Below are 60,948 nucleotides of genomic sequence, written 5' to 3' on the forward strand. Positions count from 1 at the left end.
CAGAGCCCACGCGCAATTGCGCGCGACTCTTTTGATGCGCGCGAGCCCGCGTCACGGATTAAATCCTCTGTCATCAGTGCATGAAAACGCACTTGTTTGGTCTTTATTTGAATGTGTGGGTGGTTATAGAGGGACGCTATTTCAAATTAAACAAAAGCAACTAAGAGTCATGATCTAAAAGTGTCAGTTTTATCCACCTGCTCCACCTTTTAAACTTCAAACTTTTTCTGATGTTCTTTCCGAAAACATAGCGTCTACGTGTATTCTGACTCTGATAATGTTGTTTACAAATGAACGAGTGTCGTATGACGTCATGTATTTTGCATTTTATTTATGAATTTACTGCTTGAAGAAAGCTTTATAGCTCAGATGCTGTTCTTTCATAACTAAAGAGTTTACATTTAACCTTATTGAGGCACTTGAATCAAATGTTCTTTGCAGTGGCAACATATATAAAAATAGGAATAAAGTTATTACATGAATGTGTGTTTAACCTTTCAAATACTTTCATGAAAAAAGTCTCAGGCTTATAAAACCTACCACAGACTTACAGGTGTCTGTAATTTCTTAAATTATTGCGGAACACTTTTACTGAATACACAATGCAATAGCCTATCATTTGGATGTAAAATTTGAACAGGAGGAGGAACATAAAACAAAGTGATTTTCTTTTAAAGTAAAATGGACACCCACCAAAAACTATGCATATATAATAATGTGCCTTTTTGGAGTGCAATGAAATGAATGATAAGAAGCACCTTGAAATGAAGAGGAAATGGAAAGCATTTGATCGATTCGGGCATAACATAAAACTGGGTCAAAATGCATTAGTTTTGCCAGAGCTGCAAAAAAAAAAAAAAAAAAAAAAAAAAAAAAAACATGCATTGTACTCAAACCATAAGATAAAAGACTTAGTACTGCAAGAGAAGGCAGAAAAAAATTATTTAAATTGTATGTGTGTGTGTGTGTGTGTTCTGTTCAGAGCTTTGCGTGGATTATTTTTGGCAGTATAACCGAATGCATCCAGTTCCAGACAGCTGCTTAACCAAGCATCTTGTACCAAATCATGGCTTTGCTTTGTTCTGTAAAAACATTTTCACCGTAACACATCTTGTCTGCTACTGCTTATCTAAGCACACCGCACTCATCACAGTAAGGAACACAATCCTTGGCTTCTTGAAAAGTCTACAAAAAAAATGGCAATAGTGACATGTTCTCTGCATTTCTGAACGAGGCTGTGTTGTGATAAGAGAAGCTTTCGGACGCAATGTTTTCCTTTGTCGTCAACAACAGCAGATAATTATGTGCATGATCAATTTTTTAGTTCCATTTTACCTCTTTCACTTTCTTGGTCTTTTTCATTCTCTTTCTGCCTATCTCTTTTTCATCCTGAGCTGATGAACAGTACATAGAGCTCTGAAAGGAAGCACCTCAAGAATTCATTACCAGAATTCACCAATTCATCTCCATTTACTGCTGCACATCTGCTTCCACTCACACAGACTTCCATTAACACTTTCAAGTCACCGTTTATAGTTTTTCTCTCTTCTTTTTTTCTTACTAGTATTTGCTGAAGCCACTGCTTCACTTTCAGTCATAACAAACTGACAGTAATTAGTATATTATTTTATTTAGTACCTCAGTGTACCTCCTTGCTTCCTCCAGGTGCTCCGGTTTCCCCCACACCTCCAAAAACATGTGGTATAGGTGAATTGTGTAAGCTAAATTGTCCGTAGTGTATGTGTGTGAATTAGTATGTATGGATGTTTCCCAGTGATGGGTTGCAGCTGGAAGGGCATCCGCTGTGTAAAACATATGCTGGATAAGTTGGCGGTTCATTCCGCTGTGGCGACCACAGATTAATAAAGGGACTAAGCCGAAAAGAAAATGAATGAATGAATGTACCTCCTTGCATTAAAACATATTCCACCCATGTTCCCTATGCTGTTGAAAAATTACAGCTTGCATTGAAGACACAACGACGCAGTCTATTGATAATACTATAAAATGTTCTGTCTGCCTTATTATGTTCAGCTAACTGCATGATAATAGCCTGACACATGTGTATTGGGTTTGCGGCTGAAATTTGCAGTTAAAAAACAGAGTTAAAAGAAGGTGCATTTTAATGGCCACATTATGTCAGAACACATTTCCTAGAAAATAATGTGACTGTGATTATTGTGTTTCGTAAGCTTATTCAGCCATAGAAAAAAATGGTATTTAAATTAAACAATAGGTCTGTGCATGTTTGTTCATTTTAAGAAGCAGTCTTTTAGGGGAAAATAAATGCAAAATCCTAGTGCTGTGGTGCCACCTGTCTCCTCCAGTGCTTTGCCTTCAGGCTTTTGCAAAGAAAAAGTCACAGGTCAGGCGCAGAGGTGAGATATAACTTAAATGAAACCTCCTGCGTCTCTGTCTGACCCATAAAATGATGTCTTAGAGCTGCCAATCCAATAATGTCCATCAAGAATGAAGATAAACTGGCAACATGATGTTATCTACGTACATAAACATTCAATACATAAAGATGACAGTCGTCTTCATTTGAATTCAACACCTTTTCAGCATCCAAAAAAATACAGAAATTTTTTTTTTTCAAATTTTTTGCCTTTATGCCAATCAAAAGGTTCATTCAATGCAGGAAGTCCATGCGTCTCATATGATGGTGGATGTCTCCCTTTGGATACTTTACCATCCCATGAGGCCATTATGAAATGCCAAGAAGCATTATTACAAATATCAATGAACATATTGATTATTGAACATTCATTCATTAATTTTCTCGAACCAGTGACCTTCTTGCTGTGAGGCGATTGTGCTACACACTGTGCCACCTTGACGCCTCCACAAAACTCCTAAATCTTCAAAATAAGTAAGAATTCAACTCTAACAAGCCTTTATCTTGACTTAAAACACAAAAGATTACTTTAATGTCAACATTTTCCCCTCTTAATTGAATCCCACACAAACCAGTAATTACACCAACACAAATCTTTTATGTTGTCCCAACACAAAACAATTAAGTTAACTTAATGTTTTACAAGTACAAGTACATTGAACATAAAACAAAGAAATCGTCAAGAGAAATTACAATAATTGTGTTGTTCCAGCTCATTTTAAACAAGTGGTTTGAACAAACAGCAATAATTTCTTTGAGTGCATTTTTAAAAAAGTAGTGGAATGCTTGCAGCCAATTTGACCATTATGGCCTTTCAAAGTAGAAATACGCTAAACTCTTTAGAATATATTTAGGAAAATGTCAGGATACAACCATTATATACACTAAATACACATTTTTGCTGCTGGTTTAAACTACTTATTTAAAATGAGCTGAAACAACACAATTCTTGAGTTTTTTGTCGGACAACTTTATTGTTTTATGTTCAATCCACTTAAAATTGTAAAAAAACCATTACGTTAATTTAATCGATTTGCATTGGAATAACATTGAGGGATTGTGTGAAACCCATCATTTTTAGTGTAGGCTTGATTTTAACAGTTATTAAGTAACAACATTTTACAACTGTCAAAATGACTGCTTTAGTTCTAATGTTAAGGCACGGGAGAGAATTTGTGAGGAATTTTGTTTATCACAATGTCAACACAGCTAATTGTGTCCATTGTGTCCAAATCTCACACACAGAACATATTTTGTAATGGTGCCAACGTAATTATCAAGGCAAATATCTCACTCAGGTTGCTATTTCAAAACCAAAAACAAACAAAAAATAATAATTCAAGCAATCTGTAAAAAAAATACAGAATCAAAAGTGTGATTTTATGAGTTTTGAATCACTCATACAACTAATTTGTTAAAAATGCTGAATCATTCAGGAACAAAACACTACCACTGCTCTGGGTTTAAGAGGTACTGTTGTGTCTCTGTTTGATACTATTTAAATTTTTATGGAGAATAAACCAGACAAATGTATTTGAAATGTAAGTAACTCAGTTTTAACTTAGTATTTATTAAACTGCTGTATAAAAGCATACATTGTCGATAAGATAGAAGCTGTTTGAAAACGCAGTTGCATTCACTTGATGACACAAAAATGTCTGACTCACTATATGGAATTATTTCTCCATTTCTGCTGCTCATTGTGCATCCGAGTGCTTAAACATGTTACATAAAAGCCTTTATGTTAAAGAAAAGAGTTAAAGAAAAGCTGAATAAGAGTCTTGAGATAAGAACGTCAAACTAATTTTGCTCCACTCAAACACCAATTGTCTCTCTGTTTCCACCTCTGCCTGTCTTTCTTCTTATCTTTCTCAGAGTGGTTTTACAATGTCTCATTAATCCACAAAAAACATGGAACTTCACTGTTTTATAATGGTCTTTTGTTTTTAGGAAACATTCCGTTTCTGTTCTCTCGCCTTAATTGTTATGTGACTCTCCTATTTGAGTCATGGAGGTTGGCAATAACTGAGCCAATGGGGTTTCCATGAGAGGGCTGTGGTGGCCAGACAGATGAAAACAAGCTACTGTGAATGCAAAATTTATGTAGTTTAAACATACAGACACCTAAATGTATGCCTGTGACTACTGTCGCAATGTGAAATTAAGAACGGGGAGCATCTCATTGCAAGTGGCACACTGTTTATTTTGCAATTTTGACTCGAAATATGATGTAATAACACACAGTATGGGGTGTAATTTCATGTTGTTTGGAAAACTTACAGACTCCCTACAGAAATATCAGATTTTTTTAAAAAGTGATCATCAAAGTAATGTTTTGTTGTTGTTGTTGTTTTAAATACAGACCTTATGAAAAGGATTTAACAAAAAAGCACACCTAAATTTACATTATTTATCCTGTTCAATACTGGGTGGTTTCATATGAAGTTGGGTAAAAACTTTCAAACATCACAAATATGGTTAAATTATAATTGATATTTTCATTTAATTTTGCCCTTCGGAAATAACAGAAGATCCTTTTATGTTACTCGGAAGTCAATTTAAGTACAATTTATCTTGATCTTCAAATTCCAAAATTTTACACCCCCTGGCTCTTAATGTATCCCGTTGCTTGAAGAATCTGTAACAAAGGATTTGAAACAAAATGTCCTACTGCAAATTAGTAGTGATGACTTTATGATTTTTTTTCAGTGATAAAATAGAAGGCTTTAGACAGAAAATAGAAGATGTTAAACTTTCTGCACCGCCTTATACTTCAGATCCAGTAAACATTCCACTGAACCAAAATAACCTACAGTGCTTCAAAATCATAGAACAGGAAGAGCTAGATAAAATTATAAATAGTTCTAAACCAGCTATGTGTATGTTAGACCCAATTGTAGCAAAATTACTGAAAGAATTGCTACCTGTTATAGGAGAACCTCTTCTTAACGTTATCAACTCTTCTTTATCTTTAGGCCATGTTCCAAATCTTTAAAAGCTAGCTGTTATTAAGCCTATTATTAAGAAACCACAACCGGACTTAACCAACGATTTACTCTTAAAAATAACCAACGATTTACTCTTAGCTGCTGACCAAGGGTGCATCTCGCTATTAGTTTTACTCGATCTTAGTGCTGCATTTGACACCATCGACCACAATATCCTCAAAAATCTCTTCAGTCATACTTAGCTGACCATTACCAGTTTGTGAATATTAATGGACAGCTTTCAGCCCAGTAAAGTAGGGGTGCCTCAAGGATCAGTTTTAGGCCCTTTGCTGTTTACAATATACATGCTACCCCTGGGAGACATTATTAGAAGACATGGGACCAGCTTTCACTACTATGCAGATGATACTCAATTATATATTTTAATTAAACCTGATGAGATGTCTGAACTGTCTAAGCTAACTGAGTGTATTAAAGATGTTAAAGACTGGATGACCGACAATTTTCTTCTCTTAAACTCAGACAAAACAGAATTATTACTTATTGGGCCTAAATCCTGTACACAGCAGATCTCACAACTCGACCTACAATTAGAGGGATACAAAGTTAGTGTTAGCTCTACTATAAAAGATCTGGGTGTCATATTAAACAGCAATTTAACTTTTGAAAATCATATTTCCCATGTCACAAAAACTGCCTTCTTTTATCTAAGAAATATTGCTGAAATAAGTTACAAAATATACTATCCATCTCAGATTCAGAAAAGCTTGTCCATGCTTTTATGACTTTAAGGCTGGATTACTGTAATGCTCTTTTTGCTGGCTGCCTAGCATCCTCTATTAACAAACTTCAGCTAGTACAAAATGCAGCTGCCAGAGTTCTTACCAGGTCTAGAAAATATGAAATATTTTATCCTCCTTAAGTCATTCATCCTGCCTGTTAAGTTTTGTATTGATTTTAAAATATTGTTTCTTACCTATAAAGCTTTAAATATTCTAGCTCCAGTATATCTAACCAACCTCTGGAATAGCCTTCCTGATAATGTCTGAGGCTCAGACACACTCTCACAGTTAAAACTAGATTAAAGACCTATATTTTTAGTAAAGCATACACTCAGTGCATCACTTGATTCATATGATACATGAATATGCAGGTTTTTGCATCTCATTTATATACCCTATGAACAGCAGCTACACTAATTATTCTCTTTATTCTCTATTTCCACCTGGGGATACTCATCCTGAGGCCCTCAGAGACTATGAAGCACCTCTGATTCGATCCAAGACCAGCGACGAGATGATCCCAAGGTTTCCATAATCCTGGACCAGGCCGTATCCTGAGCAGCTGCTGTGGTGGACATGGAGGAGTGGAGAGCATGAGACAGATTCCTGTGACGCTCCAGGGACAGACGAGTCTCCGGCGTCTAGACTGCAGCTCTGCACAAGACGTTTGGCCAGAGGAGAGATGGTCGTGCCAAACTGAGCCTCGTTTCTCTCAAGGTTTTTTAATTCTTCACTTTCGCCAATTGGTGAAGTTTTTTCCTTGCCGCTGTCGCCACTGGCTTGCATGGTTCAGGATCGGTAGAGCTGCGCATCGATGGATTTGCTCTTCAGTGTTTGGACTCTCAGTAGTGATTATTAACCACACTGAACGGAGCTAAACTGAACTGAACTTTAATACTGAAAACTGAGCTGACAGTGTTTCAATTTACTATGATCTTCTATGTGAAGATGCTTTGACACAATCTACATTGTAAAAGCGCTATACAAATAAAGGTTAATTGAATTGAAAAAAGGGAGGATTTGTGGTCACACTTTATTTTGATGGTCCATTTGTTGAATTTAAGTTACATTGCATCTACATGCCAACTAATTCTCATTAGATTGTAGGTAGACTATTAGGTTGGGATTAGGGTTAGTGTGAATTTACATGTATTGACCTAAACAAAGTTTCTTATAGTCAGTTAAATGTCTGTTGAAGGAGCAGTATCAACAGATATTAAGCAGTCTACTAATACTCAAATGGACCATCAAAATAAAGTGTCACCGGATTTTTCTCTTATGAACTTTTTGTAAAAACATTTTTATGTAAAATATTTCAGGACAGAACGAAATAAAACAGTTTGAATGATCTATTTTATTTTGCTCCAATAATTAATAGGTTCACCAATTCTGCCATTTATATTCACTCACCGGCAACTTTGTTAGTTACACCTTACTAGTATCGGGTTGGACCCCCTTTTGCCTTCACAACAGCCTTAATCATTCATGGCATAGATTCAACAAGGTACTGGAAATATTCCTCAGAGATTTTGGTCTATATTGACATGATAGCATCACGCAGTTGCTGCAGATTTGTTGGCTGCACATCGATGGTGCGAATCTCCGGTTCCACCACATCCCAAAGGTGCTCAGATTGAAAACTGGTGACTGTGGAGGCCATTTGAGTACAGTAAATTCATTGCCATGTTAAAAAAAAAACAGTCTGAGATGATTCACGCTTTATGACATGGCGTGTTATCCTGCTGGAAGTAGCCATCAGAAGATGGGTACACTGTGGTCATAAAGGGTTCGACATGGTCAGCAACAATACTCAGGTAGGCTGTGGCGTTGACACGATGCTCATTGGTACTAATGCGCCCAAAGTGTGCCAAAAAATATTCCACACTATTATACCACCACCACCAGCCTAAACCATTAATACAAGGTAGGATAGATCCATACTTTTATGTTGTTGACGCCAAATTCTGACCCTACCATTCGAATGTTGCAGCAGAAATCGAGACTCATCAGACAAGGCAACGTTTTTCCAATCTTCTATTGTTCAATTTTGGTTTCCTGTTCTTAGCTGACAGGAATGGAACCCAGTGTGGTCTTCTGCTGCTGCAGTAAACATCTGCCTCAATGTTTGATGTGTTGTGCATTCGGAGGTGCTCTTCTACAAATCTTGGTTGTAACAAGTGATTATTTGATTTACTGTCTTGCCGTTCTCCTCTGGCCTCTGGCATCAACAAGGCATTTGCACCCACAGAACTGCCGCTCACTGGATATTTTCTCTTTTCTGACCATTCTCTGTAAACCTTGGTTGTGCGTGAAAATCCCAGTAGATCAGCAGTTTCTGAAATACTCAGACCAGCCCATCTGGCACCAATAACCATGCCACGTTCACCGGCACCTTTCTTCATCTTTCTTCCCTATTCTGATGCTCGGTTTGAACTGCAGCAGATCGTCTTGACCATGTCTACATGCCTAAATGCATTGAGTTGCTGCCATGTGATTGGCTGATTAGAAATTTGCATTAACGAGCAGTTGGACATACGTAATAAAGTGTCCGGTCAGTGTATGTGCCATAAGACAAAATATTACTGCATGAATATTATGTTTCAGTCAGTTATTTAACCCTAATTGATGCTGAGCGTAACTACTTCAAATTATAGACACTCAACAAGCTGTTTCTCAAGGAGACTGCTGAAACTAATGACGCCAAGAACTGTCCAATGAATGATTAAAAACTGGAAGGATAGTGGGGAGTCATCATATTTGAAGAAGAAATGTGCTCAGAAATAAATCGTGAATGATAAAGATCAGCAGTCATTTAACCATCTTGTGAAATCAGATAGTAAAAAAAACTGTCGAACTCACAACTATGTTTAATAATGAAAGTAAGGGCATTTTCTCGTGCACAATGCAAAGGAAGCTCGAGATTGGGACTATAACTGTGTAACAACTGTGTAACCTTAAGAAAACCACATTCACTGAGCCGAATCGGCCGCTTTAATTTGCTAAGAAATATAAAGATTGGACTCTAGAGCAATGGAAGAATGTCAAGTGGCTTGATGAGTCCAGATATACAGAGTAAAAAGATGGCCCATCTGAGTAAAAAGAGAGTTGAATGAAGTGATGCTCTATGTGTCTTCAATAAAGCCTGTAGAGGCTATGTTCTGGGCATACTGCAGTTTGTCAGGAGTAGGTTCAGCAAACTTATGTGCCCAAAGAATGAGGTTAGCTGACTACCTACAGAATAATTAAGTGATTTCATCAATGGAATTATTCTTTCCTGAAGGCACAGACATATTCCAAGATGAAAATGCCATGTATTTATCAGGCTCAAATTGTGAAAGAGTGGTTCAGGGAGTCCGACACACTATTTTTTACACATAGATTGGCCACCACAGTGAATGCGTGCCATAATCAAAGCTAAAAGCAGTCCAACGTAACATAAGAGTCTGTGACTTTTTTGGACGTCCAGTGAATATACAGGCAATATGGGTAGAATATGATTCAATGCAAGCAGGGAACATTAAATTACTAAAAATGCATTATATACAGTTAGGTCATTATATACAGTTAGGTGCAACCAAGTATTAAAAAGTGAAAGTTTCATTTATGATTATTATTCTGTCCAACTATTTTTGGACCCTTAACAAGTGGGATGCACATGCAAACTATTGTTATTCCTCTAGCGTTCACCTGATTTGGATGTAAATACCCTTAAATTTCAGCTGACAGTCTGCAATTAAAGCATATTTTTGTTTGTTTCATTTAAAAATCCATTGTGTTGGTGTATAGAGCCAAAAACGTTAGAACTGTGTTGATGTCCAAATATTTATGGACCTCACTGTATTTTTTAGTACTTTAAAGTACCTCCTTGCATTGAATCATATTTTACCCATATTGCCTGCGCTTAACTTACTGAAAGTCTTGAAAACAACATGGCATGGCCTATTATTAACAATAACATGTTTTATCAGTCATATTATGCTGAAGTAAATTCAGCCACGTTGAGTTTGCAATTCAATGCTGCTGTTAAAAGAAAAAAAAGCTTTATATTAAATAAAATAAATATATTGCCTAGCTTTCCTTTGAACATGATCATTTGTCTCAAATATGTTCTTATTTTGTTCTGTGGAACAAGGATGTAAGCTATCTGTTAAGCAGCTTATTACAAAAAGTACACTCTTGAAAATAAATTTGTTGCAAAAACTGTTTAGAAATGCATGATGAATTGTAAATTAATATATTGTTCAGAAATGAGACAAGTCTCTTATAAGAAATCAAGTCTCTTTGATTCAGAATGCAGAATAATTTAAGAGAAACATGTTTTATACACAATTGTGTCTTTATGAGGCTAAGTTCCTTTCAGAGAGGTTAATTGCACTAACTGTTTCAAAAGGTTTATTCCCAGAGTAAGGATGAAGGGTTGTTCCTCACAATTCAGTTCTATGTTATCTCACACCATCAGCATCACAAATTAAACATGGGCAAAAACTAAAGTGCCCCCTTGAAGACATATACTTTTTCCCATTTCAAATATAGTGTAATTTACATCAATTCTGAGTTTGTATTGATGCTGCAAATGCAACCATGATTATTTTCTAAGGGGAAATTTGTTTTCAGGGAACTCTGCCTAGTGGCTAGTTCCAATTGAGTTCCTGCAACTATACAGTGTAAAAGTGCTAAATGGCATTGATGGTTCCATGAAGAAACTTTCACATCCATAAAACCTTTCCAGTGTACAAAATGTTCCTAGAGTTCCACTCACTATACATCGTGATATCCCATAATGGCATCAATGGTTCTACAAAGAACCCTTTTGGGGAAATGGACACACGGACATGATCAAAACTTTTATATGCTCCTTGCTTAAGACTGATGCTTTTAATGTAAGAAACTTAAACATTTCTGCATTGGCTTAAACCCAGAATGCCTATGCAAATCACTATGCTTTGGAACAAAGACTATAAAACATGCCTCGGGGAAACTTCTTATTGGTCAACTTGGCTCCGAAGGGTGAGTACAAAACCATCCTTATTGACCTTATTCTTCAATGCGAAAGTGCGCGCATTTTTGTTTGTTTTAGAACTTCTGATACAGTTGCCTATGAGAGAAATGACTAGGAATAGTAAACGGCAGAAAACGGTCAAACTACTTGCTCTACAAACAAGTGTTTGCATGATTATACAGACAAAGTAGAATAATATAATAAGTAAATATCAGTTTGCAACATCAAGCAGCAAAACAAGCTGTTTTAACGTATAAAAATGAATGGAAGTGAATGAGACTGGAAGTCTCGAGCCAAAATGATTTAACTGGCTGCGGCCGCTTGTACGCAGAGAATAAGGTGAACAAAAGCTTGTGACCTAAGGCCACCGCCCAAACCAGAGTGAACCCAGAGCTAGAATCCAGGAGAACCCCAGGAGAACACCCAGAGAACTCCAGGGAGCAGGCCTAGACCTTGACAAAATGGATTAACCGCACATCTCAGACATTCTCATCTCCAATACCTTTCGTTCTTTCTTTTCCATCAAGAGTCTAGTTAAGTTTAGTACACTGCGAAACCAGTAGTCAACATGACTAGCCATTTTGCTGCTTCAAACCTGAAACAACCGACTCCACCCAACTCTAAGCCTCGCGAGGACAAAGAACTGACCACCAGCTAACCACGTGCTCAACAGAGGGAGTTCTTCACATCAAAAAAGGAATGCAAGTAACACAACCAGACTACTACTGAACTGGTACAAACTAAATGTAACCCTAAAGAGACCATAGAAGGGTTAAACTGATTATTTTTGGTTCCCTTTGTTTGGTCTCACAGTCAAGCTCAGCTCAATCTCACAATTTTGTTTAAAGAAAGGTGCCTGTGCATGTTTATGAATCTAATGTCTTAAACTTCGATCTTGCTACCCTGCTTAAACATAAATGGGTTTTTATTTTTGATAGCAATAGCTGTAGTTGAAGTCAACTGTCCAACTCACTGGACGATTCATTTGTTCGAATTTAAAGAGTTGATTCTTTTGAAGCGCCGTTTAAATAAATCTTCAATTCGCTTTGAGCTAATTCGCTACACATAAAACCTTTGCATTCCACAAAAGGTTGTTTATAGTTGAGAAAAAAATCAGTTTTTGGAACCTATTTTTTTTGAAGAACCCAAAATAGCTCTTTGGTATTGCTGTGAAAATCCAATTTTGGAAGATTTATTTTTAAGAGTGTACTAATACAAACACATCAAACATCTGTGGCAATATGAGACTCACCCACCCAGAGGCCTCACGGCACCAAAATACGTCCTTGGCGTTTGGTCTTCGAACAGCCATCATGTGTCTGAGGGTATCTGAGAGAGCGCAGATGCAGTGCGAGGCCAAATTGGAGTGTTTTGATGCAAAAACGACAAAAATCATCTTTTATTACTGTCAAGCGACTTTTTATTGATTTTGCACAGCTGCGTGAATCCACACTCGCTTTTGTCTCCCCTTCACACTCATGGACTCGGTTTGAATAAATAACGCCACCAATCCCTCACTCTTCATCTCTGCTCCCTCACTCCTCCTCCTCCTCCTTTTTCAACCCTTCAAAGCACCACTGAGCAGAATAAAGGAATGGAGAGGAGCAGAAGCACCTCGAGTCACGGCCACAACGCAGTTCCAGCGTCGATTTTCAAGCTTTTTAACACAGAAATTGAAAAGGCAATTGTCTTGACGCACTTTTAGGTCTCACTGCTTTGATTCAGGTAATTGATGTTGTTCTTTTCAACATCACACGACAATTGTGTGGCAATCTCTCTGGCTTATGGGAGACGAGAAAGAGGCGACACTTTACTAGGCTTCAACGCAATGCGGTGTAATATAAACAGACTATTAATAAAGTCTGAATAGAATGAAGAAATGCATTGTGATTCATAGTTGGCTGGACAGCTCGTGACTTAGTTTAGCAAGTTTGCAAAACTAATGAAGCACTCAACTTCTTGAAAAATATCACTGATTGACAGCTGCTTCGTGTGGGGAAATGTATGGGATGAATAATTTTCAGGTCTACATTTCCTTTCTATTACTTCACAGACACCTGTCAATCATGCTACCATGGCCACACTGATAACAGAAACATCAGTTGCACTAAAGCTTTCCATGGCAAGGAGATTAAACTTGTAAGGAGCTATCTTTACTGACGTGGAATTGGTGCAAGCATTTCATTGTGTTTAGTCTTAAGATTTAGGCCATCAGGAAATGTAATTAATACAGCGTAGAATGAATAGAGGAGCTTATTAAAGACACCAAAGGATCTGTGAAGTTAGGAATCAGGGTTGATATCAACGCACACACACATGCACAATCATCAAACGCTCACACTAAATCGGTATGTCACCTTTCAGATCAGACATCATCCCTTCCGCCAGCTTACTCCAGTGCTCCCTTTGGACACAGGTGTGTGTTTGTAGATTGTTTGTGTGTTTAAGACATCCCTTGGACACCTGCTTGGGTCAAAAAGGAGACAAAGTGTGTCATAGACAAATAAAGCCACACAATCGTAGCAGTTTGCGATTTCTGTGGTGATAAACATGGGTTGATTGAAAAAAAACGGTCAGATTGCGTATGGTTGTCTTAATCACTGCTTGCTCATTTCAGCTCAAAATTAAAATTCATACGTTGTATCAAAGCAAAGAAGGGAATTAATATGATTTCAATGTGAATAACTTCAGATCTGCTGAATCTAATCAGATTAATTAAACATTTACACCAGCTCCTTTATATGTAATCCTGTCCTGATTTTCTTCTATGTAGTCATTCAAAACCCCCGTCGGATGGCAATTTTACATTTAACCGCTGCTTCTCATTTTTCTGCCAATGTATTTTTAATGAGTTCAAAGAGCCAATTCAGTTTCTTTCATTCTTTTTATTTAAAAGTATATGGGATGACATATGGAAAGAAGCAGGACAAAGCAAGTGTTTACTAATGGACCAACAACACTGAATGTTTGTTTGTGGGTGTGTGTGTGAGACTTTCTACCACCAAATTACTTTTTTAAGGGAATCTAATTGAAAAAAATTACACAATTCTTTTAATGCAAGGAGCCCAGATCCACAGAGCCTGGTTTAAATGCTCTAGAAGTGGCAGTCTAAATGCTAAAATGACTTTTAAGCAAATACAGAATATCAAATATCAAGAATACCTCGAGGGATTTAAGTAGCTGAATTTCTTAATAATACATTCTCTTTAATCGATTTAAATGGACTTTACAATGCATTTTTTAATTATACTAAAGTCTCAAATGACAAATACATTTAAATAAACCAGATTATAGTCCTTGAAACCCTCATTATAAAAAGCTGTGTGAAAAACACTATGTGAAAGCCATAAAAAGCTGTGTGAAAAAAAACAAAAAAAAAAAAACAAAGAACTATTTAAAAGACAAGGTATCATAATGATGTTTGATTATTGTCATTAAATTAAATATTGTTAATATTTAAAATCATTATTGTCAGAAATATACAACTATAAAAAAATGAGACCACTTAAAAATGTATGTTTATGTTTATTTTAATTTATATTTATTTCAATTTATGATTTATATTTATGTGATCAAGTAAATAATAATCAAAACTTTTTTTATTTACAATAAAATATTGCCATTTATAGCATTTTTATGTCATAACAAAACAAAAGAATATGACGTTATAAAATTTGTATTACATATTATATAGTTTCTGTGAATATTCAATGATTCAATTTATTTTTATTTTAGATCATTATATCAGGCTGTTGTGCCATTCCAATCAAGAATGATTTTCTTTCTTCTGTAGAACTCAAATTGAGAAGCTTTGAAAAATGTTCAAACTGCTCTCTTTCACACATTGGAAATGGATAGTGGCCAAGGGGCTGTCAAGCTCTTGAAAAAACAAATAATGTTTACCAAAGAGTGTTGTGAAGCCATCTGTGGGGAAAAACTGGTTGGTTACACTGTAAAAAATGGTAATAGCGTAAAATGCTACAGTAAAAATGTGTAAGCTGTTTAACAGTAAGTTTTCTTAATATATACAGTGATTAAGGGTGCTTTCACACTTGGTCCGAATGCCTGGGCCGAACCCAACTTCGATTGTCCTCCCTCGGCTGGTTTGTGTTCACACTGTCTTTTTTCCTTCTAAACCTTGGTATGCTTGTTAGGTGATGTCCATGAAAGCAAAGCGCCAAAATGGAGATGTGTGCATATCACGGTCGTTCTGCTTTTACTGAATCTTTTGGTTTTGTTACCAAAACCAAAAAATACAGAGAGCCACTTGCGTCTATCTGCCACAAAAAATACTAAAAACGTTCAGAACATAAAGCGATGTCTGCAGAAGTTGTTTTTAGTGGAGACAAGCAGACATTATCACTGTTTGCACTGGGTCAGTCCAGCTTGTCACCAGGGTAGGTGATACAGACATACATACGCGAATGAACATTATGAAAACTATTTTGTTGTACAGTTAGCGGTTCACTTTCATTATTTGGTACGATTGCATTCATATCAGAAGTGAACCGTACCAAAGTTCACACAAACAGTACCTCAGACCACCTCTTTCAGGCGAACTCGAGTACGGATTACGGGTGCGCACCCGAGTTCAGAAGACAGTGTTCATACTAGCTAAACGTACCGTACTCAGACATCAAACGAACCCAGGAGCGGACGCTTTTTATTGACATCACTATGGTTATTTTTTGTTTGTTTTCTCATAAGTTATATGGACCATAGACATTTATGTTACATCAAATTTTGATAAACAATGTTTATTAATAATTTTGTTACCACGATTTGGTGTAGTAGTAGTGTGAATGACACTGAGCGCCTTTAAAATCTTTGTATGTTTCTCTGTTTGTCTGTGTAGATGTTAGTACTTCAAAATATTGGTGTATTAACACTATAAACTAATGTAATACGGTAGTTTACCGAAAAGCTTTGAAATTTCTTTAAGGATTTTTACTGTATTTTCAATTCTAAAATTCTGGTAACTTATTCTTCATTATTAAACTAAATTCTGGTAATTAGTTGAGCTGCATTTTTACAGTAATAATTTTTAGTTATTTTTTTACTGTAATTTAATTTTTACAGTGCACCATTTATTTTCACTATATGAAGTAGATCTAGGAGGCAACACAGTGGCTCAGTGGTTAGCACTGTCACCTCACAGCAAAAAGGTCACTGGTTTGAGTTCCGGCTGGGTCCGTTGGCATTTCTGTGGGGAGTTTGCATGTTCTCCCCATGTTCGAGTGGGTTTCCTCCGGGTGCTTCGGTTTCCCCCACAGTCCAAAGACATGCGGTATAGGTGAATTGAATAAACTAAATTGGCTGTAGAGTACAGTTGAAGTCAGAATTATTAGCCCCCCTTTTAACTTTTTTTAATATTTACTAAATTATGTTTAACAGAGCAAGTAAATTTTCACAGTATGTCTGATAATATTTTTTCTTCTGGAGAAAGTCTTATTTGTTTTATTTCAGCTAGAATAAAAGCAGTTTTAGTTTTTTGAACACAATTTTAAGGACAAAATTATTAGCCCCTTAAAGTTATATTTTTTTGATAGTCTACAGAACAAGCCATCATTATACAATAACTTGCCTAATTACCCTAACCTGTTAACCTAATTAACCTAGGTAAGCCTTTAAATGTCACTTTAAGTGTCTTTAAGTCTTGAAATATATCTAGTCAAATATTATGTACTGTCATCATGGCAAAGATAAAATAAATCAGTTATTAGAAATGAGTTACTAAAACTATTATGTTTAGAAATGTGTTGAAAAGAATCTTCTCTCTGTTAAACACAAATTATGAAAAAAATAAATGGGAGGGGGGAGTGGGCAAATAATTCTGACACAAGTGTATGTGTGAGAATGAAGTGTGTATGGATGTTTCCCAGTACAGGCATCCCTTGTGTAAAATATATGTCCACTGTGGTGACCCCTGATAAATAAGGAGACCAGGGCGCCATTTTGCTTCTCATGTAGTCTGACATAAAACAACAACAACAAATGTTTGGAATGGCATGATGAGTAAATAATGACAGAATTATTACATTTTTCTTTTTTCAGAGTTGGTCAATTTTTTTTACCATCTAGTGAACTTAAACCCACCTAATGTTTTCTCCTGCTCTCAGATTTCTGCGTAACTAAAGATTGGAGGCTGCATGGGAGATTTTGACGAGAGGGACAAAAAGAAAAGGAGCGTATTAAAGATATCATTGAGGAGGTAGAGAGGCGCAGGGTGCATAACATAATACGATCTAAATGAGGCTTAATATAAATAGACGACCAGGCAAAGAGCGTCAGTACAAAAGAGACTTCTAAATGAATCAGCGAGGTATTTTCAGAGTGTTGATGGCGATGAAAAATCCGCCAATGAGCCGCCAGTTTTATTTCAAGTGTGGTATTGAGAAGAGTCTGTGTTTGGTCTCTTTTTCATTGCCAACGTCACCAAAAGCAAGTCTCGCAGGTCACACACACACTTGCCTTTACACATTTTATGAGACAGACAGATGTTCTCAAGAGCAATTGAGTGGAGATGCATATCAGAACAGAAGAAGAGTGTATGAACATTTAAAGCGGAAGTCGTGTAACGAATCCAGTCTAATGAAATCTTGAGGAGCTTAGGATGAGTCATAAAACATTCACATGATTTTACAGAGCAGCACATTCAAACATATTCTGAGATTCAAAACACGCGCACACACACACTCGCTCACAGTGGAAGACAGAGGTAGTCAAGCTCAGCACATACAGCAAACCATTCTAGTGGAACTGTACCAGTGATTAGGGGTGAAATTGTTTCTTCTTTCTTTCTGCTGCTCGAACAGAAAGAGATTGAATGCGAGCCACAGAGCCTGCAGAGTTCACAAAGCACGCAGCCCTCTGTGTCTCATAGATAGAGTACAAACACTCCTTTAATTACGTACTTTAATTGCTAGTATTGTTCTCAACATTACCGAGTAAAGAAGAGCAATTTGAAGTCAATTCATTGAAAACAAAGACAAATCTCAGTCTATAAAGTCAAGTCAGTGCTGTAAGTGAAGCAAAGGCGTGTGTGTCATCACTGACCTCTGCTGGTTAAAATTGAATAATATCATATTTTCAGTAATTCTTTCATAATTTTACATTCATAAAAATTTGACCCAAATTCTTGTGGTCAGAAACTTAAATTACATAATTTGTTAAAATGTTTTGTTGATGTGATGTGGCATTTTCACCTTCACATGTGACAAAACTGAATATAGTTAGTATTGTCACCATTTAAAATGCAGTAGATGGTTAAATGTCTTTGTCTTCTTATACAAATGCTGTGTTGTCATGCATTTTTACATTTTTAATCCAAATCTCAACTGTACTGCAGTGGCGCCCTAAGAAAATTTTCTTAGGGGTGGCCAGAAGAGGCCGCACCAAATCTTGGGGTGGCACACAAAAAAAATAAAGAATTCAGTGTAATGTTATATTTTTGTTTCTGGTAAATGAACTAATATGGTTTTAATTAATTACCCTTTAATATTGCTGGGCAACTCGGTGGCGCAGCAGGTAGTGCTGTCGCCTCACAGCAAGACGGTCGCTGGTTTAAGCCTCAGCTGGGTCAGTTGCCGTTTCTGTGTGGGGTTTGCATGTTCTCCCCGCGTTTGCGTGGGCTTCCTCTGGGTGCTCCGGTTTCCCCCACAGTCTAAAGACATGTGGTACAGGTCAAGTGGGTAGGCTAAATTGTCCGTAGTGAAAGGTGTATGGATGTTTCCCAGAGATGGGTTGCAGCTGGAAGAGCATCCGCTTCGTAAAACATGTGCTGGATGAGTTCATTCCGCTGTGGCGACCCCAGATTAATAAAGGGACTAAGCCGAAAAGAAAATGAATGAATGAAATATTGCAACATTTTCCTTGAAATAATTCAGCAAGTACATGTGCAAACCAAATAAAAATCAATATTTAGTTTAAAAATCCCCTTTCATATATATAAATACTTTTCAGTTATTTTTCACATACTTTTATTGTACAGCATACAGTATATGCCATGTCTAAAATTAATGAAGATTAATAAATTGCAATTGCTGTCTATTGAAGGTGTGTGCCTGCTGTCAACGATGATCGGGTAGGGCAGTGGCCATTCAAGTTTAAATGACACCCTGGGCGAACCACCCCATACACCCCCCACCCCCCTTAAATTGTTAGATTTTTATTCAATAAATATAACAATTTATTTATTTTTATTCTAAATAAATACAATTATTATTATACAATTATTATTCTAAGCAAATAACAGAAATCAATCCTAAATGTTACTGGAAAACAATGCAAAATAACTGGAGTGATATGCTAAGATCACTTAAGAAACCTTTTGCATGAATATTATGACAATTCTAAAGAATACAAAAAAATATATGTTTTATAGAATTATCTGTGGTCTTAGACCCGACTCGTGGCCGAGAATTAATGTTATGAAGTCTTACCTTCCTGACTCTTTATCCCTCCTTTCTGCTTTATAGCCATGCTTAGTGAAAGTTACATCATCATCATCATATTATATAAACTTTAGTTTAGCCGACTTGCAAAACTCGCTGCCTGCCGACACAGACACATAAGTATGAAGGTAAATCAGTTGCAAAACTCGAGAGCTTGCAAATGTAAATGTGAGCACTTGTGATAATAATATTTGTATGTGTATGTTGAAATGTACACTCACAGCTCTGATGTGAACAGCTGAATCCCTCGATTTGCACACACACACAACAATCCACACACTTGTGTTTTGAATTGGAAGTTGCAGATTAATAGTTGTGTATTTGTAAAATGTCATTCACAAATACAAAATGACAGACACACGTGTGCACGGCAAATTTGATTGCATCTTTGCTCTACAACCACAGGTCGGCAATCACAACCTCTCAGATTCGTCAGTACAACTACAAATCTCCCGCGCTCTGACTTTTGCTACACATCTCCCGCTATCTCTGTAGCAGAACTCATCTGTGCACTTGCAAATGCAGATGCGCGAGCAGCGCGGGGCGGGGGAGGGGCGGGGCAGGTGTAAAGCTGTTTGATTGGCTGATGCCTGACCAATGAACAATGCCAGCAGCCAACAGGACTGAGGTGCAAAAGAATCATTTCCCACGATTATTTTATTATTTAGGGTTTATTTCAATTCTTTTCTGAAGAGATTCTTGTTAAAAATCATTAATCTGCGGAAATGTACATACCAGTAAAAGAGCAGCAAAGCCAGTTTATTGGCTAGAGCCAGCCAATAAGATGGGGCGTTTCTGTTTGTCAGGACACAGGGCAGCTCACGTTGTTGGAGGCCTCGAGCAATCAGAGGGTAAGTTATGATTTTTAATAATCATCTATATGTTCAATACTGTTAGCTAAGCTAAGGACTGTGCTAGGTGCTTCTCTAGTTTGTTTTTTATATAAGAAACAGTTATGAGTTATGTAGGAGTTGCTTTCAGTCATGTTATATGGTTCTAAAAAGATACGATTCAACCCACATGAAATAAGAAGTTGTAATAGTATTTATAGTAAATAATATTACGTTTTTGAACCATACTAACTATAGTAAACTGTATTATACTGTATATATTGCAGTATCTGCAACTTTGTTAATGAATGCAACAGCACACTGTAGTATAAACTAGCATGAACTTTAATAAATTGAAGTATCAACACACACACACACACACACACACACACACACTCATTAATAGCAATTAAAAATAACACTAGGCGTTTCAGTTTCTCACAGATCATACCGGTTTTTGTTATAATAACCTGCATCATATCTGTCTATCCATCTATCTATTTACATGTTTGTGTACAGTGTGTCCTTTATATCACTTTTTTAATTATGAACGTTACTAACTATAGGTTATTTCTCAGTTTCCTGTAAGGATGGAGTGACAGGAGAGATCAGCCTGTTTCAAGTCGATGACTAACTCAGAGAAGCTGCATAGCTTGAATAGGATGTTGTTTATGCTAAAGATGACATGATGATCTAGCTCATCTACAAACACTTCAAAATGATTCAGATCATTCAAGAGGAAGCCAACCATTTATTTTCTCTTTTTACCTGCCAAGATGACTACAGATTTGAACAAAACACACACTCACCCACACACACACAACTTTTATTTTGATAATTGTTTAATGTAGTATTTTTACACTTTACTGTAAGGCAGGGGTGTCAAACTCACTTCCTGGAGGGCCGTAAGCCTGCATGTTTTTAGTTTCAACCCTGCTTCTACACACTTAAGTGAAAGTTTCAAACAAACCTGAAGGACTCAATTAGTTTGATCAGGTGTGTATAATTAGGGTTAGAACTAAACTTTGCATAGCTGCAGCCCTCCAGGAACTGAGTTTGACACCTGTGCTGTAAGGGAAATGTTTAACATTAATTTGTCAAATAAAATTTACAGTGCAAATAAGTGCAGTGCAAATATCTAGTTACTTGTATTTAAATATTTCAGGGTTTTTCCTTGTTCATAATGAGATGGAGGTGGTAAATCCAACTTCATCATTACCCATCAAATGTTATCTCCTCTTTAATCCTTTGCTCAAGCCTTTACTAATGGTCAGAAAGCAAGCCATTGTGTAAAGCTGGTTGATGCTCGCTGTAATAGAGAGAGACGATGACTGTTCAGCTTATGTTGCTTAACCCTGCAGATGGGATGCTCAAAGTGGACCCTCAGCCGAGCGATGGACACTGTCTCCCTCACCTAGTTGCTCTTCCTTTGAACACACATATCATGTTGAAGGATGCAAGTTGTGGACCTAAATCAGATGTAATGCATGTAGATGTGTAAATCAGAAAGAAATGAAACTGCTTTAAAATGTATTAGGTTTTACATATAAATATGTGTTCTTAACAGATTTGTTTCAACTTGATATTTGCATAATAAATGACATTAGAATGTTTAGTTTTAAACAGATAGCTATATTTCAATTTTATCAAATTTAAGCTATATATATATTTTATTTTTTGAAGTATACTTCAATTTATTAAAGTTCATGCTAGTTTATACTACAGTGTGCTGTTGCATTCATTAACAAAGTTGCAGATACTGCAATATATACAGTATAATACAGTTTACTATAGTTAGTATGGTTCAAAAACGTAATATTATTTACTATAAATACTATTACAACTTATTTCATGTGGGTTGAATCGTATCTTTTTAGAACCATATAACATGACTGAAAGCAACTCCTACATAACTCATAACTGTTTCTTATATAAAAAACAAACTAGAGAAGCACCTAGCACAGTCCTTAGCTTAGCTAACAGTATTGAACATATAGATGATTATTAAAAATCATAACTTACCCTCTGATTGCTCGAGGCCTCCAACAACGTGAGCTGCCCTGTGTCCTGACAAACAGAAACGCCCCATCTTATTGGCTGGCTCTAGCCAATAAACTGGCTTTGCTGCTCTTTTACTGGTATGTACATTTCCGCAGATTAATGATTTTTAACAAGAATCTCTTCAGAAAAGAATTGAAATAAACCCTAAATAATAAAATAATCGTGGGAAATGATTCTTTTGCACCTCAGTCCTGTTGGCTGCTGGCATTGTTCATTGGTCAGGCATCAGCCAATCAAACAGCTTTACACCTGCCCCGCCCCTCCCCCGCCCCGCGCTGCTCGCGCATCTGCATTTGCAAGTGCACAGATGAGTTCTGCTACAGAGATAGCGGGAGATGTGTAGCAAAAGTCAGAGCGCGGGAGATTTGTAGTTGTACTGACGAATCTGAGAGGTTGTGATTGCCGACCTGTGGTTGTAGAGCAAAGATGCAATCAAATTTGCCGTGCACACGTGTGTCTGTCATTTTGTATTTGTGAATGACATTTTACAAATACACAACTATTAATCTGCAACTTCCAATTCAAAACACAAGTGTGTGGATTGTTGTGTGTGTGTGCAAATCGAGGGATTCAGCTGTTCACATCAGAGCTGTGAGTGTACATTTCAACATACACATACAAATATTATTATCACAAGTGCTCACATTTACATTTGCAAGCTCTCGAGTTTTGCAACTGATTTACCTTCATACATAAGTCTGTTACTCCGGTTTCACGACGCGTATTTTATCGGCGTGCATGTAAACAACTGGGATTCACACAGGAGTGCGTGAGGCGCACGGGAATGGTTTTCTGCGCGCATGCGTCAGTATGCTTTCACCAGCGTTGAACCAGCGCTAAAGGGGAGAGGTAGTGAATCAGCGTCAGTGGCACCAACAATAATTTAGTGGCTGCATTTTATTTATTTATTTATTGAAATATTGGCAATTTACACAAGTACATTTAAATTAATAATGTCAACAGCAAAATCATATTGGGGTGGCCACAGGGGTGGCCAGAGTTTTCCCAATTCTTAGTGAATATAGGCAATGTATTTTGGTGCATTTAAACAAAACAGATTTACTAAACAGATATATTTATTAAAATAATACTTTATTCACCAAACATATTTAAAAATTGCAAAAAAAATAAATAAATAAATAAATTACAACCTACAAAATTTAAACTAAATTTATACATTTTTTTGCTTCTCTTGATTTTTCCTCTTTTTTAAAATTTGTATTTCAGATTTTTCTTTAACATATAAATTTGGGTGTGCTCGTTTTTGGACCATTATCGGAAGTTATTTTATAAGCTCCAGATTTGGCTTAAGTACTGACTAATCTAATGTATATGCACAAATATAATATTGTATAACTTAAAAATATGAATTTAAAAAATAGATTTGTGAGGGGTGTACTTATATATGCCGAGCACTGTATAGTCATTGAGGTTCAGTGATTAAAAATGTAAACATTTGTTTGCCATTGTTGGAGCATGTTAAGTCACTGAAACTAGAAGCAGTTACTGTAGACTGGTTGCCCATCTTGCACTCTGTACCTTCCAGATGCGTACTAATGCTGATATAGCACAAGCATACAACCCTTTCTTGAAGTAAAAGCACAAATTTAAAGAACATGTTACCGGCAGCCTATTCAGTTTAATATACTTCCCTATTTCTCTCTCTCTCTTAATTTTTTCTTTTCTTTTATTATCATTTTTTATTTTACTTAATACACCATGCTGCCAGCCTCAACTTTCAGCAATGACTTGTTTTTTATGCTTAATTTGTAAAATATATTGTTTATGCTCATCATATACTGTTTGTTGCACAAAATGTGGGTTATAGTGTGGGTTATTGGTTTTATTTTTAAATCAATGTTGCACTGTTGTACTATATTATATATACAAATATTATATTTGTTCTGTTTTGTCTTTTACTTTTGCTTAACTGTCACAAAAATCTCATGTGTTCGGAGGTGTCCAAGAATAAAAATAAATTGCTTGCATGCAATTTGTATAATATTAAGATTTTTTTTTTTTTTTTTTTAATTTTGCTATTTCACAAAACAGGACATTTTTTATGGTATAGTTCAATAAAAGGTTAGTGGCCACTTATATTTTCTCAAACAACAGATATCAAACTACATAAATATGTTTTCAAAAATTGTGTTTCACAAAAAAAAATCCTTTTTCACTGCGTATTTGTCAACTACCCAAATATATGGTTGTGAGAAAAAAATTATTATTATTAGACTTAATAATTAATAGACCACTTGAAAATTCTCTTTTTTTTGTGATATAGTAGGTATGATTTTAATGATGTCTTTTTATTGTTTTGGCCATTGTTAAAAAATAAAGGCCTTCAGCAGATTACAGAATACAACTTTGTATTAAATGTACATGTACACATCCAATTAAATATACAAATGTACTACAAATTATAAATTCACAGAACCTTAAAATTTTCAAGCTCTCTTTTCATTCTTTCCATATACATTTTGCATACATTTTGGTTGAAGATTTGTTTAGTTTAATTCTTAATGCTAACTAAATAACTAAATGTGTAAGTTCATATTTAGTTATTTAAAGTTTCAGCTATAATGATATTATGGTTCTTGCTGTGCAATATGTCTCTATATCAGCAGCTGCATGTAATCACAGTTGTTAATATACAGCCATATTGTATGTCTATGTTTGTGATATTGCATTTATACAACAATTTATATGACAATTTGATGTGTGTACATAAATAACCAACAACAACAGAACTTTTCTTTTAGCTTCTATGTGAGGAAACTACTTCCTTCTGCCATGAATTCAAAATTTTACATTAAAGCAGCCGATTTTCATTCATTTAAATTTGCTAATTCAAAAATGTCACTTTAGAACTAGTATTGAAGGAATGCTGATTTACTTAATTGAAAAGCTTATTAAGCTGACAGTTAAACAGCTGAGCCCAAGCCTCTCGTGCTAATTTGAAAAAGCCACTTTAGTGCTGGTAATGAAAGATTTACTTCATTGAATTCTCCAGAGTATTATAACAGAGATCCTTTAAAAGAGTGTGATTACCTGCATCTGTGTTCATTCTTCAGACCAATCTCATCTTTATAATAAAGCATTCATTTGAATGTCCTCTGAGGAAATGTTTTCAAAGATTAATAGGATTACTGCAGTGGTGGAAAGAGTACTGAAAATCATACTCAAGTAAAAGTACCATTACTTGCCTAAAAATGTAGTGCAAGTAGTGTAAAAGTAACTGTTATGAATATTACTCAAAGTATGAGTAAAAAGACCTTTCAAACGTACTCAAGAGTAGTGAGTATTATGCTGTGAAAGTTGATGCATTTATATGTAATTTGTGGATGTGTGTAAACATAACATTATGTAGTGCATTTAGTGATTGCACAGCAGGCACACAACATCATAAGACGTTAATATTAGGTTAGATTTAGGTTGTGATATCAGGTGAGCAAAATTCAATGTCTAGACAAAGTCTAAGGAAAATGTTATTTTGATGTCCAGTAATGACGTCACATGACGTTGATATTTGGTTAATTTTAGGTTGTGTTAGAAACTGACAAAAATCCAATGTCGAGCCAATATCTTAAATTAACATCACATTGACGTCAAATACTGACATTTATTCGTCATGTATGACAACCAAAATCCAAAGTTGGTTAGATTTCATAACATCCACACAACGTAAAGCTGTAACATCATTATATGTTGATATATAATATAATATGGATGACTTTAAGTTGGACGTTGGCCAACCCGATTTTCACTTCCAAACAAAATGCAATGTCCCCACGATGTTAGGATACGTCAATCTGACATCATGTTGAGGTGCCTGCTGGGTGCTTAAGACCATTTCGGTCATCATACAGTAAACATCCATCATCTTCTCATCAGTGACATGCATCAAAAAAGTCTCTGGGTCAACGCGTGTAGAGATTTTGGTTCCAAGCAGTTTATAAATCGCCTTGACGCATGTCTTGAGGTAGTTCATTATGATGCGATTTACCTTCTATGTGTGATTTGATTGGACAGGAATCACAGGACTGACTTTTCTAATCCCCATAGTCAAGAAAAAATAAAGTAGAGACTGCAGGTTGAAGGAAAGCAGGGGAGTAAAAGTACCGATGCAGGACTAAAAATGTACTCAAGGCAAAGTAAAAATACACATTTTTAAAACTACTTAGTAAATGACAATTACTGAGAAAAACTACCCAATTACAGTAGTTTGAGTATTTGTAATTTGTTACTTTACATCACTGGATTCATCAGGGGTCGCCACAGCTGAACGAACCGTCAACTTATCCAGCATATGTTTACACAGCGAATGCCCTTCCACCTGCAACCCAGTACTGGAAAAAACATCTACACACTCATAAACCATGACCAATTTAGTTTACTCAATTCAGAACATGCAAACTCCACACAGAAATGCCAACTGAACCAGCTGGGACTCAAACCAGCAACCTTCTTGCTGTGAGGCGACAGTGCTAATCACTGAGCCACCGTGCCACCCTTAGTTTAAAACATGAATAGTTTAAATTAATATATAAATTTTATGATAATTCTAATGCAATCATTTTTGCATTTTGCCTCTGATAACATCAGATTCAGAAACTGAGGGTAAAATGTGTAGACATGCAAAAAGAACCAACAAAACAGAGAAAAATGGATAATCTTATTCACTATGTTCTTCCACTGTCCTTAAGAACAGCTCCAACTTTTGAGTCTTTTCAGAGGTCACTGAAAACACATTTATTTTCTTTAGCTTTTAATCATGTGATGTGAGTTTATGTATTTTGGTTTTTGTGTATATTTGCATGCGTTTTATGTGTTTTCTGTACAGCACTTTGGTACCCATTGTGGTTTGTTGAAAGTGCTATAGAAATAAATTGAGTTGAGTTGAATTGAGTGTGTTAGTGCATGGCTGCAAAAAGCCTGTTTTGTTGTACACATCTTTTTTATGAGGTTTTAAGATACTTTCATTTTCAAGCCAAGCTCAATGTTAGGATGTGATTCGTATTTTGTTTTTAGCAAAGCAACTGCATTTCGTCTTTTAGTTCTTTCGTTACAAACTTATTGAAAAATGTTTTGCATTACCATTTACTGATGGTCATTTAAATAAGGCTTTTTAAATGTTTTGTTTTGAGCACATGGTCAAAAAAATAAAGAAATGAACAGAGATGGGCACAAAAATGACCAAATTTTCTCCTGTTTGTTATGCTCTAGTTCTACTTATCAAGTCTCTATTTCCCAGCCTGATCTCACCAGAAAATGTAAGTATTTTACATTTTGTCAGTTTAGTGGCTAATTCATCCGAATTTGTACGAGTTCAGTCATACAAAATTGTACGATTTTAAAAAGGAGGTGTGGCACCTAACCCCACCCCTAAACCCAACCATCATTGGGGGATGAGCAAATAGTACTTAATTGTACGAATTAGATCGTAGGAATTCAGACGAATTAGCCAATAAATCAAAAAGTTACGAATTGCCGTGAGATCGTGTTGCTATTTTCCACCAGTGAGGTTCACCCCACACTTTGAGAAATCCTGCATTAATCTCTGCTTTGCTAAAAAGCAAATCATTTCGACTGAAGGCAAAATAAAAGTTTAACAAAAATTTTGATGTAACTTTATTGCTGTATCTGTTTCTGGCTTTACAATGGCTGTTGCCATAATATATTAATGTTCTAAAAATAACGTATTTGGTATTATTGAAAAACAATGGGCACAAGGTTTTAGTTCAGTAGTGGGGGCACACTAAATTCTTCCAATGCACTGAAAAAGTTGCTCCCTAAAAAGTCCCACAGTGCACCATTTAAAACCAGGAGCATTTATGCTCACTATGTTCCTTTAACGGAAGTTCAGAATTGCAAAACATGAAGCTTGTAAACCAGCTCACCACACATAATTACATAGATGTTTTGGAAAAACAAACCATCATTTATTTATATTTAAGCATGAACATACATGGCTGGAACAGTACTGAACAATCTAACATTTATAATTTATGGCTGAAATGCTGCAGGTTAACTGTATATAACAAAAAGTGCCTGTAAGGCAAGTCATTTCACTCCACGGCCATCTTTGAAAAGCCTCTCAGGCAGTATGCTCGGGCATTCTGTCTGAATGGGGAAATGTCAAACTCTTCAAAACTGTTTGGCAAGCTTACAATTACATTACATATTTGGAATCACCAATAAACTTAAACAACAATCGTCTTTGAAGTTTAGTTTCTAAACATCCAAATCAAACAAAATTGGCATATTTTCAGGTTGCCCAAGCTTATGCACATTCGAATGGAACGAGATTACGACACCAACCTCATTTATAGCCGTTCTACATATTATCATCCTCTGGATAATGATCGTCTGATCACACTGGTCTTCAGAAGTAATGCACAACTTGGTATTGATGGCGAAACTCTTTGTTTTTTTTTGTGGGCGTTTGAGCAGTTGCTGTCATGTGATTTGCGTTTGACAGGACTGTACCTCGTGTTCATTTCATATACAGTACAAAACCAAAAGAACTTTTGTTTTCAAGTGCACTTGGTTCATTTAAAAGCACAGATTTTAAACTTAATGTAGATATATTTCTTATGTCTGTGAAGCAAGTATTTGCTGAGATTCCAGTGTTTGTTAACCACTAAACTGTCCTAAGAGTTTCTCCCCCAGAAAATCGTCAGTCTATAGTTATCGATGATTGGCTCCTGTACTAGTAGGCAGAGCTTTATTAAGTAAAAAAAATTGGCTCCATATTGACCATTACACTTTTCCCCATTCAAAACTATACGAGTGACACGTCTTGTGTATTGTAGTCTTTGATATAACTATGTATATAACTAAGTATTTATTTATTAAAAATAATGTGAAAAAATATATTTCTGCTGTGGTTCAGAAATGAAATAAAAGTACTGATTGGTAGTGATAAAATAAATAGTGACAATTTCCCAATATGTTGTTAACTAGGGTCATATATTGTCCTTAGCAGTGCCCAAATATTTTTATGTTATTCTGATTCATGACTTGAGATGCACCCACTCTGTAGTGATGGTGATTTCAGTGCAGGTTACAAATTTCTATAAATGCATTATCACAATCATAATCTATGGCTGAATCACATCTACTAATCTATGCTCATATTTTCAAAGTATTTTATAGAGCCCCTATTTTGCATTATAAAAGGTCATATTTTGGTTTTAGGGGTCTCCAACAACAAGCTGATATGCATGCAAGGTCAAAAAAACGCGTTATAATATGCATTTATTTTTACCTAATTATCCCAACAACTCTCATTTGTTCAGCAATTTGTTTGTTCCCAAACCCTTCCTTGTGTGAGGCTAATCTGCTGTGATTTGTCTGATGACCCAGTCTGTTGTGATTGGTTGACTGCATTCAGTGCGAGACAGAGAGAAATGCCCAACACGGCTATAAGGTAGCAAAGCATGTGAGAGCCCAATACAAGAATGCTAAAATGCAATGCAGTTAAACACCAGCATATTACTCTACTCTTAACGCTAACACCAAGTAATAACAACAACACACATTAAGTATTAATCCACACTGTGGCAAAAGTTGATTTAATCTGAAAATTTACCGCACCGCGTGTGAGGAACAGCTGATGGTGGCCATAGCAAAGGCTAACACCAGAGGACCGCAAGTTCAGAAACACATTTAAATTGCTAAAGGAAGAAGCATGCATCACGTTTTTAACGTGGTTTTGGATGCAATATGTGAACAGCCCATAAAGATTTAACCTGAGAGATGCATTACAAGCACTAATCCATAATGGATAAGTGATTACAAGCCATATAAAGCAATTACTAAATACAACAGACAATTAAATAACGTTAGACATTTTGCAAATATTGCAACAATTTTAATCACACTTAAATGTTGTGATCCGTTGGAAGTAGAAACTGGTCCATATAAACTGTAACAATTACTGACGAAGCCCCTGTCAAAGTCTAACAAAGTCCTATACATAATAGTCTCTGCTGCTCCTTCCTTTAATAGCAAGCAGCAGGCGAATGTTGCGTTGCAGCGTAGGTTATTGTATCAAAAATCAGAAAAATGACAGGAACAAACACAGCAGTAGGTTGGCTATACTGTGGTATTGTTGTGAAAATAAACTGTAACCCTTTATTCCCCGCAGCCAAATCTCCATCTGTCAGTGATCGTCTTCTTCATGTCATTATCAGTCCCGTGATCCCCCTGTACTCAGCTAGTGTCTGAAGTGAAAGGCGCGTTTTACCAGATCCAGTACTACATATTTGGTCATGTACCGTATCGACATTGATGCGTTCAGGCAAAAGATCCATACTGTAAGTCTGTAAATATGTTAACTTCTTGTTTGAGAGTGTTTTTAATTATCTTTAAGCATTTGTCACTATCATAATATAAAGTGTTTTGTTTTGTTTTATATTACAATGAATATATTTAAAATATAGAGTAAATTATGCTTATTTATTTTCCAATAGGGGCATGACGCGGTGGCGCAGTAGGTAGTGCTGTCGCCTCTTAGCAAGAAGGTTGCTGGTTCGAGCCTCAGCTGGGTCAGTTGGCATTTCTGTGTGGAGCCTGCATGTTCTCCCCGCGTCCGCGTGGGTTTCCTCCAGGTGATCCGGTTTCCCCCACAGTCCAAAGACATGCGGTTCAGGTGAATTGGGTAAGCTAAAATTGTCCACAGTGTATGTGTGTGAATGAGAGTGTATGAGTGTTTCCCAGTAATGGGTTGCAGCTGGAAGCTGTGTAAAACATGTGCTTGATAAGATAGCGGTTCATTCCGCTGTGGCGACCCCAGATTAATAATAGATATAAAGTAAAAATAGATATTAAGAAAAATAAAAAATTTTTTGATTAAATTATTTTCTTACAGTAAAGAGCATTTTAATATTCAAAAGAACTATTTACATCCACAAATAATCTTTTGTGCGTTAAAAAAGGTTCCATGGATAGTAAAGGTTCTTCATGGATGCCAATAAGAAGATTTTTATCAGTGTATAAAAGCAGCAGTACAATAACCTTAAGAGTTACCTCTCATGCTGATTACAAAAGATAAAATAACAGCTATGTTGACTCTAGGGGCGTGTGCTAATCTAATGCTAACATCATGTTTGCAAAAGCACGAGTATCAGGTGACAAGTTGCCTACTGTGTATGCAGTTAACATGTATTCCCTATGCCACTGGGATCCAGTCTTAGATAACCTTCTGCCAGTGAGCTGAAGCCAGTCAGGCCTCCCATGGCTGCATAAGGGACCGCTCTGCCCACTGGATGACCCTGTGCCATGCGCTCTTCCCTGGTTTCAATCAGTGTCACATGGGCATATCCTGGCTCACCACATCCACAGGTGAATGGACTTCGATAGCCAGTGCAGTGAGTGCCTGCAGGTGAACAGGTAATGCAATTTTACATTTTATTTCAGGGCTAATTCTCTCCAAATATAAAATTCTGTCATTTTTTAATCACTTTCATGTCCTTCATGTCTTTGGAACGCAAATTAAAATACTTATTAAGAAAATCTGATTGGAGCAAATTTTCGTTTGTCGAATGAAAATCTGTTCACCTAAAATTATCCGAGATTTCAAAACATTCATAAAGAGATTTTAAAAATATTTAGCTTAATCCAAGTCTTCTGAGGACACATTATCACCTTATGATGAATAGATTTAATTTTAGCCTTTACAAAATATATAGATTGATGAAACATACATAAGCAGAAGCTCAATGATTCCTGCATGAAAGAACAAACCTCATTGGTTCTTGCAGAAGTTCAAATGTGATTACGTCAAACCATCATGTTTGAGCTTTGTTAGGTGATATTGTGTATATTGTAGGGATGCCAACGATTTAAATTGCTTTGAATAATTATCAATAAGCCTTTAAACTGAATTGTATTTTTAAAATGAACTCATTTGAATTACTCCTAAATTAAATGTTCTTCTAAACTTAATTAATATAATTTTGTTCTTTATTTTCTCATTATGAACATTTAAAGTGTCAGACTTAAATGGAATGACTGAAAAGTCAGATCTGATTTAAATTTCATTAGTATTTTAGAGCTATACAAAGGTGAGTAGGTCATGAACAATTTGGGGTGAACAAACACTGTAAATATATTTAAAATGATATGTAATATTTGAAATGCAATAGTGCAAAACTCACATTTCTTGCACAAGTGTCTTGCATCTTCTTTGTGCTCACTTGTTGTATGTTTGCATCGACAGCGCACTGGTTTAGAGCCGTTGATATGAACATATTCATAAGAAGCACATTGACAACCTTTGACTCTACAGGGCAAGAGCATAGGCCTTTCCTTTGGCAACTCCTTAAAGTCTGTGCAGTGCTGTTTATACCTGAGAATAAAACAGAAACATGGAAGAATTTTTATGTATGTGTGTGTTCATCAGTGTGATTCTAGTGATTCATACCTGTGTGTACAGAAGCAAGTTGTCTCAGGTCCAATTAGTTTGCAATCTATCTGTCCCGGGACTCCAAAACTGACATAAAGGCGGTTCTGCATTCGTCCTGGCACCACTGTCTCTTTGTATTTCTTGTACTCGTCCTCTGAAAACAGTCTTCCTCCATCATCTTCCCCAACAATCCTTTGAAAAATAATAACAAAATCATCTTTTCAAAAACCAATAAGGTTATTATTTGTAAGGGGAGAAAATAAAGAAACAAACTAACAGAAAACGATAAAATCTAAATATGAATTTTAAAGAAAAAGTATTTATCCCTTGAATTGATTTTCGGGATTTTTCCAACTCACCTTCTGTATTCTAAATAAGCCTCCACTGAATTGGCTGCGTGTTTGTCGATGTGTATCTTTGCCATTCCATTAATTTATAAGTCTATTTTGTAGTTTTATCTGTTGACATACACTAGTGATGCGGTTGAAAACGCTGCGGCTTGTTTGGACTTTTCTTTGCGTCTGTGTTTCTAGGCAACGATGAAACATCAGTCGTCGCCGTTTTCCTTACGTACTTTAAATTTATATCAAGAACAAACTCTAAAATGCGTGGAAAAACTGGAATTTATAATACCCATTGCATATTTTGAACGCTTTAATTGCGTTCTAGCAAAATGTGAATATTTGAACTACATTTCCCATACTGCTTACAAATTTTACGTGAGCGCGTGATAGGAAGTCGGCGATCAGACTCATACAGAAACGGTTCCAAACGATTCAGTGATTCTTTTATGTTACGGCGTTTGTTGTTTCGCATGGTCTTGTGACCTTAAAACTTCTTATTAAAACGTAGCCACATAAAATGCTTCCGTTTTATTATAAACGATGCGTATTGCTATCCCATAAAATATTTGATATTGCATTAACAGTCCATTTGTGCATTAAACAGTAGGCCTGCATCTTCTGTATAATATAGCTTTGCTCTTTTATAATATTAATTTTTGAAACTGGAGTAATAAAATCAAGTTCATACGCATATTTCAAGATTCTTTTTTCGCATTTAGTATTTTTCCCTGTAATTTTTTTTCAATCAGTCAAATGAGATGTGAACGGATTCTGCTAGTTCAACACAAAAGAATCAATTTTGGGAATTGGTTCATTCAAAAGATTCGACTCGAAAGACCCGTTCATTCACATACCGGACATCCCTAGTGGATAGCGTGACGTCTCACGCAATAACGTCTTGTTACGCAGGGAAATACTGAAGATTTTTCAGTATAACGTGTAGTTCTCAGTTTCACTACATCATGCGGTTTCGAATGCTGCTCCAGTATTTATTTAAATGCGCTTTAGATCTAAAACGATGTGTTTCTTAGTTTATACAGAGACGCCTTTCTTGAAGTTATGATCATGTTTGAATATTGTTTTGTAATTACAGATTGTCAACGCAAGCTTGCTAGGTTTGCGTTCCGAACGGTCTAAAATGTCAACAGTTTTGGAGTCTACGAATCTGTCACCTTGACCAATGCATTTAAGGTAAATTCTATTTAGGTACGTTACTGGAGCGGTTTCATCTGGCTGCTCCAGCTGTTTAATGTCTTTCACACCCGGCCTAGTCTTAAAGCGATAAGCATGTTCTGTAGTTAACAGTCGATTTCGTTGAGCTGATTAACAGTCTGTTGATTTTAAAATATGAGTGAAAAACATAAATCGACAATGAGTACATGCATGACATAAAGCTATATTTGCTTGTTCTGCTTGCCCAATGTACTGGACATGCTTTTATATTGCTAACCTTGTTTTGTCAAAACAATATCATAATTGCTTTATGATAACATCAACGGTTAAGCTGGGTTAATGAATAACTGTCTGACTTTAACCAACAATAATGATCTTTTCAGCAAGACATTACATGTTTGACCTCAGAGATGTAACTAAGTTTTAAGCTGTAATTCCCATCTGGAATTTCACGTAACTGCTTTTTTTTTTTTTTTTTTTTACCAAGGAGGCACACCAAGTGTAAATCCCCTGTACTTTAATCACGTTTTTTTGAGCCAGTCAATCTTTGAGTATTTCATACGGACTAATATAGTCTATATATATATATATATATATATATATATATATATATATATATATATATATATATATATATATAACAAAACAAGTTTGCATTTCTCCATCATCGTACATCTGTTTTATAATGTTGAGAATGAATTAGTGTAGAGATAGTTCTTCTTCAGTGTTTGAACTTTCAGAAATTTAAACCAAACTGAACTAAACTGAACTTCAAATCTGAAAAATGGTATCAAAATAAACATGAATTGAATTGAATTGAATGGAATAGTTCACCCAAATAGTCTGCCGTCATTTACTTGCCCTTCACCTGGTCCAAACTTGTTTGAGTTTCTTTTTTTCTGTTAAACCTAAACGAAGGAATTTTGAAGAATTGACTTGCATAGAATTTCTTTTGTTCCTACTATGGAAGTCAATAGCTTCTAGTTTCCAACATTCTACAGAAAATCTTGTTTTGTGCTCAACAAAAGAAAGAAGTTTTAAAAGGGTTGGAGCTAGGGCTGCACAATATATCGTTTCAGCATTGATATCGTAATGTGATCATTCGCAGTAGTCACATCACGAGCATATGCAATGTTGATTCTGGATTATAATTCACCATTTGTGTATTTTTGATGCCTGTGATTGTATAATGACATTAAAAGCATTCAGGCATAATAAATTGTACCATCTGTAACTTTAACATAATTATTTTTATTGAACAATTTTTATTTTTATCATTCTGTTTATCATTCAATACTATTAGATTAGGAAACATATAAAACATTTTTTCAATTGTATCTTTTTCTTGATTGTGTTTATAGATTGTTATGCATGAATATACAACACATGCAAATGCACTGCAAATAGCACTGACCACAACAAAAATGTGTCAAGGGGCCCCAAAAAAGTTTATAGATTGTTTATTAGATTTTATGGAGATGCACTCCCACTGCAATATCATCCTAATTGATCTAACATTATAAATTCTTTCCAAAAAAGTTTTCTGGTGAAATTGTACTCGTATCGCAACATATATTACAAAATAAAAAATATCACAATGCTAGATTTTTCCAATATTGTGCAGCTCTTGTTGGAACTATTAAAAATGTTAGTAAATGATGAGAGAATATTTATTTATTTTGGGTGAACTATCCATTTAAAAGTGGTCCTATTTCTCCCTCTATTATTAATCTAAAACAGCATCTCAGTGAGTGATTTGTGATTGGGTGGAGAATAGGACTATGGCCATGGGCACACAGTGATGACAGGGTTCCCATTCACTTAAGGATTGAAATCTAATTTATTCATGCTATCTGAAATATGAAGCTGTGCACAATAAGAGCATGTGTGTTATATTCGATCACTATAAGTACCAACATTATTTAATTCGATTAACCCTCTGGTGCCGTTTGTGTGGTGCTCAAAAATAGGCACTTCTTAAATATCTTCTATGTGAATGTACTTTATTAAAGTTCAGTAGGATATGTGACCACCTCTGTGAAACCCTAGCTGAAGTCCCATTATTTCATTATGAGACAAAGTGTGTTGAGTCGTGTTTGTATAGCCATAAAATTGCTGAAATATTTTTGTTTATTGCAGTAAACAATAGATAATATTTCAAGATTGAGTATTAGTATTTTACTGTGCTACTGAACTCTATTCATTCAGTATTTATGCAGACTGCAGTGCACAATTCTCTGACTTGGAAAATAATTAGTGTTGGGCAAAAATGATCTATTCATGACTAATTGCATACAAAATAAAGGTTTGTTGTGACAAAATATGTGTGCACTGTATATATTTATTATGTACAGTATATAAATACTTGCATGCATATGTTTGAGAATTTTTTTATTAGATATAAAATATATATGATACAACTTATAAATAAACGTAAATATATATTTGAGAAAATAGTTTTGTTTTTATGTATGTGTTTGTATCACATATACATAGCAAATATAAATAAAACATTGGTGATTTTGGTGGGCCAAATCAAAGGTTACCATGGGCCAACTTTGGCCCGTGGGGCTTAGTTTAGGCATCTCTGTTCTAGAGGAACGCATAAATAAAAAAATATATATATAAATATAAACTTTTTTAAACTATTTTACCAATAGTATATAACCTATAAGTTACTTCTATAGGAAAATATCAGCATTCGGTACATACTTTCAGTATTACCTTTGCTTGAAATTACTCTATCTAATCCTGTTTATGTGAAATAAGCCTGCTCCCGAGCAGGTTTGAGCTACCAGAATTGTTGCTATGACAACAACTCTTGGCTAAGTTTTGAACACAAAACGATATCCTAGATCGTGTCAAATCGTCAATAACCAAATCCAGCTAATTGAGTAATCCATGTACGAAGAACAGACCCCAGCACAGAGAGAGTAAGATGGGGTCAATATGCTGAAATTTACATGTGCCAGTAAGAAGTTTTGTACCATTCTGACAAATAAACATTTTTATTTATGAATCGCATAAAATTTTGCTTGTTTTGTTGTATGTTTTGTATTTTTACAGGAATGTCCTGGATCTGAAGCCCACTGCTCAAGACATTTCAACCACCATCTCAATTTCCTAGACAAGACAGCTGAGCAAATGCACGAGATCAACTCAAATTCAACCTGAACTCCATTTGTTCAAGATATAGTTATTTCCAGCCTTGAACCTGACACTTTCTTTAAAAATTAAGACTCGTCCCGACCCTGTCCCCTTAACCTGGGTCCCATCAGACCTGCAGCTCTGCCATGCTGGGCTGTCTTCTGCGGAGGAGCATGTCTCACAGACTTGGTGTGTTTCTGGTGCTCTTTGGCCTGGTCTGGTGTCTCCTGCTACTTCACTACACTGTCACACAACCACGGCGCCAGAGCAGCGCAGAGCTCCGCCAGCAGATCCTTGAGCTCAGCCATCGCTATGTCAAAGTCCTTAGCGAGGAGAACCAGAACCCTTCAGGACCCCATGGCACCTCTATGGCAGGATATGGTAAGGATTAGATTACCATCATGTGGTTAGAACTTAATTTCAGTTTGATAAAGTTGAAAAGCATTATAAATTCATCATAAAATAGTCTATTTAGCAATACAATTATTAAATATTAAACCCTAAAGGTAACACACACACACACATTTTGTAACGTTAATGTTTGTATATTCAATTTGGAGCGTAATTTTGTGTGATTAAAAAAAGTCTGAAATTGATACCCGTGGCTTCTGTTATCAGCTCCTACATGTCTTCTAAATCATTACCTGTATTTTCTTAGTGAAATGTATTTAATTTATGTGCATAGTTTTTGATGTGGACTAAATTTGGAAAAAAGTACATCAATTGTTTTCACGTTTATTTATTTAGGTTAGTGGCTTTTGATCATAATGGGAAAATTATTATATATTTTGATTATTATAATCATTATCATAATTTTGAGGTATTAAAGTTTTTTAAAAAAAAAATCCTAAAATGTTTTAGAACTTGAATTGATATAAATTAGGGCTGCACAATATATCATTTCAGCATCAATATCGCAATGTGTGCATTCGCAATAGTAGCATTGCTGGATTTGCCATGTGGAGTTAGGGTTATAGTTGACTAGCCACATTTGAAAACTCTTTGCAGTAACTCCACAATGTTAACAAAACATTTAGCATTTGCTTGATTTCTTAATGCCCATGTAAGCAGTTTAATCCATTTCAAGCATCCGGGTATAATAAATTATGATGTTTGTAACATTTAAGAAAAATGAATTATCTTTATGTATATACAGTTTATTGGCCCCCTGTTTATTTTTACCCCATTTTCTGTTTAATGGAGAGATTTTTTTTTCAACGCATTTCTAAACATAATCATTTTAATAACTCATTTCTAATAACTGATTTATTTTATCTTTGCCATGATGACAGTAAATAATATTTGACAAGATATTTTCCAAGACACTTCTATACAGCTTAAAGTGACATTTAAATGCTTAACTAGGTTAATTAGGTTAACTCGGCAGGTTAGGGTAATTAAGCAAGTTATTCTATAACGATGGTTTGTTCTGTAGACTATTGAAATAATATATAATAATATAATAAAGGGGCTAATAATTTTGACCTTAAAATGTTTGTAAAAAATTAAAAACTGTTTTTATTCTAGCCAAAATAAAACAAAAAAGACTTTCTCCAGAAGAAAAAACATTATCGGACATACTGTGAAAATATCCTTGCTCATTTGGGAAATATTTTAAAAAGAATAAAGATTTGAAGAGGGGCTATATTTATTAACGCTTGTTATTGATTTATTATAGTTATTGCAAATGTGCTGCAAACAATCCCAATTACTGTAAAATAAAGATTTTTTTTCCCAAATAGAGCCATTCAAGTAATTTGGTGAAAGTATACTCAATATCGCAGTGTGTATTGCAGAAAAATATAATATTCCAATGTCAGTTTTTTTCAATATTGTGCAGCCTTAATATAAATACTATTGGGCCAGTGATGGTTTCCACATCAATTTTAATATACATGTATATGAAATGCACTAAATTTCACATGGAAATTAATTGTCAATTTAACAACTGACAATCAATTTCAACAAAAATAAAATATACAATTAATTAGTATTTTAGAGCTTCACTATTCACAGTGTTAGCATTTTAGATGTTTACAGTCTTGGCATGTCATCAAATAATATTTGTTACGTTTGATTTACATTTTACCATGTCTTGTTTGCATAACCTCACATATTATGATATTTTTTTGATCTGAAAAAATTTAATGAAACTGGTCACATTGTACTGTACACATAAATATACATAATAAATAAATAATTAATATATTAAAAAATGTTTATCACTTTACAATAATGTTCCATTAGTTGATGTTAGTTTTAAATTTATACTAACATCATCAAACAGTGAACAATACATTATACAGTGCAGCCGGAAAGTATTCATAGCGCTTCACTCTTTCCGTATTTTTTTGTTTGTTACAGCCTTATTCCAAAATTGATTAAATTCATTTATTTCCTCAATTCTACACACAATACCCCATAATGACAATGTGAAAAAATATTTTTTTTTTATTGTTGTAAATTCATTAAAAATAAAAAACCTGTAAAATCACGTGTACATAAGTATTCACAGCCTTTGCTCAATACTTTGTTGATGCAAGTTTGGCATCAATTTGAATATGATTCCATAAGCTTGGCACACCAGTCTTGGAGAATTTTTGCCCAATCCTCTTTGCAGTACTTATCAAGCTTGGAGGTTGTGAGCTTGGGAGGCTGGATGGGAAGCGACGGTGTACAGCCATTTTCAGATCTCTCTAGAGAAGTTCAATAAGAATTAGGTCTGAGCTCTGGCTGGGCCACTCAAGGACATTCACCAAGTTGTTGTGAAGCCACTCCATTAATATTTTGGTGGTGTGCAATGGATCATTGTCCTGCTGGAAGATGAACCATCGCCCCAGTCTGAGGTCAAGAGCACTCTGAAGCAGGTTTTCATTCAGGATGTTTCTGTACATTGCTGCATTCATCTTTTCCTCTATCCTGACTAGTCTTCCAGTTCCTGCTGCTGAAAAACATCCCCACAGCATGACGCTGCCACCACCATGCTTCACTGTAGGTATTAGCCCGGTGATGAGCGGTGCCTGGTTTTCTCCAAACGTAATGCCTTGCATTCACTCTAAAGAGTTCAATTTTAGTCTCATCAGACCAGAGAACTTTGTTTGTTTGTCTGAGAGTCCTTCAAATGCCTTTTGGCAAATTCCAGGCGGGGAGTGGCTTCCGTCTGGCCACTCTACCATACAGGCCTGATTGGTGGATTGCTGCACAGATGGTTGTCCTTCTGTACGGTTCTCCTCTCTCCACAGAAGAGCTCAGACAGAGTGACCATCGGGTTATTGATAACCTCCCTGGCTAAGACCCTTCTCCCCTGATCACTCAGCTTAGATGGCCGGCCAGCTCTAGGAAGAGTCCTGGTGGTTCCAAACATCTTCCTCTTACAGATGATGGAGGCCACTGTGCTCATTGGATCTTTTAGAGCAGCAGAATTTTTTCTGTAACCTTCCCCAGCCTTGTGCCTTAAGACAATCCTGTCTTGGAGGTCTACAGAAAATTCCTTTGTCTTCATACTTGGTTTGTGCTTTGACATGCACTCTCAACCCTGGGACATTATATAGACAGGTGTATGCCTTTTCAAATCATGTCCAATCAACTGAATTTACCACAGGTGAACTCCAGTTAAGCTGATTAATAAATGCTGTATAAGTATTGTTCATTCTTAGTCCACTGACGAAACATTATTGTAAAGTGTGACATCTCTTTTGTTTAATGTGTAATAATTGTATTACTAAATGTCAAAATTACCATTAACTAGAATTTTAAAAAGCTATGGAAATTGAATTAATGGTAGCTAATGTAATTAATGGAGCCATTCCAACATTTTAATATAGGCTTTACATTCTTTCTTGCATAGATTCATTATTATGTGCATGAATAACCTGCTTATTCAGAATGAGTGTGGTGTGGTTGACCAAGATTTATAAATACCATCATACTAATTCTTATGTAATCTTTTTTTCCTTTTGGTCAAAGCTGACCTGAAGAGGACAATTGCTGTGCTGTTAGATGACATTCTCAACCGATTGGTGAAGCTGGAGGGAAAAGTGGAAGCTGCCGTGAATGCCTCCGCTCACAACATCTCCCATCCAGCCGGTGGCGCTGGAATTCTCCTGGCTGCTGTTTCCAGACCCACCAAACAAAATCTGCCTGCCCACAGGCCTGAAAAGCATAGTAGTAAACCTCTGCACTTCCTGCCACAATCACCTGGCAGACCACAGAAACCGCACTCATTAAAATAACAATAATCACATCAACCGTGGCCAAGGACGTTATTACAGCAAAGACTGTACAGAGAAAATATATAAATAAATATATTTTTAGACTAAAGCAGCTTTTAGACATTTTTTTCAGTTGTGCACATGAACTCCAGCTTGATTGATTTGTCGTTTATTCGTGGATCACAAGTGTATTTTATAACTTAAGTGCAATATGGAATATAAGACCCAAGAGAGTGATAGGATGAGCTTTTTTTTATGGAAGACTGTTTTTGATATACGAACAAGTGTTTCATAATGTATCCGCTGAAGACTTCATGCACACAGCGGTATCTCTGCAGGTTGCTGATGGTGTGTAGTGCGCTTGGATGGATTCCAGAGAAAAGGTTTACACGTGACACCTTTTCATTGTTCAGATTAATTGAAAACATTTCTGTGGGGAAAAGGCTGATCCAAAGATTAATCTCGGTGAATGGTTGATGTCTATATTGCAGGTTGATTTGATTAAGGATGGGGATTTATCTCAGTTAAACTGAACACGGCATTAAACCTTCAGAAGGAATTGTACCCCAAGACAACACGACTCAATCCATACAATAAAAGATGTATCAGACTTCAAATGTGTCAGTGTGGGTTTATGTAATTCATACACTATTTTCTTATCATGTCTGGCTGTCTGGATTGATGGATGAACAGATTCTATCAATGTGTCTTATCTATCTATCTGTCTGTCTGTCTGTCTCTATGTAACTACCTATGTGACCTATCTATCTATCTATCTATCTATCTATCTATCTATCTATCTATCTATCTATGTAACTACCTATGCAACTTAATCTGTATATCTGTGTAACTTTATCTATATCTATCTATCTATCTATCTATCTATCTATCTATCTATCTATCTATCTATCTATCTATCTATCTACCTATGCAGCTCTATCTATCTATCTATCTATCTATGCAACTTTATCTGTCTATCTGTGTAACTTTATCTGACTGTCTATGTGTCTGTCTTCCTGTCTGTCTATCTATCTATCTATCTATCTATCTATCTATCTATCTATCTATGTAACTTTATCTGTCTGTTTGTCTGTCTGTCCGTCTGTCTGTCTATGTAACTACCTATGCAACTTTATCTGTCTATCTGTGTAACTTTATCTATCTATCTATCTATCTATCTATCTATCTATCTATCTATCTATCTATCTATCTATCTATCTATCTATCTATCTATCTATCTATCTATCTATCTATCTATCTATCTATCTATCTATCTATCTATCTATCTATCTATCTATCTCTCTTTCTCTCTTTCTTTCTTTCTTCATGGACTCTAGCTGCATGGACTCATCCACCTACAAACCTTGAGGAGGATATGACGCAGTTTGATTCGCCTCCCACAGTACACCGCGCGTTTCAGCTTGTCGGCCATTTTCTGCAGTTACATTAGAAGCCGAAGTCTTCGTCGAAGAGCGTCTTCATTTCCACGCTTTTTACCAGTCATTAATATTTTTAAAACAATGAGTGATACAGAAGAGCAACAATTCCAGAGGAGGGTAAGGGTTGCGTAAACCTTTCTGCAGTTTCTTCAGATGTTCTTTCTTTCTCTTTGCGGTAATGCTCGGTTAGTGAACAGCTAGCTGTCCATTTCTTTTGTTTATTTACAACGTATCTGAGCCGATAGATTTGCCAATTTATATTATTGTCGTTTGATAGTTAGCAAAATATTTACCATTTAGTCACGTTAAATCGTATAAGTCATTTACATTGTTTTTTAATGTTATTACGTTGCTAGTTTGAATAGCATATATCGAGATTTGTTTTCACCATCTTGTATTTATATAACGTTGTGATGGTTTACTTGCTTGTCCTACAGCAATACATCCACTGAAACAGAGATAAAAGCTCTTAAGTAATACATCTGTAAGCCATTCACACAATAGCAGCCAGATTACTTTTGGTTTCTGTTTCCAGCATTTCTCATCTTTCCTCTTTCTCTCATACCATGCCATAACCAAACAAACATCTGTATTTCACAAGGATTAGTGAAATTTGAAGAGTTCAATTCATTTTTCCCCAAGTTTCCCTTGATCTTAATTGCTCTGAATGTTCTTTTTTCATTAAGGTTATTGGTCGTGAAGGATTTGAAGAGTTAAGGCCAAGAATGTGGAAGAATATTCAAGATAAAAGAAGGCTTTTACAGAGAAAATGTTTACAGAGCAGACGGTTAAGTGGGAAGGGGAAAAAAGAACGGAAGATCGGTCAGATAGAAGCACGCTTGCGTTATGTGTCTAAAGCAGAAAAAAGAAAAGAGGTTTCAGATTGGGGTGAAGAAATGAAAAGGAGAGGAAAAATGAAAACTGAACAAATGAAGACCGAAGAATAAAATGCCTGAAAGAAAGGAATAGCGTATACTGAAAACAGAAGAATGAATGAGTCCGTAGGCTAAGTAAATGCTAAATTTGTGTTCCAAGTGTCTTTCTAATCTCTTCTTGGTGATCATTTGCATGTTTGTAGCTTTACTATGGTGATTTGGCTAATGACCAAGCATCATGAGGACACGTGATGACTTGCTAGCCTTTGTAAATGTATCAGTATTGTTATTAACTTTTTTCCATGATATAATTTAAGTAATTCTAACACTTTCCTCCGCAGCTGTAGTAAAGTGAGTGTTTGGTCTTCTGCTATTGTGAATGTAGTGTGAGTGTGTAAGTTAGCTAGCTATGTTAATGTTTGTCTTGTAAATGTTGTAACGCATTGCTGTGATGTTAGGAATCTCGCTCGGCATCCAAATCGGATCGGGGGAGTCCTGCCCAACCCAAGATGGAAAGCAGGTCTGGCTCTCCCAGCCCTTCCAGAGCATCCAAGCGTTCTGATTCAAGATCGCGATCACGCTCCAAGTCCAGGTCAGTTCAAACTTCTCTGAACTATATCGGGAATTAAAACAGACATGTTTGAGACTCTGGTTTCTGCATTATATTGATATAATACAATATAGTTGGAAATAGTTTATAATTTTTGATAGATTGGAATTTTTTTTTGTGGGGACTGCATCAAGAAACGATAAACAACAAAATGCTGCTTATGGGTTTATCTACTATAAGCAGCATTTAGTTAATTATTGTTCAGGGTAAATTTTTGTTATTTGTTAGTTCAGAGTGTTCGGTTCCAGGTGTTTTGCAGTCTACTCCGAATCTCGACTCCTATTTTTGGAGTCGGTGGAATCGACTCCATTTACATTTTCTTAAAATAGCGCAAGGATTAAACACGCTGTATCATATCACGCTTTATACAATGCTACTGTGTCAATTGCAGCTTTTCACTGTGCAGTTCTCATCTTGTGAGACAACCAGCAGTTTAATCATCTGGGGTCAAAAATAAAATAGTTAACAGCCTTCCCTTTTTAACAGCATATTTAAATTGTCTAGTTTAGATAATTTAGAAAATTACATTGCAATCGTGGAGACAAAGTTAAAACATTAATTTATGATTGAAATGTTTATTAAAAAAAAGTGTAGCGGTTCATTGCCCCCCCCCCCCCCCCCCCACAAAATAGTTTAAATATTTTCTTCATATAAATGTTTGATACTTCAATACTGGGCCTACCGTGTGAACGAAACAATCTGGAGTAGCTGACAGTCACACAAGGCATGCCTCAAATCTGCAGTTGTTTATTTCTTCTTTTTTTTTTTTACTGCAACAGACACTCCTCCAACCGATCAAAAAACAAAATAGCTACATTGCCAATTTGATTTAATGACCAGTTAAATATTAAACCACCCACACAAAATGTTTAACTTCAGTGTAATTCATGCAGTAACAAACCTAAAATAAAAGCAGCATAACAAACTGTGCCTCAAAACATATCGTATTGCTCTTTCTTGTTAATGTGATTTTTTTATTTTTATTTATTTATTTTTTTAAAGTGTACTTTCAAATGGCATATTAGAGTACTTTTACAATATTTGTTTTGTGTGATTTGTTCATTGATTCAATAAGGTTATGTTAATAGGACGTCATACGCCGGAAGAAAAGGAGTGAGTCAGACTTGTTTTTAAACACAACCATGGCTATATTTTCATTTAAAAAATTTGAAACTAATTTCATTTGGTATCATTATTTTTTAGTTATCTACAAAAGGAGATGTTAGATGTAACATTAAGTGCGTTTAAAAAAACCCACGACCACATATATTGTCAGATTTTGTCAATAAACAAAACTTGGTTACTTTTGTCATTATGACTAGTGTTTTATTTATTAATTCATGAAAATGGCATGGGTTAAATAAGAACTTAAGAAGAGCATATAGCTGCAGCAAATAACATAACATTGTAATTTTACCTGCAGTGCTAATGTAAGACGTCGATCTGCAAATAGTATCTTTTCCGCTCCAAATTCACACACAAATACTATATTTCATTTATAACAAACTTCATCTTAAGCAAACTTCATCCCACAGCACTATTTAGATTAGCCTAGAGTGCTCGTGGTCACGAAATTCAAAAGCAAAAGTGTAAAACGTGTGAACGTGCATTCAAAACAGGCGCCTTCGGTGTTCATCGTGCTCGAGAACTAGCTTTATAACTATAGAATGTAACTGCTTAATTCAGGAGAGTTTGAAAAACAGACTCTGTTCTGGAGTCAATCTGGTACTAGGACCATTAAGAGTCGAGGAATCAACTTTTTTGGAGTCAACTCCCCATCCCTAGTTCATAGGAGTCATCATTTTAACAATTTAGTTTAAATTTGAATAATTAAAATTTAAAATAAAACTAGTCTTCATTGTATAAATACAATTACTGTTACTTAAAGCTACAAATGTTACAGTTTCTTGTGGCCAAATGCTTAAAATCCATACCCAATTACAAATCAGGGTTCAACGCTAAGGATTTATATATATTGTTTTATTTATATATATATATATATATATATATATATATATATATATATATATATATATATATATATATATATATATATATATATATATATAATTTGTTATTGTTATTTCGGCAACTGGGGTGCCAGAGGGGAAAAAAAAAAAAGTAAAATAACAAGAATTAAGCATTATAGGCTCACATTATAGAGAGAAATAACAGATGAACCAGTGTTGTGCCAAGAAATCCACCCCTGCTGTGAATTGCACCCCCTCTGAAATGTGCATATATCAACTTAATTTTTTTTAAATTAATGAAATTATGAAAACTAATGACAGTGACTGAGGTGAGTTTCATGAATGGAACCTTTATCTTACAGAAGATATACATTTAAATAAATAGATTTAATTTAAATACAATACTGATTAGATTAATTAAAGTGAGTTGTTTAATGTTTGGTTTAGTTGAAAACTACAAGTTTTATGTTTTTCGTTTGTTCAAAACTCACCAAAATACCTAATTTTAGAAACAGGCTCATTACATAAGTCTATACTACAGACAATATTTTTATTTTTCATTTATTTGTAAACCTAGTTTTAAACTGCATTTCACTTGTTCTTGCTTAATCCATCAAAATTATAATCATATCATTAGCCTACATTTTAATCAATTATGGCTTTTGATTTTTATTAAAATGTAGATTAAGAATGTTAATGAAAGTCTAAGAAGGGGTGCCTGCATTTTACCGCAGGGGTGCATTTCTCGTCACAACACTGGGACTGCAGTCAGACCATGAAGCAGATCAGTGACTACGTTTACATGGACACCAGTAATTCGATTTTAATGCGATTATGACAATACTCTGATTAAAAGTCTACCATGTAAACAGCCAAAAATTATTATTATTTTTTTTTTTGTATTTTTTAAAATATATTTTATTATTATTTTTATTTATTTTTATGATTAATTTGATCAGATTAAGGTCATAATTCGATTTCTCTTTAGTTCGATTAAGACATGTGGAGTATGCTGATTTTAGTCGCATTATTGAACTGAAATACAGACATGTAAACGCCTTAATCGAACTATTACCGTAGGGCTTTTCGCCACGTTTTGCGACAGGATAATCTCACACACACACACACACACACACACACACACACACACACACACACACACACACACACACTGCTTTTTGACACTCTTTGCACCTACCGAGTCAGTGCAGACCACAGACACCTGCATTGTGAAATGCGGAGGCTTTTTTCTTCCATTCAGTGTGCGGTATGGACTTCCATTAAATCAACAGTCTTCCAGCAGTTCATAGTTACATGCAATGTCTCGTTTGTCACAGAGGGCATGCCCGAATGAAAGTGTCAAACCGCAGTTAAAGTCAACAAATTAATAATGAAACACCCGAAATTACATGAAACTCCAGAGGAAATGCAGATAGCGTGGTGACGCAGTGACGATAATCGAATTATGTGCTATAACATGTAAAACAGGATCATGAAAGAAACATTCAAAAAGCAACTCATGTAAACGCCTTAATCTTATTATTGTCTTAATTAGAATAAAGCAAATAATTTGATTACTGATGTCCATGTAAATGTAGTCACTGTTGATCTTTCTTTTGAGGTGACGGTGCAGAAATGAACAAAACAGTAGGCCTAATACAAAATATTATGAGATTAAAATACAGGAAAATTATCAGATGGTAACTGCGGTCAAATTTCCTAACGGATAAACAGCACTAGGTAATATTTCAGCATGCTTTCACTTTCGTATTAGACATGAAATCCCACCCTGCTCATAATTCTCTCTTCGTATATGTCTTTTACACAACCATAATACACAGTGATATAGCCTGGTTCGTTAGTTCGCTGGATTGTTTTGTTTTCTCACTACAATTGATCCGCTCAGTCGAGCCGAGACCACCTCATTCAGGCGATCTCGGACCGATTGATTTGGCGCGGATCCCACGCGATTGCGGGATTCACATATGCCAGACAAACCACTCTTACTGGGCAAACGAGACAGGTTCCGAAACAAACGCCTGGGTGTGAAAGCACCCTGTATTTACACGCAATTGACAAACAGTCGCAGCCCAATTAAACTTTAGTGACAAGGCAGCAGTGGCCCGATCGGGCCAGTAACCATTCTCTATACTGTCCCGAGCGTCTCGCACGCTGGCCCCGGGCCATCGTGCAGTCCTTATTGTCAAACCCTGCAAATGCGTAAATGATATATTGTGCAACCCTAAATCGTACATTAGCAGGATGTCTTGGGTTGTGTTTTGTGGTGGTTTTGACATGTCTGACACAATTTTTCTTGGACATTCTTAGGTCCCGCTCTCGTCGGCATTCCAATCGCCGCTACAGCCGTTCTCGGTCCCACTCCCACAGGAAAAAGTCTCGTTCTCGCTCCTACAGCCCTGAATCCCGACGCAGAAGGAGCCGGAGCGCATCGCCCAATTCTAACCGCCGCAAACATGCTGGCAGTCGGGTGAGTATGATGGGTCAGGGTCAAAGATCATAGAAGTCACAAGTACTAAAGCAATTCTATTACATATGAAAGTAAAGTTTGCTCAAAAATGAAACGACCATTTGCTTATTCGCCAATTTCTTTTGTTGCAAACCCAAATGCGGTTTTAACTTATTTTTTTATGAAAGTTACATTTTATTCGAAATAATAACATTTATAACTGGATAACACAAGTGGTTCTCAGCCATAACTCCAAGGAGGGGTTGACATGGAAGTATTCAAATTAACTAGTGCTGAAAAAGAATTAAATATATTAATTTCAATTAACTACATGATTTTGTCCCTGCTATTTGGCCGCATCATGCACCAAATTCAGTAAGCAATTCAAAAGTATTTGCACACTTATTTTAAAAATACTGGAATGTGTGCAAAGTGCAATAACATTTGGTTTGCAAACACTTTGGAAAAAAATTTTTTTTACAGCACTATTTTTATTACATATAAACAGCTACAATATTTTATGAATTCAATTTACGCATAAGTGTTATTAAATTAAGTTTATAAATAAAACTATTTGCCAGGGCATTTAGTGATAAGTAATCATTAAGTTAGCAGTTGAGTGGGCTAATGGGGGATCAAAAAGATTGAGAACCACTTGCATATTTTGTATCAACATGGGTGTGAGCGACATTGGGTGATCCATGGAAGTTACTAATTCAAGAGGGTTTTTTTTCTTTCATTTTTGTTCATTTTAAGTATGTATCTACAACTATAATGCCTACTCCTAAAATGCAACACAATTAACTTTAGTTCAAGGACATGTTATCTGTCTTTTTAAAGTGATATGTTTAAAGTTGTGACTGTGTATGTTTGTGCTTTGTACAAATTGCATGTCAACACCATCACAGCTGCTCACGGATGACCTTGACTGTCTTTAATAACCTCTTTCATTCCTTATTACATCAACAGAGCTCATACAGCCATGACTCCAAAAAAGACTCGCACAATCAGGGTGATGCCAGGGTATGTGGAGCTTTCTTTATCTTTTAACAAAAACCAATAGACCAAACAGGTCTTCATGTTGCCTTTTAGAGGGGTTAAGAGGTCCTTTTGGTGATCTTTAGATTTAAGAATCTCTTTCTGCAGTGACTGTGAAAGCTCTTTAGATGGCCCATGCAGTGACCATATTCATACTGTGATGCTTTAAGTTGTATATTAGTGAACGGAAAGCTGTTATGTTTGTTCTTGCGTCCAAATCCCTGAAACATGGGTTATTGAATATAGTTGCCTGGAGAAATCTCAAGTAATTGAGCAGTCATGTTGATTTACCACCCTCTAGAGAAAGAAATGAAGTATTTCTTTAAAAAAATGGTACATCTCTGATTTAGGGGAGTAAAAATAAACCTTGACTGGTTATTTCATATTAATGTTAAACCGCTTTCTATTACGTCCATTATTTATTAAATGTCATTGCATTAAATAATTGAATATTTGCTATGGTCTACCTTTTTTGATGAATGTGACTGTCTTATATGTAACCAATGTATTGTTACATATTTATATTAATGGTAATATTGGTATCGAGATAAATTGAAAAGGTCAAAGGTCATGTTGCAGTGTTACCAGCGCACATATCTCTGCTCATATCTTTGTCTGTCTTACAGGCCAATCCAGACCCCAACACATGTCTGGGTGTGTTTGGTCTCAGTCTGTACACAACAGAGCGAGACCTGAGAGAGGTTTTCTCACGTTACGGCTCTTTAGCCGGTGTCAATGTTGTCTACGATCAGCGAACAGGGCGCTCTCGTGGTTTTGCCTTTGTATACTTTGAACACATCGATGATGCCAAAGAGGTAAGTTCCCTTAACTAGAAATGACCTGCCAACACAAGTTCATGCTCAGCGTTTTAGTGAGTCATTTGGGAAAGCTTTGGAGTATGTTGTAACCTAGCGAACGTTGACCTATTGAGGGTTAGCTATACAAAATCTAGAAATATCAAGTTTTTTTTTTTGTGTTTTCAAGAAATGGAATAGTTGTTAAAATTTCAGCTGTGTAATCAGGCTGGTTTCATAATATTTCATAGGCTTACTTGCATGCAATAATATTGGGAATGTAATATTTGATTCTTTTGAATTTATTACTGTTGATAAATTTAACAAATTGGTTTACAGGCCAATAGTGGTGTAACGGATCACAAATCTCACGGTTCGGTTCACATTACAGTCTTTTTAGTAACGGATCGAAGCATTTTTCAATTCAGGTGAAAAGGGGAGGAGACAAATGTCACTTGCTTTCCAATTATTACAAAAACAGTACTGAAAGAAACTTGGTTTTAACAAACAGAACTTGGAACCTTTAATACAATTAATAATAAAATTAAGAAATAATCAGCTGATCACCACCTTTTTGTTAAATAATGTAATTGCTGCCTACAACTTTCATTTTTGAGCATCGTTAAATGCATATGACAGTGATTTCAATCTTTACATAAACATCAGTTGTTATATCTAAACTATAAACTGTTTCCCACTACTTGTGTTATTTGACTGTTTGAAATTTCATAACCAACTCAAAAGACTAAAGACTGAATCTCTTTCTTGATTTTTGCGTTTTTAGATTTGAATGCAGCGGGATTTATAAACATTTGCAAATTATTTATAATTTGCTGTGTAATTGTTGAAATCCTGATCATTTAATGATTAATCGTGCAGCTTAGACAATACATTAATGCAGGCTAAACAATTAGTGACAGAAAACACCTTTAATGAAACCCACCACATCCTGAATAACCTACCACAAGTTTTAGTATTATTTAAATAATTTAGTATTAAATCACAAGTTTTAGTGTTATTTAACAAATTTAGTATTAATCTACCAGTAAAAAATGTATGAGTCCGAACCGTGGGTTGTGATCCGTACGAATAAAGGATCAACCGTGATCCGTTACACCCCTTCAAGCCAAAATTTATTTTAAATCAACAAAAATGGAATTATTGTTCTGCAGAACTCAAAATACATATTCCTCCCCATGCCCACCCCCTGAAATTGGGATTCAAGGGATAGTTCTCTCAAAACCTAAAATGCTGTCATTTTTGTACCCTTTACCTATTTTAAACTTTTCTGTTAAACAAAAAGTTATTTTAAAGAAAGCTGTAAACCTGTAACCATTGACTTCTATAGTGTTTGTTTTTCCTACTATGGAAATCAATGGTCACGAGTTTTCAGCTTTCTTCAAAATGCCTTTTTTTGTGTTCAACAGAAGAAACACTCAGGTTTGGAAACACATGAAGGGAGAACTTATGGTGAACTATCCCTTTTAATGTTCAAAACCAATTTGGTTGAAATTGGCATGCTTTGTGTGAACAAAAAACACCTAAGATATTTCTTGGATATCTTATTTTCCACGGGGTCTTAAGTCTAAAATTTAAAAATCTCAATTTTAGGCCTTAAAAAGTCAGAAATTTGCTGTTATAGGTCTTAAATGTTTTTGCACAGGTCTTATTTTTCTGATGTCTATGTAACACTTCATCTAATGCTCATTTAAATTCTTTTGTTGTTGCTGCTTCGTTTTTGTGGTGTTGTAGTTCTTAATTTAACTGGTCCAATTGTAATTTGCGGTATTACAACTACAAATGAGACCAACATGCAATAGCCAATCAGCTTTCTGGTATTGAACTCCATGCGTGCAGTGAATGTGATGTCATCACTGTGTTTGTGGATGTTTGCGCGATTTCGGCTGGCATGATTTCGGCTGGGGGAGCTCACGAAATGTTTTGAGACTCGATCGAACAGTTCGCGCAGTGCCGTGTTTGATTTGAGTTGAATATAAAACACTTTGACGAGATTTTGTCTGAAATGGGTATGACTGTACAGACATCTTTATGATCCGTCCATGCGTGATCATATGGAGAACCAGATGACCAATAATTCTTTACAGCCATGGGAAAGTTTTTGTAAATGTATGGAAAAACCTGAGGGATAAGTTTGTTAAAACAAAAAAGAGACCATGCAAAAGTGGGGACCCAGGTGGTTTTAATATAACAGAATATGTTTTTTCATCATTGGTAGGTTTTCCACTGATGTATATATTACAACTTTGAATTTAAAACAATTTACAAGTTAAAAACTAAAATGAAGGAACAAATTATTTCTTTGATAAATGGAAACGAATATATGAACCTATCAGTTTACAATATACTGATGCCTAATTTCTAGGATTTATGGATGATAATGGTCACGAATGTTGGACCATAATTGCCTTTTTAGCTTATAAGTAGAGGACAGAAACTAGCCAGACAGTAATGTGTGAATTGTTGAGTGGGTTAAAAAAAAAAAAAAACGTCCACGCGAGTTTTTTTTTTTTTTTGTGCTTTTATTCCTGCCATAATAAAAAATACAATTGTAGAGCAACCCATTTTATGTTGCCATTTGATATTTAACTGTAATAGTTAGAACTGTCCGAGATATGAACAAAGGCAAGTGATGCATCAAAGTTTGGTTTAAAAAAAAAAATCTTGAATGGTTATAAAAAATCTTTATAATCATTATAATAAATTATAAAAAAAAAAATAAAAAACAATTAATTAAAATATCTTCAATGATATTAATGATATAACCTTGTTCCGGAAACTTTTTACTTCTCTGTTTACCCGTCTGATTTTACTGTCTGTTTCTTTTGACCACCCCCTGTCATTTAAAAGAATATTTCAATGGCGAACACGTCAAGTATAAAAACCTCTTCCGTTTCGTGAGGTACGCGATGTGTTTCAACCAGCCGAAAGTATAAATCAGCCTTGAGATGTTTGTTTGTTTGTTTTTTCTGTAGTTCAGTGGTGCATCTAACCTGTCTTTAGTACTGTTCAATTTGAATACATTTACCACAAATTTTGTGAATTTTTATTTATTTATTTTTTTTTTTTTTTTTGCATTTTCTCTTTGTGTATGCGTGTTTTTGATATTGTGATATAGGTCTTAAATTTAATACTTAATGGTCTTAAAAAGTCTTAAATTTGACATTGATATCTGCAGAAACCCTGTATACCGATGTGCAATTACACAAGGAAAAGTTTTTCAAACTTTGTTTAATCTTCCAAACCTGGTTTACCTTGATATTGTTTTCAGATCGTCACTGAGTACTCAAATGTTATGACATGCAATGTGAGCATATCTCCTGTCTAAAAACACATTTTCCCCTCACCTTAGGCAATGGAGCGGGCTAATGGCATGGAACTGGATGGAAGACGCATCAGGGTGGATTATTCCATCACTAAACGTCCACACACACCCACACCAGGCATCTACATGGGTCGACCCACACAGTGAGTGTTCTGAAACACTCAAAAGAAGAAGGCTACTAATAAGGGTGATATTTTAATGACACTTCAAATGTGACTGTTTCAGTAATGGAGGTGGTGGTGGTGGCGGCGGCGGCGGCGGCAGCAGCAGCAGCGGTGGTGGTCGGAGACGAGACTCGTATTATGATCGTGGCTATGATCGCGGCTATGATCGTGGATATGACGAGTATGACTACAGATACAGGTAATTGGAATAGTGTATGTCAATGTAATTTAAAAAGCTCCTATTGTGCCAATTTAAAGTTTAAAGTGTAACACTTCACAGGGTTAATTCACACATTTTTTATTCTGTCATTAATTTCTCACCTTCATGTCTTCAAAAACCTTGACCTTTATCTTTGGAACACAAATTAATATATGTTGCATGGAATTCAAGTGCTCTCACTCTCCACAGACAGCTCGGGTCCTAACGGGTACCAAAAACATCATCATGTGTCCTAAGTAGATCAATAATAAATGTTATGAAGCAATGAAAAGTAAAAAAATATAATAAGAGAATGCACAAATAATAATGACTTCACGTCGTTGTGACCATTGCTGTTTATGGAGTGACTATTGCTCTTAATATGTGTTCCAAACAAGAACAAAGGCCTGACAGGTTTGGAACAACATAAGGATGAGTAATTAATGCCTTAATTTTAGTTTTTGGGTGAACTATCTCTATAATTTTCTCATAAGGTTTATTCTAGGGCTGCATGGTTCTTAGAAATGAAACTGAGATAGCTGAGGCCAGAGACTGCTAAATAAGCCACAAAGAAGAGACCCGGTCAGGAAATCAAACCCAGCAGAGGATTTAACTGCTTTTATTGATTCTACTTGACCAATAAACACACAATTACACAATCTTTGTTCACATGAAAAAGGTAAACCTAGGTTAAAACAGTGTAAAACGTATTTTCGACGTACTCATGTGGTTTTAAAGCTTTATGATTTATGATGGGTGCTTTATGAACACAAAAGTTATATATAACGACGAACATAACGTAAATACTATGGAAGTCATTGGCTACCGGGTTCCAACTTTCTTCTAAATATCATCTTTTGCATTCAACAGAAGCAATAAACTCAAACAGGCTTTGAACAAGTGAAGGGAAAGCAAATGGTGACTAAATATTTATTTTTGGGTGAACTACCTCTTAATGAAAAATATATGGATGGCAAATTCAATTTCTGTGTTCTACCAAAACACACAGATTACCACAGATGTATGAGTACCTTGTTTTGTTGTACTTTTTCACATAAAACGTCCCATAAAGATCAGAGAGCAGGTGGTGATTTGTAACTGTTCGAATGCAAATTACCATGTGAGCGTTCACAAAGTATTTCAGTATGTGTTTAAATAATTCATTAATTCTCACTATTTTTGTTTGTTTTTGTATTTAAAGTACAAATATTTTTGTTCTAATAGTAATAATAATTCATTCCTAAATCAAGATGGAATTTTTCTCAAAAGCTTCAAAAGCTATCAAAAGCTTATATTTGATATTTCATCTTTTTTTTTTTTCTTAATTAGCGTGTCTGACCATAAATTTTATACAAAGTTAAAAACAAGGTTAAAAACAACACTCATGATATCTACTGCAGTGGTGTAGGCAGTAACATAATGAGCACTGAGAACTAACTTATACATGATTGGCTGGGTTCGAGTCCATCTTTTGTTGAGCTCCCTCTTCTCATTTTTCTCTTCTCATGTCATTACAATGTATTCTCAATAAAAATGAAGTAAATTAGGGCTGCACAATATTTTGTTTTAGCATCGATGTCGCAATGTGTGCATACGCAATATTTATATTGCAGGATCTGCAATGTTAAATCAGGATTGGTTGAACAGGAGCCAGTTCACAAACAATGGAGATTTGGAAAGGAGTTTTTGAGGCCTGTGACTGTTTGAGGATTTTAAAAGTATTCAAGCGTAAAAAAAAAAAAAACTACCATTTGTAACTTATACTATGAAGACTATTCACTATTAATTTACAGTTGATTACTCAATTACTGTTTACTGTTGTATTTATCTATGCTTGTAGATGTTTATTACATTCACCCCCTTACAATATCACCCCAATTAATTTTAAATTATAAATACTTTTCAAATAGAGCCATTCAGGTTATCTGGGGAAACTGTATTCGTATTGCAATATTTATCGCAGAAAAACAAAATAACGCAAAGTCAGACGTTTCCAATATCGTGCAGCCCTAAAAGTAAATGTTCTAAAAGTGGAATTGTCTGAGTGTTTGATAAAAACAAAAGTATCATTCGTATTCGTGTTATTGTCCTCATTTTGAAATGCGGAAGTGTGCTCATTTTTGCGATTGTCTTAGAACTTCCGATTCAGTTGCCTATTGGAGAAATGACTAGGAATAATAAATGGCGAACTGTTTGCTCTAGAGAAAAATTTGTGTTTCATTGCTGAATATAAAAAAAAATTATAAGAATTTAAATATGAATATAAATCGTAAATCAAATCGAAATCGCTATCTTAAAAAAATTAAAATAAAAAAATCACACAGCCCTAATGGCTAATACACCTAAAGCACTTAATCATAAGGTGGGTCTCTCCACTCCACCACCAGTGTGCAGCATCCACTTGGATGAAAACGCTATTACGTATGCCAGGTCATTATTTGGCACGGTCATCTTGCTCGTAAACATTACCTCTAGAGAAGTGACGACATGCCATCAGCAGCTCGGTGCTTGTCTATATGATTTTATGTCTGCTTTTAGTTGTGTTAGGAAGTAGGGCTGTGCAATTAATCAAAAATCTGATTTTGGCTTCTAACGATTATGAAAAGGCATTAATCGAGATAAACGATTATTGCATCATATACCGCCCCCTTTCCAGTTATACATATTTGTTGCTCTGCAAAGCTCAGTTCCACGTGAACATTACTAAAAGCATGTAATGTAACGTTTGCAGCATGGGATGCGCATCATTCATTGATGAACATTCAAATCATTCATGTTTAAAAGCGCGAACGAGACCGCATGCTTCTGTGTGTGTGCGCGCGCTTAGCCTCGGAGACGAGCGGAGCACACACATCTAACGCTATCTTAATGCGAGCGCTTTAATGGTCAAATACATGCACATTTGTGTCAGAGCGCAGTGTTTAGTTAATATTCATATTAACCCTCATTTGTGTAATAAACAAACAAGTTGAGAATCAAAAGACATGTGAAAGTGAAACCATATCAGAACCACGCTATTCTTAAAGTGACAGCGCGCAATAATCCTGCTGCTGACTGTTTTTATTATGAATCAAACAACAAGTGGAGAAAATCCCTCACTGCTCTTGACTGAAGGACTTTTGTAGCTGAAGTTTTTTTTCTTACAATGAAGATGCTTAAAGCACAGTTTTTTCATATTTTTATTTTATTGTATTTATTTCCCTTTCCTTATTTACAAGGAGGAAAATAACTGCATATATACAGCTGAAGGCAGAATTATTAGCCACCCTTTCCCCCCAATTTCTGTTTAATGCAAAAATTCATTTTCAACCTATTTTTAAACATAACAGATTTAATAACTCATTTCTAATAACTGATATCTTTTATCTTTGCTATTATGTAAAGTACATTATATTTTACTAGTTATTTTTCAAGATACTAGTATTCAATTTAAAGTGACATTCAAAGTCTTAATTAGGCAAGTCATTGTAAAACAGTAGTTTCTTCTGCAGACGATCAAAAATATATATAGCTTAAAGGGGCTAATAATATTGACCTTAAAATAGGTCTCAAAATATTACAAACTGCTTTTATTCTAGCTGAAATAAAACAAATAAGCCCTTCTCCAGAAGAAAAAATATTATAGGAAATACTGTGAAAAATTCCTGTTAAACACAATTTGGGAAATATATATATATATATATATATATATATATATATATATATATATATATATATATATATATATATATATATATATAATTATGACCAAAATAATCATGATTATGATTTTTCCCATAATCCAGCAGCCTTTCCATACTTTGCTGATGAAGCTTTAGGAAACACTTGAGCCACCATTTTTGTACATGTTTGTTTGCACTTGCTGTTAATCTACACTCCCCTGTTTTTAGATTTATCCATTTTCAGTCACTAAAATACACACAGGCGAAACACAAAGTTTGCCATTTTGATCTGAAACTGTATAAGGGTTAGTGTGATTTCACCAAGAATGACATGGTAAAATCTGAAACAAAGTTCCAATCGACCAATCAGTATTAAGGGATAAGTTTACTGTTAAAGTTTAAGTTGGTTATGCACTTCTACATAATTATTATTCAACTATTATTCCACCCTGGTTTTAGGAATAATTTACACTACGGGTTGGGTTTAGGGGTAGGGATTATGTATGAATTATTATTATGGATCAACATAGATGAAGATAGATCAACATAGACTCATCAGAAGAGGTAAACCACCCTTTAAATTTATTGAATAAATGAGTAAATGAGACCACTGAGATTGGTTGTTCCAGGATCTGCTCTCTCTTCTGATTGGTCAGTTGCACCAGCCTGCAGTAAGTGTATCAATTCAAACTGAAGTTCCCGCGTGTAGCATCGGATTTGGTTTCTGCTGCACAGAAAACAGTATCTTCTCCGCATGCCAGCAACACAAACCAAACTCTGAGGCCTTCGTGAAAACTACAGTGTTTGGTGGTGGAGCAAAGCAGATGTTCATGGAGCAGCTAATTAAAACTGTAGGTTGGAAACTGGAGTTATGCAAATCTGTTACAATCCTACCTAAGTCCTACAATTTTTTTGTAGGGGGTGAAGCATTTCAGACAATTCAAAAAGACTTGAATTTGGGGAAAATCTCCACTTGTTGTTTTTTTAGATCTGTGAAACTGCAGATGTTAAACACTGTCTGAAAATTATTACAATCGAAAATAATTGACCATTTCAATGTGGTCATGTCATTGGTCCATCAACATTTCCTGCTTGTTTTCAAAATATTTCAGAACTAACAAGAGGCAATTCAATCGTAACTTAATGTTAAAACCGCTATCATGACATTATTTATAAATATGTGGCTCTTTTTGGATTCTTGGAACCTATAGAAATTAAAAATGTAAAACAAGAAATACGCTGGGACCATTGTTTTTGTTTACATTCCTCAAAATGGTCCAAATGTGACTGGATTCTTATTCTGTTCTTTTGTTTTCCAGCAGGAGGCGCTCTCCGTCCCCCTATTACAGCCGCTACAGGTCTCGCTCCAGATCTCGCTCATACAGCCCACGTGAGTGGATTTAAAAGCCTTGAGCAATCTGAATTTTCCACATATACCCAAATGCAGGCCTGGCTTGATAAGCTCTAGCTTCTAGCTTGTATTGCTCATGAAATCACACTATTTACTTGTTAGCACTCAGAAATGTGTATTTAAATTTTTGTTTATTTGTTTGTTTTGCAGGACGGTACTAAGAAGATCCTGATGACTCCCTCCTTCTTGCCTGTTCACCTCAATCTATACATTTATTAAGACATGAAGTACATATAACCTGTTGTACTAAATACTGATTTGTTTAATAACTGTCTTAATTTGTAGACTTTCTAGGATGTATGTTTAAGGTTTGTGGAGATCATAAATACTGTCAGCTTGGGGTTTTATTTGTGATGATTGTTGTTGTTTTTTTCTTCTCCTATTGGTAGTGTGCCTATATAATGTTTTATATGCATCTTTTAGTGCGTATGTATGCTGTACTAAGAATATGTGTGAGTTGCTGAATGTCTGTGCGACAGAATCATGTACTTTGCGAAATCTGGCTGATATTGCCCCAGTTTATCTGTGACCAGACAAAAAACAACAACTTTATTTTCAGGATTAATGTTTTGCTTAGTTTCTTTTTCAAGAAATAAAAAGCTCCAAATAAAATGGCCTTGTTTCGATGTTCTTTGTGCTGTTTGATCTTGTGAATGTTCTTCAAAGCTGTGAATGATGTACAGAAATCAAGCACTGAATTTTAAAAATCATAGGTGAGGGGCAGAAACCAGGACAATTACAAGCATGTTAGTTTTGCAAAAGCAGTTTCTAGGAAGTAATTAATGTTAAATCACTTTTACAGGGTTTCTGCAGGATTCACACAGTCAAATTTAAGACATTTTTAGGACCATAATGCATGAAATTTTAGACTCAAGGCGCTAAAAGCTAAGGGATTTCTCAAAAAGCCCAGATGGAAAAGATTTTTACTTGCCCTATCAAAAAATATATTATTTAATAGTACAATAATGATTCATTTTTAAAAAATAAAGTATTTTAGATATTTCTTAGCAAAATATTTTAAATATTGTGTAAAAACAAGCAAACTCTTGTATCCATACACTTTTTCCAACATAAACTTTCAACACAATATTTCAGTAAATCGAAGACCTTTTAAGGGGGATTCGGGTATTTAAGACCCCATGGAATCCCTGTTTTAAGAAAATGTTTAATCGTATTGCGAGTGATCGTAAATGTGCAGCTATTGAAATAATTAGACCTT

General features: G+C 35.4%; 3 protein-coding genes across 6 annotated transcripts; 2 read left to right on the top strand and 1 right to left on the bottom strand.

Moving 5' to 3' along the window:
• Positions 1 to 31,436: 31,436 nt before the first annotated feature.
• Positions 31,437 to 33,353, bottom strand: fam221a (family with sequence similarity 221 member A). The gene is made up of 4 exons (XM_056480345.1): positions 33,242 to 33,353; positions 32,901 to 33,074; positions 32,635 to 32,825; positions 31,437 to 31,853 (listed from the first exon to the last, which is right to left on the bottom strand). The coding sequence occupies exons 1-4, from the start codon at positions 33,304 to 33,306 to the stop codon at positions 31,633 to 31,635; spliced, it is 651 nt and encodes a 216-aa protein (XP_056336320.1). The 5' UTR covers positions 33,307 to 33,353; the 3' UTR covers positions 31,437 to 31,632.
• A 713-nt stretch (positions 33,354 to 34,066) lies between these two features.
• On the top strand, positions 34,067 to 42,374 carry ccdc126 (coiled-coil domain containing 126). Its single transcript, XM_056479736.1, has 3 exons — positions 34,067 to 34,417; positions 37,466 to 37,927; positions 41,513 to 42,374. Exons 2-3 carry the CDS (start codon positions 37,693 to 37,695, stop codon positions 41,776 to 41,778), a joined length of 501 nt encoding a protein of 166 aa, XP_056335711.1. The 5' UTR covers positions 34,067 to 34,417; positions 37,466 to 37,692; the 3' UTR covers positions 41,779 to 42,374.
• An 801-nt stretch (positions 42,375 to 43,175) lies between these two features.
• Positions 43,176 to 60,341, top strand: tra2a (transformer 2 alpha homolog). Of its 4 annotated transcripts, none has more exons than XM_056479566.1 (10): positions 43,216 to 43,313; positions 43,883 to 44,206; positions 44,530 to 44,663; positions 48,980 to 49,139; positions 50,088 to 50,141; positions 50,783 to 50,971; positions 54,321 to 54,436; positions 54,519 to 54,656; positions 59,638 to 59,708; positions 59,880 to 60,341. In XM_056479566.1, exons 3-10 carry the CDS (start codon positions 44,581 to 44,583, stop codon positions 59,888 to 59,890), a joined length of 822 nt encoding a protein of 273 aa, XP_056335541.1. In that variant the 5' UTR covers positions 43,216 to 43,313; positions 43,883 to 44,206; positions 44,530 to 44,580; the 3' UTR covers positions 59,891 to 60,341. The 4 variants fall into 4 exon arrangements, with proteins under 4 accessions (XP_056335539.1, XP_056335540.1, XP_056335541.1 ...); XM_056479567.1 differs by having other exon boundaries at positions 43,883 to 44,193; XM_056479564.1 differs by lacking the exon at positions 43,883 to 44,206 and having other exon boundaries at positions 43,176 to 43,313.
• Positions 60,342 to 60,948: the final 607 nt, after the last annotated feature.

This window comes from Danio aesculapii, chromosome 19, assembly GCF_903798145.1.
Source record: "Danio aesculapii chromosome 19, fDanAes4.1, whole genome shotgun sequence".
Lineage (NCBI taxonomy): Eukaryota > Metazoa > Chordata > Actinopteri > Cypriniformes > Danionidae > Danio > Danio aesculapii.

Coding starts and splice junctions, on each gene's coding strand:
- fam221a (XM_056480345.1), bottom strand. CDS start 33,306: ATGGCAAAGATACACATCGACAAACACGCAGCCAATTCAGTGGAGGCT. Junction 33,075..33,241: donor GCTTATTTAGAATACAGAAG/GTGAGTTGGAAA, acceptor TATTTTTCAAAG/GATTGTTGGGGAAGATGATG. Junction 31,854..32,634: donor AAGACACTTGTGCAAGAAAT/GTGAGTTTTGCA, acceptor GTTCACCTGCAG/GCACTCACTGCACTGGCTAT.
- ccdc126 (XM_056479736.1), top strand. CDS start 37,693: ATGCTGGGCTGTCTTCTGCGGAGGAGCATGTCTCACAGACTTGGTGTG. Junction 37,928..41,512: donor CACCTCTATGGCAGGATATG/GTAAGGATTAGA, acceptor TTTTGGTCAAAG/CTGACCTGAAGAGGACAATT.
- tra2a (XM_056479564.1), top strand. CDS start 43,278: ATGAGTGATACAGAAGAGCAACAATTCCAGAGGAGG. Junction 43,314..44,529: donor AGCAACAATTCCAGAGGAGG/GTAAGGGTTGCG, acceptor CTGTGATGTTAG/GAATCTCGCTCGGCATCCAA. Junction 54,657..59,637: donor GAGTATGACTACAGATACAG/GTAATTGGAATA, acceptor TTTGTTTTCCAG/CAGGAGGCGCTCTCCGTCCC.